The 72,089-nt window shown below is 42.1% G+C and overlaps 2 protein-coding genes and 1 long non-coding RNA gene across 4 annotated transcripts in view; 2 read left to right on the top strand and 1 right to left on the bottom strand.

The window, feature by feature from the left end:
- The first annotated feature begins 24,370 nt into the window (after positions 1-24,370).
- On the top strand, positions 24,371-42,929 carry LOC311077917 (uncharacterized protein). 2 transcript variants are annotated; one of them, XM_084106563.1, is made up of 4 exons: positions 24,371-24,481; positions 27,235-27,337; positions 40,669-42,470; positions 42,805-42,929. In XM_084106563.1, the coding sequence occupies exon 3, from the start codon at positions 40,674-40,676 to the stop codon at positions 42,456-42,458; it is 1,785 nt and encodes a 594-aa protein (XP_083962689.1). In that variant the 5' UTR covers positions 24,371-24,481; positions 27,235-27,337; positions 40,669-40,673; the 3' UTR covers positions 42,459-42,470; positions 42,805-42,929. The 2 variants fall into 2 exon arrangements, with proteins under 2 accessions (XP_083962689.1, XP_083962688.1); XM_084106562.1 differs by lacking the exon at positions 42,805-42,929 and having other exon boundaries at positions 40,669-42,706.
- Positions 41,133-56,443, bottom strand: LOC311078280. The gene is made up of 3 exons (XR_014605110.1): positions 55,670-56,443; positions 42,698-42,969; positions 41,133-42,438 (listed from the first exon to the last, which is right to left on the bottom strand). It is a non-coding gene; the product is annotated as an uncharacterized lncRNA (long non-coding RNA).
- A 15,199-nt stretch (positions 56,444-71,642) lies between these two features.
- Positions 71,643-72,089, top strand: part of LOC311078216 (uncharacterized protein) — a 3,274-nt gene continuing 2,827 nt past the window's right edge. Inside the window, exon 1 of the mRNA XM_084106937.1 lies at positions 71,643-72,089. This exon is cut by the window's right edge and continues 200 nt beyond it. Coding sequence (XP_083963063.1) covers positions 72,079-72,089 — 11 coding nt within the window. The 5' untranslated portion in view covers positions 71,643-72,078.

Consider the following 72,089-nt stretch of genomic DNA (forward strand, 5'->3'; position numbering starts at 1 on the left):
CATTAGAATGAATCACACGTTTCCAGTTATAGCCTCTGCCATTCTAAAAAATGTCCCTGACTGACAACACAAACTTGTCCCAAAAAATCTAAGACGCATGCAGATAACATATCAGAGAGAAACATATATTTAGCTTTGACACTATTTGTTCAAATACAGAATGACATGTTGACAGCTGCTGTGATTGTGAAAAAATTCTGACCTGTAGATGATGAAGGTCCCTCTGCCATCTTTAGTGAATGCCACTCAGAATATCGACAGTTTACAACCTCAATGTAAAGATTCTTAGAAAATAAATACAGTAAAGAACATTAATAAATCAAACTATTTACAGTGAGGAAAATAAGTATTTGAACACCCTGCTATTTTGCAGGTTCTCCCACTTAGAAATCATGGAGGGGTCTAAAATTGTCATCGTAGGTGCATGTCCACTGTGAGAGACATAATCTAAAAAACAAAATCCAGAAATCACAATGTATGTTTTTTTAACTATTTATTTGTATGATACAGCTGCAAATAAGTATTTGAACACCTGAGAAAATCAATGTTAATATTTGGTACAGTAGCCTTTGTTTGCAATTACAGAGGTCAAACGTTTCCTGTAGTTTTTCACCAGGTTTGCACACACTGCAGGAGGGATTTTGGCCCACTCCTCCACACAGATCTTCTCTAGATCAGTCAGGTTTCTGGGCTGTCGCTGAGAAACACGGAGTTTGAGCTCCCTCCAAAGATTCTCTATTGGGTTTAGGTCTGGAGACTGGCTAGGCCACGCCATAACCTTGATATGCTTCTTACAGAGCCACTCCTTGGTTATCCTGGCTGTGTGCTTCGGGTCATTGTCATGTTGGAAGACCCAGCCTCGACCCATCTTGAATGCTCTAACTGAGGGAAGGAAGTTGTTCCCCAAAATCTCGCAATACATGGCCCCGGTCATCCTCTCCTTAATACAGTGCAGTCGCCCTGTCCCATGTGCAGAAAAACATCCCCAAAGCATGATGCTACCACCCCCATGCTTCACAGTAGGGATGGTGTTCTTGGGATGGTACTCATCATTCTTCTTCCTCCAAACACGTTTAGTGGAATTATGACCAAAAAGTTCTATTTTGGTCTCATCTGACCACATTACTTTCTCCCATGACTCCTCTGGATCATCCAAATGGTCATTGGCAAACTTAAGACGGGCCTTGACATGTGCTGGTTTAAGCAGGAGAACCTTCCGTGCCATGCATGATTTCAAACCATGACGTCTTAGTGTATTACCAACAGTAACCTTGGAAACGGTGGTCCCAGCTCTTTTCAGGTCATTGACCAGCTCCTCCCGTGTAGTTCTGGGCTGATTTCTCACCTTTCTTAGGATCACTGAGACCCCACGAGGTGAGATCTTGCATGGAGCCCCAGTCCGAGGGAGATTGACAGTCATGTTTAGCTTCTTCCATTTTCTAATGATTGCTCCAACAGTGGACCTTTTTTCACCAAGCTGCTTGGCAATTTCCCCGTAGCCCTTTCCAGCCTTGTGGAGGTGTAAAATTTTGTCTCTAGTGTCTTTGGACAGCTCTTTGGTCTTGGCCATGTTAGTAGTTGGATTCTTACTGATTGAATGGGGTGGACAGGTGTCTTTATGCAGCTAACGACCTCAAACAGGTGCATCTAATTTAGGATAATAAATGGAGTGGAGGTGGACATTTTAAAGGCAGACTAACAGGTCTTTGAGGGTGAGAATTCTAGCTGATATACAGGTGTTCAAATACTTATTTGCAGCTGTATCATACAAATAAATAGTAAAAAAATCATACATTGTGATTTCTGGATTTTTTTTTTTTAGATTATGTCTCTCACAGTGGACATGCACCTATGATGACAATTTCAGACCCCTCCATGATTTCCAAGTGGGAGAACTTGCAAAATTGCAGGGTGTTCAAATACTTATTTTCCTCACTGTATATGCAACGTGGCTTTTGTCAGGAAAGCCCCAAGCTGATGAGTTTAGTTTTACTTTTGGTTCTTCGTGTTTCTCCAAACTGCTGTTGCTGTTAGAGAAGGCACCGCCCTTAAGGAACGAAAATATATTTCCTATATATGAATTATCAATATATTAAATGGTTTAACAAATATACAGAATAATATATTACAGTATATTGAATAATACATAAGGAATTGATGCTTTTCATGTATTGATATATATAGAGAGAAATATATAGATGTATATGTGATCAGATATGGTACTTCACATGCAATATATTGCAGACATATTTACTCATGCAACATAAACACTCATTTAGTGTCGCAATTGTGGTGTGGCGCAATGGTGGTGAGGCGCAATGGATAAGACACATGCCTTTGGTGTGAGAGACCCGGGTTCGAATCCACTGTGAGACACCAATGTGTCCCTGAGCAAGACATTTAACCCCTAGTTGCTCCAGAGGCGTGCGACCTCTGACATATATAGCAATTGGAAGTCGCTTTGGATAAAAGCGTCAGCTAAATGAATAAATGTAAAATGTAATTTAAAGAAATATATAATGTAATATATTTCTTATATTATTTAATTATTTACATTATAAGTTGTTTTATATTTTCAAAATAGTTGTGTATATTGTGGTTTACTACACTGGCTAGTTTATTATACCAGTTAAATCTAAGGTATGTCCCTTGACACCATATTCAACAATAACAGTCATTGACTCAAAAGATCTTTCATGCTTATCCTCTGGTGAAAGCTTCCTGGATCTTTGTTGTCCTGTTCAGGTGAAGATATACAAGAGCATACTCTATTGCTATTGAACTTTCTTTGTACAGCTGAAGTATGACAAAAAGAATACATGTCTTTATTAAATACAAGTTTATTTAAACAAAAAAGAGAAATATACTAGGTTACACAAAAATAGCAAAAGGTTACAGATTATGATTCTTCAGCTAATCCATTCCCGGGGCAGTCCCGGAGAATGGATGTACAAAGAGTAACTTCTAAGCAGTTCAAACAAGCAATCTGATAAAAAATAACCTATTCTCGTCTTGAGCTTCTCCGGTTATAAAAAAACAGCAAAAATAAGCACAAAACAGCACAAATAAGGATCTACACAGCAAAAACACCAGTGTTAAATGAACTCTGTTTATTTGGCTCCAGACTCAAGAGTGTTAAAGTGTTCAAATATGAGTGTTAAATTAACACTCAAGAGTGTTAAAGTTAATGAGCTAATTAAGTGATTAATTGAGTGATGTTTGAACATTATTGAAGACACCTGATGATAACAAGCAGAATCACTGAAGGAGAAAATCAAATTTTTTGGTGGTCAGTGTTTGCTTTAGTTGGACTCTTGACCCTTAAACTATTAACATTAGATTTAGTTTGGCTGCTGTAACTGAGTTATACCTGCCAGATGAACAAAGAGAAAAGGTGAATAGGTGGTGTCGGTAGTTGATTACAGCAGCCCTGTGATTCTATAGCAAAAAAAATTCAGCATTTTCAGTATAATCCAAAATCTTTCTTTAAAGTTGTTCTGATCAAAATACTTTGCAAATTACTTTATTTAGACACACTGACATCAATTATCAGCCTGTGAATCTCAACAATGGTGACAATAAAAAAGCATGTTGCAGTGCATTCTGGGTGCCACCAATCAAAACTCATTCATTACTCCCATCATCCATTGTGGTATGAATAAATTATGATCTGAATTGTCTTAGTAATATCCTTTTTCTAATTGAATATTATTTTTGTCACCATTGTTGAGATTCATACACTGATTCTTGATGTCTGTGAGTGCCTAAAAGAAAGATTTATTTTTTTATTTATCAGAACAACTTTTAAGAAATCCTTTTGATTATTTAGAAAATTATGGATCTTTTGCTGTAGAATCACAATGATGCTGTAATCAACAATACACATTTAAGTCAGAGATTAGACTCTAAATGAGTTCAGTGATTCAGGTCAAATTATTCACAATACACATTGTTTCAAAGTAGCTTTACAGAAAGTGCATTTCATAAATGTACATAGAAAAATAAAGTTAGTTAATCATGTATTAATTTAGGGCATAACATCGCTGGCGTTGAGTCGTCTCTTGTTACGACCACTTGGCTCATACAGTGATCGCAACATAAAAGGGGAGACCACACCGATCGCGACATTTAACAAAGAGTGTTTATTTAACAAAAATAGAAGTGTATCAGTGAATGTAATGGTTAACCCAAAAGTGTATTGTTCATCAGTAGAATGAAACGGGAGGGGAGAGGAGGAAAGTGCACGAGCGAGGCAGCCACCAGCCGCACGGACCGACGGCCCGAAGAGGAAAGAGACCCGCGAGCTCCCGGAAGGCCTCTTTTAACCGGTCATCCATTAACCTTCACGGCCAGCCTACAGCTCCACCTGTAGGACTAAGACAGACAGACAGACGGCAACCATAAACACAGACAAACAACAAGCTGCCCAGCAGCACGGCAAAGCCGGTCATGACACTCTTCACAGGCATTGAGTTGTCACTTCATGGGTGTTGGGGCATCTGAAGTCTCCATGAGAGGCTGGATACTAGCGTCCCGAGATGACAACAGAAAAGCAGATGGGAAATAATTAGCATAGCTGCTGTTCATAATATTAATGCATTTGATCCGATTTAACTGTAGTATAAAAGGTAATCATGTGAATGCTTGGCTAAAGAGATGCGTCTTTAATCTAGTTTTAAACTGGGACAACGAGTCTGAACCTCAAACAATATCAGGAAGACTATTCCAGAGTTTAGGAGCTAAATGTGAAAACGCCCTCCATCCCCCCTCCATATGGTCATGTTACAATGTGCCCCACGACATGTTACAATGTACCCCACCTATGGGGCATGTTGTCACATTTCACTTCCATTCTTTGGGGGTATATCAAGAAAAAAGTATATACTGTATTAATACAACAAAAACACATAATTGTAGTAGACATGTGGGAAATTAATGTGGGAAAAAATAAATACTCTGAACCATAAGTAGATTTACACAAACTGAGAAAGTCAAAAAGCGTTACTTTGTGGCCCGCTCTCCCCTATATATATGTGTGTGTGTGTGTGTGTGTGTGTGTGAACACACATTCACTTTTATATGGCAACATGTATGTGCAATATATTTACACAATAAAGGATAAAACTTTGTGAATATTACATGTAATGCTATTTTCGTCTTTATGTATAAATTTATGTTCATTAATATATAGCCATAAATTGGCAATGCATATATTGCAGTATATTGAAAAATATAACCAGTTTCCTATATATGGAAATGTTTTATGTAATATTGCATTATATTTTGCAGTAAAATCCCATATATTTTTGTTCCGTAAGGTTGTATTAAGCACAGCACTGATCAAACTCACTTTACCTCACACCAAACACAGGAACTAATGCTTTCTGATCAAACCAGCCTGAAACACTGAATACAGAAATGAGAAACACAAGTCTATTGCAAGAAAACAGCAGACAGAATCAGAGAAACATTTGAAACATCAGAGAACCGTCATAAGAGAGTTTGCTCAAAACACTTTATCCATTCTGTCAATGATAATAATCTTCACTGATTTATGATTTATGTTATTGACAAAAATACAATTTAAGTCAATGGGAATTAACATGCATTGTAAAAAAAAAAAAAAAAATCTGCCAGCAGGGGCACCAGAAAATGATACAATAGATAAATGCTACACAAAATCTCCTTCAGAATTATACCAGATAAGAACTTACAGAGTATTACAGAGCATGCCAAACTAAGTGTTGTATAACCAGCATTAGAGCAGTGATGTGTGAACTGGATTTGGTGTGTTACAGTGAAGTTATTTAATATTTTTCATAAAGGCACATTTTATCAAACTAAGTGTTGTAGCATGACCAGTGGGAGACCATTGACGTGTAAACTGAATTTGGTGACACTATAGTGTTTAACATTGACGTTAATGACTATTTTTGTAGAACGTTGTTTGGGTTTTGCACTTTGCAGACGGTGCCTTCAGACTCTCTCAGCCGCCTGCTCATAGAGATCAATTTATATTATAAAGCTTGTTTTGAGGAAAATTGGGTTGTAGTCAAGTCAAGTCAAGTCAAGTTTATTTATATAGCGCTTTTCACAATACAGATTGTATCAAAGCAGCTTCACAGTATTAAATTAAAATAATACATCAATGCTTGTTTCTAGTGGAAAACGTCCACGTTTGGTAATGCTGATCAATAGTATTGTTGATTGATTAATTAAATTAAATATCCCTAAATATCCCCAACTGAGCAAGCCAAAGGCAGCAGTGGCAAGGAACCCGAAAAACTCCATCAGGTGACCTAATGGAGAAAAAAAAAACCTTGGGAGAACCCAGGCTCAGTCGGGGGCCAGTTCTCCTCTGGCGTTTATGAACTAGAGGTCGGATTTAACTGTAAGAATAAAAATATTATGCGAATGCCTGGCTGAAGAGATGCGTCTTTAATCTAGTTTTAAACTGGGAGAGCGAGTCTGAGCAACGAACAGTATCAGGATGGCTATTCCAGAGTTTTGGAGCTAAATGTGAAAATGCTCTCCCTCCTTTGGTGGATCTGGATATCCTAGGTATGACCAAAAGCCTCAAATTTAGAGATCTTAAAGAGCGCGATGGATTATAGGGCGATAGAAGATCCGTTAAATAGACTGGAGCTAAGCCATTTAGGGCTTTATAAGTCAGTAGCTATACCTTGTAATTAATACAGAACTTTATAGGTAACCAATGTAGTGATGTTAAAATTGGTGTTATATGATCATATTTTCTTGATCTAGTAAGAACTCTAGCAGTGGCATTTTGGACTAACTGTAGCTTGTTTATTGAGGATGCAGGACAACCGGCTAATAAAGCATTACAGTAATCTAGTCTCAAGGTCATGAATGCTTGAACTAACTTTTCTGCATCAGAAACTGATAGCATGTTACGTAGCTTAGCAATGTTTCTAAAATGGAAAAAGGCTGTTCTTGTAACATATGAAATATGATTTTCAAAAGACAGGTTGCAGTCTAGTATAACACCCAGGTCTTTTACTGTAGAGGATAAAGTAACAGGACATCCTACTATGTTAAAGTTGTAGTGTGAGAGGTTTTGTGGGCGGTTTTTTGAACCGATGATTAGTACCTCTCTCTTGTGGATTTAATAAAAGAAAATTGTGCATCATCCAATCTTTTATATCTTTAACACATTCTGTCAATTTGGATAATTTAGCGTTTTCATCTGGCCGTGATGAAATATACAGTAGATTTGAGTGTCATCAGCATAACAATGTAAACTAATTCCATGTTTCCTTATAATATTTCCAAGTGGCAGCATATATATTGAGAATAACAGAGGGCCTAACACAGATCCCTGCGGCACTCCATAGTTTACTGGAATTATGATCGATTTTTCTCCATTTAAATAGACAAAATGGTAGCGGTCAGATAAGTATGATCTGAACCAACTTAATGCTTGTCCTTGAACACCAGTATAATTTTGTAGTCGATCTAGGAGTATTTTGTGATCTATAGTATCGAACGCAGCACTAAGATCAAGTAAAACTAGTATTGAGATACAGCCTTGGTCAGAAGCTAAAAGTAAATTTTTACTTAAGTAAATTTGTGATTAAAAGGAAGATTTGAAATGGGTCTATAATTTGCTAGATTATGCGGGTCTAATTGTGGTTTCTTAATGAGAGGTTTTATAACTGCCAGTTTAAATGTTCTTGGAACATGACCTAAAGATAAAGATGAGTTAATAATATTGAGGAGAGGCTCTTCCACTATAGGTAACACTTCTTTCAGTAGTTTAGTTGGTATAGGATCTAATAAACATGTTGTTGTTTTAGATTAACTGATAAGTTTATTTAACTCTTTTTGTTCTTAAGTTGTAAAGCACTGTAATTGTTCTTGCGTCGTGATAATTGAGGCTGAATTATAAACGGATTGAACGTTTACAATTTTGGTTCTGATGTTTTCTATTTTCTCAGTGAAGAACTTCATGAAATCATTACTACTAAACTGTAACGGATTTTGTTCAGGTGACATCTGTTTATTTGTTAATCTAGCCACGGTGTTAAATAAAAACCTAGGATTGTTTTGGTTGTTTTCTATTAGTTTGCGGAGGTGCTCAGCCCTGGCCGCTTTTAGGGCCTTTTTATAACGTGTCATACTGTCTTTCCATGCGATTCTAAAGACCTCTAAATTAGTTTGTTTCCATTTACGCTCTAAATTACGGGTTTCTCTCTTTAGAACATGCGTAGTATTGTTGTACCATGGTGCTTTAATTTTCTCTCTGAACTTTTTTAATCTAATGGGTGCAACAATATCCAATTTTCCAGAGAGAATGGAGCTCATAGTGCTAGTTAATTCCTCTAGTTTATCTGTTTGTTTGGGTTCACTGAGCAGCTGAGACAGATCAGATAAGCAATTTGAAAAATGATCTATGGTGGATGAAAGGATTGTTTTGCCTGATCGATAACGCGGCACAGCATGATATATTACAGGAGTACGTAATATGCAAGTTACCATGTAATGGTCAGTGACATCATCACTTTGTGGAATGATATCTATATCGGTTGGATCAGTTCCATGTTATATAATTAAATCGAGTGTATGATTAAAACGATGAGTTGGTCCGGTAACGTTTTGCTTGACCCCAAAGGAATTTAATAAATCTGTAAACGCAGCCCCTAACGTATCATTTTGATTATCTACGTGTATGTTAAAATCTCCAACAATTAATGGTTTATCGACGTTGACTAATAGGTCTGAGAGAAAATCTGCAAACTCTTTTAGGAAATCAGCGTAAGGCCCAGGCGGTCTATATACGGTAGCCAAGGCTAGAGATAATAGGGATGTTTTTCCAACATCTAAGAGCGTAACATTTAGTACAAGTACTTCAAACGAAATAAACTTATAACCTGTTTTCTGAGTAACATTGAGAATATCTCTATAGATTGTTGCAACACCGCCGCCACAACCAATCAGACGGGGCTCAAGCTTATAGGAGTATCCTGATGGAGTAGACTCATTTAGACCAAAATAATCATTTGGTTTAAGCCAGGTTTCAGTAAGGAAAAGCACATCGAAGCTATTATATGTGACTATTTCATTTACAATAACTGCCTTAGGTGTGAGTGATCTAATGTTTAGAAGACCTACACTGTAGCTTTAGAAATTGTTTTTGCTTACTAATAGCAACATTTTCTGTTTTAATAACAATTAGATTTTTCCTAGATCCTGCAGTAAATGTATTATTTGATCTGATTCTCACTAAACGAGGAATAGACACAGTTTCTATGCAATGTTCTACACTAGTATTTATATAATTTAAATTGGTGCAGCAGAGACTTGGACTTTTGGTTACTAGTCAAAAGGTATTTAACATTTTGGAGATGTTATCCGACAGAAGATCCGCTCCGAATCTGCTTGGGTGTAAGCCATCAGCACGGAAAAGCCTAGGACCCTCCCAAAACAGATTCCAATTATTTACAAAGAGCAGTTTCTGCTCATTGCACCATGACATTAAAGACAATAGTTGTTGTCTTTGGAGCTCTATCGATTTGATTTATAATTCTTGATTTTCTCTTTAAACTCACTTACAACGAACATTTTCCACTTTTCCTCACTGAGAAGCACTACTGCTCAAACCTCATAGTTACAACGTGGACTGTTGAGCAGACGCGTCTCAAGCCTATTAGTGATCCAACGCCGGATACTCTTATAGGTTACGTCCGTGGATCACGGCTGAACGAGTCTTCTCCACACTCACTTACAAACAAACATTTTTTTTCGCCTATCGTGCGTCTACTCTACACCCGTACCACTAAAAAGACGGATTATATCCAAGAGTTTAGTAATAAATTAGTATTAATATTGATAGCATCACTGGTAGCGTCATTGCTAACTTACTGTCCATCTGTTAAAATGGCGAATATATCAGATGTAAGTAGTCTACCTTTTGGTGCAGGTGAGGACACATTTGAGCTGCACGCATTGCAGTCCGAGCTGGAAGCTATTGAGAAACTGATCCATGACCTTTTAGTGAGACAAGCCGAGCTAAGAGACCGGCGGTTAGCTCTTGAAACATCACGCGCCGATGCACACAAATCAGTGATTAACGTTACTAACCCGCTGATTCCGACCTCGTCTACTCCGTGCGTTACTCAGCATCGGTCCCGAGCGCCGAGGTCGCGATCAGCCATGGTCTCGTTCACTCCGGCTCCAACACGCCACCACGAAGCCTGGATGGTTCCGCAGCGGAAGACGCGAGTCAGTCCTAGACCAAGACTCTCTCCGACCCTCCCGGTTTTCGAGTTATCCAAACAAAACCGCTTCTCCCCTCTTCGCGAAACAGAACGCGATGCTATGATCATCGGCGATTCCATCGTTCCACACGTACACGCTACATTAGGTAAAAGTAAGGTGCACAGTCACTGCTTTCCTGGTGCTCGTGTTTCTGAAATCGCCGCTCGCGTTCCTGAGATTCTGAACAGTGACAAGCGCGTCGGAACTGTGGTCCTGCACGCGGGAGTGAACGACATCAGGCTGCGCCAGACGGAGGTTCTGAAGAAAGACTTCAGCAATCTGATCAATACGGTACGCAGCACATCGCCCGAAACAACGATTATTGTGTCAGGACCGCTTTCCACCTACCGACTAGGACATGAAAAGTTTAGTAGACTATTCACGCTAAATGAATGGTTAATGTCATGGTGCAATGAGCAGAAACTGCTCTTTGTAAATAATTGGAATCTGTTTTGGGAGCGTCCTAGGCTTTTCCGTGCTGATGGCTTACACCCAAACTGATTCGGAGTGGATCTTCTGTCGGATAACATCTCCAAAATGTTAAATACCGTTAGATGACTAGTTACCAAAAGTCCAAATCATAGTCTCTGCTGCACCAATTTAGTTCCATATTTTATTTAAAGCTTTTCACATTTTTTTACAGAACAACCCCCCACCCCATGCCAGCAAAAATTAAAAAAAAATAAAAAAAGGAAAAATCAATAATGATAAATGCCTGTCAAAAGTGCATATACACACAGAAACATGCAATATCCATACATACTGTACATGTATACATACACACATTGCAAACCTCTATACATACATTAAGAGATACTTAAAAGAAAATGCCAATACAAATGTTTACCCAATTATGAAGAAAAAAGAATGATTGCACACTGCAAGATGCTATATAATCTACAGCACCACGCCTATTAGAATATATGTCCAGTCTGTTAAATTCCATGATCCCCTTCCAGAAATTCCATAAAGGACTTCCAAATCTGGAAGAATTTCTTTAGTTAACCAGCAATTTCATATCTGATCTTTTCCATATGTAGTACACTGCTAAACTCTGTAAGCCACAACTCAAATTTAGGTACAAACTCTTTGTGCCACGTCAGCAATATTGTCTTCTTCGCTAATGTCATTCCATATTGTATCAACTGGATTTGATTAAGGTTATAGATCTCTAAAGAAGGGGCCCAACCTAATATCGCAACAAGGGGATCATGAGGAAAATCAGTTTTAAGTACCTTTGAGTAAAAACAAAAAACCTCTGACCAGAATTTACATATTTTTGGACAGAACCAGAATAAATGAGCTAATGTACCTTCATTAGACTTGCATTTAATACACAAAGGTGAGACAGAGGGATATATAGAATGTAATTTTGTACGAGAGTAGTGCAGTCTATGTACAACTTTATATTGTATCAGTTAAAAATTAGAACTGATGGAGCAAGATCTAACACCTCGGAGGGCCTCGGCCCAGGAATCTTCTGAGATATCTATACCCAGGTCTTTTTCCCAGGATATCTTTAAATATTGTGTACGAGGAACTCTGGAGTTATTTAAGCATTCAACAAATTTAGAAACCAGACCCTTCATGTCAAGTTCAGAGGTCATACAATAATAAAGATGCTCAGGGGGTTTATAGGTTTCAAAATTAGGTATATTACTTTTAACATAGTTTCGTACTTGTAAATACCTGAAAAAATGAGAGTGGGGTAGTTCAAACTTTTGTCTGAGCTGAGCAAAAGACGCAAATACATTGTTAATGTATAAATCACCTATCAATACAATTCCTTTCTCTTTCCATGATAAAAAAGTTGTATCCGTCTGCGAGGGAGGAAATGCATGGTTATAGGCTATAGGAGTAAGAGAACAAGTTTGAGGGATTTTAAAGACCTTCCTAAGCTGATACCACACCTTTAAAGAATTTACAATGATAGGGTTACAGTTCTTAAGTTTTCTAATAGGTTTATTTTCTGCAAAGATTAAAGCAGGGAGGGAGGAGTCCTGAATATCCCGCTCAATAACGAGCCATGCAGGAACGGTAGTAGTCAATACCCCGGGATATGCACTACGCCAATACATTAAGGCCCTTAAGTTGGCTGCCCAATAGTAGTGTTGAAAACAGGGAAGGCCTAAGCCTCCTACATCTCTCGCTTTACAGATATGAGCTTTAGATATACGATGGGCTTTATACCCCCAAATAAATGGCATGATCACCGAATCAAGTGTCTTAAAGAATGATTGGGTTAGAAATATTGGGACATTTTGAAACAAATAGAGAAACCTGGGTAAGGTAACCATTTTGATTGCGTTGACACGACCAATCATTGTTAAAGGGAGTACTCGCCAAGTCTCTACATCACTCTTCAGTTTGTCTATCATAACTTTGTGATTTGTTTCATATAAACTTTTGAAATGTCTAGGAACAGTGATACCAAGATATTTTAATTCACTTACAGTTCTAAAGGGGAGGTTATTAACAAAAACTGGATCCATAGTTGTTATATTGTTTGCATTTGTTGTTCATGTTCAAATTATAATATAATTTTCTGAAGAAAAATGTTTGCTTCAGTGTTCTGTTGTAATATAACGTCCCGGGTTACGTATGTAACCCTAGTTCCCCGAAGGGACGGACGCTGTGTGTAATCACAGTGGGAATGCCTCCAGCGTAGAGCGTCTGAAGCATGAATGAAATCAGTCCAATGATGAGACTGAGCGTCACAGCGAGTGACGTCATCGACCAGGAAACTATAAAGCACCCATGAATACACAAGCAAAACAGCTTCGCATGTTACTGAAGCAAGCGATCTAAGGGGATGCCGGGAGCATGGCAGGACACGCAGCGTCCGTCCCTTTGGGAAACTAGGGACGTTCCCCTTCAGGGACTACTGCTGCGTGTAATCGCATTGGGAACGCAATACCCACGTCCCCATGCGAGCAAGTCTCCGTCTGTGTAATCAGGGCACACAGGCTGACGAAAGAACTTGCGCCCCAGGAGTGTAGCTAAAATCGAGAATATAAAATCTGACGAATGTGTGCGGTGAGGACCAGCCTGCCGCATCACAAACATCCTGAAGAGAAACTCCTGAAAGGAGAGCTTTAGAAGCAGCCATACTCCGGGTAGAGTGAGCCCGTACAGCCAAAGGTGAAGGTTCTAAAGGGGAGGTTATTAACAAAAACTGGATCCATAGTTGTTATATTGTTTGCATTTGTTGTTCATGTTCAAATTATAATATAATTTTCTGAAGAAAAATGTTTGCTTCAGTGTTCTGTTGTAATATAACGTCCCGGGTTACGTATGTAACCCTAGTTCCCCGAAGGGACGGACGCTGTGTGTAATCACAGTGGGAATGCCTCCAGCGTAGAGCGTCTGAAGCATGAATGAAATCAGTCCAATGATGAGACTGAGCGTCACAGCGAGTGACGTCATCGACCAGGAAACTATAAAGCACCCATGAATACACAAGCAAAACAGCTTCGCATGTTACTGAAGCAAGCGATCTAAGGGGATGCCGGGAGCATGGCAGGACACGCAGCGTCCGTCCCTTTGGGAAACTAGGGACGTTCCCCTTCAGGGACTACTGCTGCGTGTAATCGCATTGGGAACGCAATACCCACGTCCCCATGCGAGCAAGTCTCCGTCTGTGTAATCAGGGCACACAGGCTGACGAAAGAACTTGCGCCCCAGGAGTGTAGCTAAAATCGAGAATATAAAATCTGACGAATGTGTGCGGTGAGGACCAGCCTGCCGCATCACAAACATCCTGAAGAGAAACTCCTGAAAGGAGAGCTTTAGAAGCAGCCATACTCCGGGTAGAGTGAGCCCGTACAGCCAAAGGTGAAGGCTGACCGGCCGACTCATAAGCAAGTGATATGGCCTCAACCACCCACTTGCTCATACTTTGCTTAGATGCGGGGCACCCCCTATTGGGCAACCCAAAACAAACAAAGAGCTGTTCAGACTTCCTCCACAGCGCAGCTCTGTGGACATAAGCATCTAGAGCCCTAACTGGACAGAGCCAATTAAGTTTCTCCTGGTCCGACGTCAGAAACTGAGGAGGACAAAAAGCCTGCAGTATGACAGGTCTAACTACAGTAGTTGGAACCTTTGGAACATAACCTGGCCTAGGACAGAGGAAGGCCTTAGCCATGCCAGGTAAAAATTCCAGGCACGAGGGAGCAACCGAGAGTGCTTGAATGTCTCCAATCCTCTTGAGAGACGAAATAGCAAGCAGAAAAACTTTAGTACTTTTGAGAGTAAGGAACTTCTCGGAAACCTCTTCAAGGGGCTCTAAGGGAGCCAGGGAGAGACCCTCTAGAACAGTGGCCAAGTCCCAGTATGGTACCCTCATGTGTACTGCTGGCCTCAGCCTCAAGGTGCCACGAAGAAAGCGGGATTTATGTGGGTGTCTCCCAAGAGAAACTCCACTCGAAGGAGCGTGGTAAGCAGCCAGGGCCACCACGTACACCTTCAGTGTGGAGTGGGATAACCCCGTGGAGAGACGGGCCTGCAGGAACTCCAGCACTGTACCAACCGGGCAGTTAACTGGGTCCTGTTGGTGCTCTCCACACCAAGCGGTGAAAAGTTTCCACCTCGCAGCATATAACTTCCTCGTAGCGGGAGCTCTGGATTGGAGAAATGGACTCAACGACCTCAGTCGAAAGACTGGATTCTATGAGCTGAGCCTCCTCAGAGGCCAAGCCCATAGTCTCCATAGCTCTGGGCGGGGGTGAAGGATCGACCCACTCGCCTGAGAGAGCAGGTCCCTCCTGATTGTAATCTCCAGGGGAGAGCCGTCGAGGAGGGACACAAGGTCCGAATACCATACTCGGGCCGGCCAAAACGGGGCTATCAGGAGTAGGCAGAACTCCTGGGAGCAGAGTGATCAGGGGGAAAAGCATACAGGCGTGACCTCGGCCACGGCTGTACCATAGCGTCCAACCCCAGTGGGGCTGGATGGCTGAGAGATAACCACAGTGGACAATGTGATGTCTCCCTGGAAGCAAATAGGTCTACCTCGGCACGACCGAAATGTTCCCAAAGGAGCTCCACCACCTCGGGGTGAAGTCTCTATTCCCCAGGCCTCGGCCCCTGCCTTGACAGGATGTCTGCCCCCCGATTCAGATACCCCGGGAGATAAATCGCTCTCAAAGACAGAAGTTTCCCCTGGGACCATAGAAGAATCTGGCGAGCTAGCTCGCATAATGGGCGCGACCGCAGACCCCCCTGATGGTTTATGTAAGAGATGTATGCACAGAAAAAATTCATTTCACATGGTGGCCCCTCAGGTCTGGGAGGAAGTGTTTCAGAGCCTGAAACACGGCCAACATTTCTAGACGAGAGATGATGGTCCTGCCACAGACCCTGAGCTGGGCGACCACTCATGATCACCCCCCAACCTGTGAGAGAGGCATCTGTTGTTAGCGTTACACGACGACAAGGAGCTCCCAACACAGGACCTTGGGAAAGAAACCAAGGATCTTTCCACATAATCAGGGCGCGAAGACACCGTCGCAAACTCATGATCATGAGGAGCAGATTTCCCCCCGGGGAGAATCCCTTGGTTCTGAGCCACCACTGAAGCAGTCTCATGTGCAATAGGCCAAAAGGAATAACGTTGGACGCTGCTGCCATAAGACCTAACAGTCTCTGGAACTGTTTCACAGTGAGTAACTGGCCTAGCTTGATCTGATTTTCTGTAGCGAGAATCAAAGCAATACGAGCAGGGGAAAGTTGTGCCTGTATTGTCGTCGAATCCCACACCACACCGAGAAAAGTGGATCTCTGTACTGGAGAAAGCACACTCTTCTTGGCGTTGAGCCTCAACCCCAATTTCTTGATGTGAGCGAGAACGACATCTCGATGCCGAACCGCCTGAGACTGCGATTGAGCTAAAATCGACCAATCGTTGATGTAATTTAGAATGCGGATGCCCTGTAAGCGCAGAGGAGCTAGCGCTTCATCCATACATTTCGTGAACGTTCGGGTGACAGTGCTAGGCTGAATTGAAGAACCCAATATTGGTACACTTCGCCCCCGAAAGCGAACCTTAGGAACTTCCGATGTTGAGGAAGAATAGACACATGGAAGTAGGCGTCCTTCAGATCTATCGTGACGAACCAGTCCTCGGACATGATTTGTGACACGATCTGTTTGAGAGTGAGCATCTTGAACTTGAGCTTCCCTACAGTGCGATTTAACAGACGCAGATCTAAGATCGGACACAACACCCCGTCTTTCTTTGGAAAAATGATGTACTGGCTGTAATAACCTGACTCCCTGTTGGGAGGAGGAACCCGCTCTATAGCTCCTTTTTGCAGAAGAGTCATAACCTCCTGTTCCATTTACCAGAGCCTGCTCGGGGCCCACCACAGTGGGAAGAACCCCTCTGAACCGAGGCAGATGAGACCTGAACTGTATAGTGTAACCTCTTTCGATCGTGTGCAGGACCCACTGAGACACAATGGGAAGATTTTTCCACTCCACTAGAAAATCTACTAAGGGTACCAGCCTTTCGAGGCTGACCTCTGGTTGAATATTCTGCATGACAGACACAGCGCCCTTTAACGGAGCACCGGCAGGGAACAACTGGTCTGAGCACGTCCCTCGGGAAAACACTCGCCGGGCCCTTCTACGCCCTGTTTCGGCAGGGTTAGTAGAACAGACCCCTGAGGGCACTGAGAAAGACAGGGCACCTTTAAAGGAGGTGAACACAAGTCTCTCTCGATGGCGATAATGACTGTCCTCAGATCAGCCCTACCCCGCGAAGGTCGCGTCTGAGAGCGCCCTGACTCGTCCCTCCAGTTTCTTTGTGGAGGAGCACGAGACACGACGCTCTGCTTTTGCTGCGCTGTCTTAGCTGAAGTACTCGGCGGCTGGGACTGCCCTCGCTCAGCATTCCCAGGAATTCTAACTTTAAGGGAAATAAATTTATGAAAAGCAGCCGCTTGCTTTTTCTCCTCTTGAAATCTCTCTGTGACAGAATGTAAAGTGTCACCAAAGAGCACACTTATCAATGAACTTGATACATGTTGCAGAAATCTTTTATCCATGCCTTTCAACTTGCGTGTGCAAAATGCAAAATTGAATGAATGTGTAGCAATTTGTACAAATAGAGACATTTTTGTGAATACAAATGTTTTCCTTTGTATTAGTGTATCATAATTTGCGCATGCAACAAAGAAGATGTGCATGTGTGGATCAGGTGACACGCGTGCATTCATTGACGTCTTTTCTGAGTCGATCTCATTTGATTCATTTGGATTTTGAGACTTTCTTTTCGTGGTTTTTAAGCATTTCACAACCCACACACAAACAACTACAAATGAATAGGCCTGGTGCTAATTATTAATGTGTGCACAACTACCCATCTATTTGACAAATTCACAAATGTGCGTCACTACATTTAAACAAATACAATACAACTTGTGTGTGCAAAATCCAAAATCACATGAATGTGCAGCATTTTGTACAAATAGAGACATAGTTGTTAATACAAAACTTCGATTTTGTATTAATGTAGGTCAGAATTTGTGCATGCAACAAGTAAAATGTGCATTTGTGGATGAGGTGACACGCGTGCATTCATTGACTTGTTTCTGAGTCGATCCTATTTGATTCATTTGGATTTTGAGACTTTCATTTCGCGGGTTTAGCCTTGCATGATCCACACACAGATGTCTGAGAAAACCTGCAACCACTAGATGGCAGTATTCTGCTAAAACAGACAATGGCAGTGTAATCAAGCGTTCTTCCCCATTTAAGACTCTTAATGTGAGTGATATTGAAGCACCAAATTTAGTACACAATATAGGCCTAAACTTATTAATAAAGCATACTTTATAGAGGCAAACAGATTGCAAACAGATTGCATCAGATTATGGACAACACCCATAGAAAACCATTATAAAATGCTTAACGTGCAATAGCGCGTTGCATGTTCAAAAAGGTGTATTGGTTAAGCTTTTTCTTTATAATATGCTCTATGGGAGGAAAACTATAGCATACAGACAAGAGCCTATATGAACGCGACACGCGACATTTCACGTTAAGAGGTTAAGATTAAGAGATTCAGGTCAAATGATTGTGACTTAATGATTATGAAAAACATAACCAACACCATCAGATCACCTTTTCTCTTTGTTCATCTGGCTGTTATAATTTAAATACAGCAGCCAAACAAAATCTAAAGTAAACGATTTAAGGGTCAATAGCCCAACTAAAACAAACACCGATCACCATAATGGCGACTTCAATTTTTGCTTTTAAAATTACAGTTTTCTCCTTCAGTGTTTCTGCTTGTTAACATCAGGTGTCTTCAATTTTGGGCAATAAAAAATAAAGAGTTATTAATTCATCTTTGACGTCTGTTTGTTATTTAGATATTTTTGTTGAAACAATTTTTTTTGTAAATTTTACTCATTTTAAATGGTTAACTTTTAAGGAATTAATTTGATTAATTATTACTCAATTCTAATTTGTTTAATTTAATTAATAATATTGCTTGTAATCTGTGGCCACAATTTTATTGAGGAAATATAGCGTATTCATTTTTACAGTGCTTTGACTTTTCGGTGTGCACAGTAATTTAAGTCCAATAAGGTATTTATGACTATTTTTCACATTCTTTAATTTAGGTTCTAAAGCCAATAATTTAAGTAAACATTTTATTATTCTGTTTAACTCTTTATATTTGACTTGTTCGTTCAGAGGTTAATGTCACTTAGAGTTTCCCATTAACGCAGATCTCATGGGCACAAACTCTGACTCAGAGGTTAGGGCTGCTCGATTATGGCAAAAATCATAATTACAATTATTCTGGTCAATATTGAAATCATGGTTGTTTAACACGATTATTGGTGGGGTCCTCAAAACAGTTACAGAAGACAAGTAAACAGTCAGCAATACAATAAGAACAAATAAACTAATTACAAAAAAAAACCGAAAAAAATACAATAGAACAAAAAGACAAATTAAATAAATAGTGCTTTAGATTTTTCAGAAAGATGAACTCAGATAACCTCAAAATCAAAACAAAAATGTGTCACTGAGCACAAAACCAAGTATCTGCAATGACCATCCATCCCAGTCCCTGACCTGAACCCTATAGAAGAGGAGAGGGCTGAACTGAAGAGAAGAAGCGCCAACATGGATCCGGGAATTTGAAGGATCTGGAGAGATCCTGTATGGAGGAATGTTCTCTGATCTCTTGTCAGGTGTTCTTCAAACTGAGAGAGAGGATGTAGTGCAAACATCACATCCGCACCCCACGAGGTGATCTTTGCGGGTAACTCGTGGTAAAAATAAGAATTTTGAAAAGCGATGGCACCAAAGAAGAATCCAGTACATGATGAGGTTGACGATATTAAAAGATCGCTTGACATGTTGGCGGAGGAACTTTCTGTTGTTAGACAACAACAGAAAACCATTATGGATCTGGTGGAAGAAGTCAAGTCCTTGAGGCTACAAAACACAGAGAAGGATAAGCGGATTTCATTATTGGAGAACCGGGTGGCTGATCTGGAGCAATATACCAGAATGAATGACATCATAGTCACCGGTTTGGAGACGAAACCCATTTCGTATGCCCGAGCGGCGGCAAAGTCACAAGGAGAGGAGTTGAGCGAACAGGAGGTTGCTTCAGTGGAGCAACAGGTGATGGCGTTCTTCCACTCAAAGGGGATTGAGTTGGTTAAGGATAACATCGAGGCTTGTCACCCTCTCCCACGAAAAAACAAGACGGATAAACCGGTCATAATCATTCGGTTTTACTCCAGGAAGAAAAAGACGGATCTGCTGAAGCAGGGAAGGCTGCTGAAGGGTACAGATGTGTATGTAAACGAGCATCTGACAAAGAAAAATGCCGACATCGCCAAAAAGGCCCGTTTCCTTAGAAAACAGAAGAAAATACAATCTACATGGACCAGGAACTGTAAAATATTCATCAAGCTCAACGGATCTCCAGAACAAGCCAAAACACTAGTAGTCAGGAGCTTGGAGGAGTTGGACAAGTACCAATGACACAAAAAGAAAACAAGGTAAACTTAAGACAATAAACATGACAATTCCTGTCAACAAAAATATATCCATATCGAGACTAGAAACGTTTGCATACACAGAGCATGGAAAACAAGACATGGATAATGACATTGACCCAGAAAATAACTTGTTTCACAATATCAACAACAACTGCAGTTATTATACAGAGGATGAATTTAATGGTACGTTCCAATCAGATGAAAACATATCAATTATTCACTTCAACAGCAGAAGCCTTTATGCCAATTTCCTAAATATTAAGGAGTATTTGAGACAATTTAAGAACCCATTTAATATTATAGCAATATCGGAGACATGGATTAGTATTGATAAGGGTGTGGATTTTGAGATGGATGGATATGAACTGAACTACAATAACAGAGTAAAAAAGAGTGGAGGAGGTGTGGCAATATATGTGGATAAAAGATTGAAGTATAATGTGGTAAAGAGCATGACAGCAGCTGTTGATAACTTACTAGAATGTATTACAGTAGAAATATGTGTGGAAAAGGTAAAAAATATTATTGTGAGTTGTTTATACAGAGCTCCCGGATCAAGCATTGAGTTATTCAAAGATTGGATAGAAAATATGTTTTCCAAATCATTGCAAAAGAGTCTGTTTATATGTGGGGATTATAACATTGATTTATTAAATCCAAAAAAACATCAGATGACAGAAGATTTCATTAATACCATGTACAGTATGGGTCTATATCCAAAAATTACTAGACCTAGCAGAATTACCTCATATTGCGCACCTTTAATAGATAATGTTTTCACAAACATTATGGGGGATAACTTGGAAAGTGGGCTATTGTTTAATGACATCAGTGACCATTTACCTGTCTTTATTGTCTATCACTGTACTTACTGGAAACCTAAGTATCAAAATCAGTATAAATACAAGAGGGAAAGAACTGAAGAAAACATCAATGCATTTAAGAATGATTTGTTAAAACAAAATTGGAAAGATGTGTTTAAAGAAGATAAAGACATCAATAAAGTGTATGATGCATTTCTAAATGTTTTTACATCATTGTATGATAAAAATTGTCCGGTAAAACAATACAGTTATAGACATAAACAAACAAATAGTCCTTGGATCACTAAGGGTCTGAAAAATGCCTGCAAAAAGAAAAATACATTATACAGGAAATTTATAAAATGTCGAACTGTTGAAGCAGAAAACAAATATAAAAAATATAAGAATAAATTAACCAGTATTATGAGGATATGTAAGAAAGAGTATTATAATAAAATTTTAGATAAGAATAAAAGCAATATGAAAGGTTTGTGGAAGGTGTTAAACAGTATTATAAGAAATGAAGCCGGAAATAAAAATACTGGTTATCCAGAGTATTATTTGGAGAAGGATAAGATAGTAAACAATATGGAAGATGTGGTTCATGGTTTCAATAAATTCTTCATAAATGTAGGACCAGATTTAGCAGACAAAATTCAGGACTGTGAAGTAAAAAATGAAGTTGTTGCAGATCTTTTGGACAGAAACCTTAATTCTATTTTCCTTAAAGCAGTTAAAGAAAAAGAGGTTCTACAGATTGTAAAAAAAATGTAAAAGTAAAGCCTCTGTGGATTGGAATGGTATTGATATGATATTGGTAAAAAAAAGTCATTACGGAGATAGTAGAACCATTAACAAACATATGTAACTTGTCTTTTCAAACCGGTAAATTTCCAAATAAAATGAAAATAGCAAAGGTAATACCACTATATAAGAGTGGAGACAGACATTACTATACAAATTACAGGCCGGTTTCATTACTCTCCCAGTTTTCTAAAATCATTGAAAAGCTTTTTGCAGAAAGAATGGATAATTTTATTGAAAAATATAAACTCTTAGTTGACAGTCAATATGGATTTAGAACAAATAGATCAACATCCTTAGCGTTAATGGAATTAATTGAGGAAATTACAAATAGTATAGATAACAAAAAATATGCAGTAGGAATTTTTATAGATTTAAAGAAAGCATTTGATACGATCAATTCATGATATTATGATCAATAAACTGGAAAAGTATGGCATTAGAGGAGTAGGATTAAACTGGGTGAGTAGCTATTTACGAAACAGGCAACAATTTGTGGAAATTGGTGAACATAAATCAACTTGTATGAATATAACTTGTGGAGTGCCACAGGGGTCAGTTCTTGGTCCAAAGCTTTTTATTTTATATATAAATGATGTATGTAGAGTTTCTAATATGCTGAATTTTATTTTATTTGCAGATGATACCAGTATTTTCTGTTCTGGTGACAATTTACAACAGCTTTTGGAGATAATCACATCAGAAATGAAAAAATTAAAACAGTGGTTTGATGTGAATAAATTGTCATCAAATTTAAGTAAAACAAAGATAATGTTATTTGGGAAACACAAAACAAATCCTGATATAAAATTGGAGATAGACAACGTTTGTATTGAAAGAGTTTATGAAAATAAATTTCTTGGTGTGATTATTGACCATAAAATCTGTTGGAAACCTCAGATAAATTATGTCAAAGCAAAATTAGCTAAATCTATATCAATACTTGTGAAATCAAGGCATATTTTAGATCATAAATCTTTACATACACTCTATAATACTCTCATTTTACCGTATTTAAGTTACTGTGTGGAGATATGGGGTAATACCTACAAAACCAACCTACAGCCATTATACACATTACAAAAAAAAGCTATAAGAATCATTAATAATATAGGACACCTTGATCATACCAATCTATTGTTTTTTAAATCACATATATTAAAGTTCATTGATTTGGTTAAATTTAAGACTGCTCAAATTTTGTACAAAGCAATAAATAATTTACTTCCAGGAAATATGCAAAAAATGTTTATGGATAGGCAGGGTGGGTATAACTTAAGAGGGGAGTATAACTTCAAAAAATTCAAAGTCAGAACAAATATGAAAAGTATGTGTATAACGGTATGGTGTGAGTTTGTGGAATGGTTTGGAGTTGGAGCTAAAAAACAGTACAAATATATATAAGTTTAAAATATTGTATAGAAACATGCTTATAAAAGGATACAGGGATGAAGATAGGTAATGTTGGGCGGGGATATTATACAAACTGTAAAGGGACAGGTGATTATAATGTGCTGGGCTGCACAGTAAATTATTATGTTTGGCTGTTGTGTTTCTGTTTTCAGTGTTTTTGGGGTGTTTGGTTTAGGTTTGTAAAGAATTGAAAGTAATTATGAGCATTGAAATTAGGGGTGGGAAGTAATAAGCTTTGGCTTCCTCCTGCTCCTTTTCGAACACATTAGTTATTTATTCAAATATTGTGGATAAATACTTTGTTTTGTTTTGTTTTGTTGCTTTGTTTACAACTTATATATGTTATATTGTATTTTCTTTGTCTATTTGTAATATGTTCGAAACAAAAATAAAAAATGAAATGAAAATGAAATGAAACTCATCAGGCATTATAGGAGAAGACTCAGAGCAGTTCTCTCTGAAAATAGGAGGTTGCAAAATGTATTTAATAAAAGGGGGCAAATAATTGTTCCCAACGTATTTTGGAGAAAATTGAATTACTTCAGTGAAAGGTTAGATTTTTACTAGTTTTTTTTAATAAGATTTATTTTTTTACAGCCATCTTTCATCATATTTACCAAGGGGGCAAATAATTCTGACCAGCACTGTGTATATAATGTGATAATCTGTATGTGTACATATCTCTTTTATAATCATAATTACACAATTACTTTGTTTTGAAAGAAAAGTTGTGGCAATGTACTGTCAGTTAAACTTCAAACTACTTTATTGGCATTAATGTTTCATAATATATAACACAAAAAGAACTTTCACAGAGGAATGGTTAAAATAAGTCATATGTAAGGTGCCATTGATGTTTACAGTAATTTTGCAATATACACAGTGAAGTAAAGTGCAGCAGAACGTGAAAATAAACTTTAGATAAAATACCATGTGGAGGACCGAATTTATTTAGATTTTTCAGTGGATTTATCATTCTGTAAATGTGTATTCTAGTGAGGACTTTAATTTTGAAAAGCAGTCACTGACGACCTCTTAGTTCAGCAAGCAGGAAGTACTAATAGTACTGCAATAGTTCAGCAAAATGTGGTAGCTGTGTGACACATCTCTAAGCATTACCTTTCTTTTCATCTGTTAGACGCAATGTCTGTAAGTACACAGTGTTAAATTTATTGTGTGATACATTTGAGAAGGTTATTTGATATTAAGATGTATATTTTCTTAGTTTAATTATCCTTGCGTTATTGTCAATCTGTAATTTTCCAATTTCATATTTAGTGATTGTAAATTTTGTACATTTCTACAGTTGAATACATAAAAAATATTGTATAAGTACATAAATGTACATAAGTTGTACATTGACACTTAAAGCTCATTTCATTGGTGTCAGCAGACTGAGGGTAATTGTTGGTTACTATATGTATGTTTATTCTGTTTATGTTGTACTATATGTCTTTTATGCTTTTAGATGTTTTTTTTTAATTACAGTTCTTTGCTACTTTTCTAGATATCTGCCATTATTTTAACGAATAAACAGAATAATGTTAGAATTAGAAATAAAAAATTGCTGTATGATAGACAGACAGATATAAATGCTCTCTCTCACTCTCTCTCTATATATAAATATTTATTTATTTTTTTATAATTTTTGTTTTCAGTCATATTTAGAACGAGAATCATTTGATGACATATTCAAACACTGTATTTTAGGATCATAGTGCAGCCCCAAAATACTTGTTCATTTTCATTTTAAGTCTTTATACTTATCCTTCTCCCACTATCTTATCCCAATATTCTTCAAACCACTTATTTGTCAGCAAGAAGCTTTTAATCATTTAAAAAATAATGACATTTAGTCTGATCTCTTCAGAAAATAGTCAGAATAATTATGTTGTTATATTTTTACATACAGATGTTACACTGAATGATGATCCAAAATTATTTATACTAAATTCTGACATTTTGTCTCCACAAAGGTTGTTTGAACATATACATTATATATACATTACATTGTATACATTACACTTGCATTTACTGTTTTCTATGTATACAAAATCACTTTTGTAAATTTAATATCAATCAGACACTAAAATTAAATATCTGGGGCCCGTTCTTCGTACGTTGTTTATTACATCCGAGATCAAATGACACATCCAAGATGATATCATCGTGCGAATCATGATCTGGCTAACTCGGTTCTTCGAACACACTTGCCGGATATGATTAGTATCGCTGGATTGAGTTATCTGAGATAATTGCGCGTTCATGCACTGGTTAAAAGGGGATATGTATCGATAGTAGAAACATTGATCAACAACGCTGCTATTGGCTGCTCAGCATGGCCAAAGAGTGCGCTCAGTTTTTCTCCTCAGCAGAGCAAGAAGTTTATTCGGAATTTTAATGTTTAATCAAAACACCTCAAAGTCTGCAAAAGCCAGGAGAGAGGGCTGGCAAAAAGTAGCAGACAATTTAAATCCGTTAGAAGTGGCCATGTTAGATGTTTTTATCACTTATTAGCCTATATTTTTGTATTTTAATAATTGCATAATTACTTTGTGCATTGTAATGTCAGTCACCATACTAGAACATGGGAACAAATAAAAGTGAAGTACAAAAATATTCTACATAATGGTAATTTTTAGTTATATTATAGTCTCTTTTATAAAAGGCACTGTTAAATAAATGGTGTTCTGTTTATAAAAGCAACCAAGAAAAAGGCTGAGAAAAAAAGAAAAGAAAAGATCTTAGAAGCCTACACTGTAAAATCGTTTTTGCTGCATTAAATTAAGGCCGTATAGTCATTTCTACTGTTAAATCTTGAGTAATGATGAATTGCTTTGATGTCAACAATGTCACAGGCCCTGTCAGGTGCAACCCTCAGACTTTTCAGACACTGAAATCTTCCCTTTAGCCAAAGTTCATTTCATTGTGTGCCCTTGTCCTGGCTATGCTGCATTGTAACTGGTTTGGGTAAGGGAATGGGGTCATAAAACACCTGTCTGCAGGCAGGAACATGTCATAATCACCTATGAAAAAATGCAGTTCTGTTAGGATCAGCATAAGTGTATGTAATACAGTGAGCTTGATATTTAATTGTGGAACTTTCCTTACCACTTTCAAATAATGTGCATAAATGTGAATCTCTGAAAATGCTTAAGTCATGCACAGATCCTGGCCATTTTGCTTTCACATTTGTGATATGGAAGATGTTAGTCAACTGCCTTTTTTTATTTGATATAATATTACTAATCTGGAATATTAAGAATCACAATAGTAACTGGGCTGCACATTTACATTGTGAATCCCCTTTCTGTTCACATAATCCCCTTCATTGAGCCCTTGATGGCAGTCTATGGTCTAGCCTATAGTCTATGGTACCAATCACGTTAGTGAAGCCTGAGTGACATATCTGTAATCGGCATGGTCATGATTGTATGATCTTCATAAAAAATTATGATAGCCTAAAAAAAAAAAAAAAAAAAAACTGCTTTACAACATTGGGTCTTAAGTGGCTTGGAAATGCCACAAAAAAAACTAAAACTGTTTTCTGAACATAAAAGCGACAAAAAACGACAATCTCACGAATCACGAGAAAAAAAATATATCTCAGAAAGTGCACTATCGCGCTGCGCTGGATTTCCCGTATCAGCTCCGCTTATCAAGCCGGGATCTAATCCTGTTAACATGAAATAAGCCTGCTCCCGAGCAGGTTTAAGTTTGCGCACATGTTGCTATGACAGCAAGTCCAGGATGAGCGTTGAAGAACCAAACAATCCAAGATCATGCCAAATCGCCAACAATCAAATCCAGCCAAGTGAGTTAGCGACGTACGAAGAACGGACCCCAGGTCTTTGACCCTATTAAAACAAACTCATTAACTGATATTTTTTTGATTTTGGCAGATCAGCTCCTCCAACAGCAATTACATCATCAGTGAAGCCACTCCTACATCAGTCACGTGATCAGTGAAGCTCCTCCCACAGTAATTCTCCAATAAATGCTGAGGTTGGTCTTTATTCTTCATTCATTGAAACCAGCTTCACCTGCCGTATTAATTGTCAACATCAAACCAAATATAATTTTAGCTATGTTTTATATCTGGTTTGCAAGTTTTTGCAGCCATGTTACAGAAATGTTGGACATTTCTTAATATAGTTTACACTTTTTTTATTAATTTTTTTAAGCAATAAACAGTAAACTGTATCAAGTAAATAAAATTTCCAGAATGGCTGACAGGGTTGTAAGCGTAACTTAAGCAATATCTGATTTAAGTTGTATTAAGTCAAGTCAAGTCAAGTTTATTTATATAGCGTTTTTCACAATACAGATTGTATCAAAGCAGCTTCACAGTATTAAAGGTTGGGTAGGTAAGAATTGTCTAAAGAACTTTTTTTCAAATTGGCTTAAACTGTCTTTATATACCAATACATAATTAAAATGTAAGTACTTTGAAAAAGAGAGTAAAAAAATTGAGTGACTATAGTGTATTTAATCTTCAAAAAACACAGCTCATTAATTCCTACCGGGACGAAACAAGTGATTGGCTTGCGCGACTGTCACTCTCCGTCGCCATGACTACCGCTGCTATTACTGGCTCTGCCCACGTGCGCGCAGTCGCGCACCCGTTTTTAGGTGGGAGTGAATGGAATTAATGAGCTGTGTTTATTGAAGATTAAATATGATTAAATGGCTGAAGAGATGCGTCTTTAATCTAGTTTTAAACTGGGAGAGCGAGTCTGAGCAACGAACAGTATCAGGAAGACTATTCCAGAGTTTTGGAGCTAAATGTGAAAATGCTCTCCCTCCTTTGGTGGACCTAGATATCCTAGGTATAACCAAAAGCCTTGAATTTATTGATCTTAAAGAGCGCGATGGATTATACGGCGATAGAAGATCCGTTAAATAGACTGGAGCTAAGCCGTTTAGGGCTTTATATGTCAGTAGCAATACCTTGTAATTAATACGGAACTTTATAGGTAACCAATGTAGTGATGATAAAATTGGTGTCATATGATCATATTTTCTTGATCTAGTAAGAACTCTAGCGGCGGTATTTTGGACTAACTGTAGCTTGTTTATTGAGGATGCAGGACAACCGGCTAATAAAGCATTACAGTAATCTAGTCTCGAGGTCATGAATGCATGAACTAACTTTTCTGCATCAGAAACTGATAGCATGTTACGTAGCTTAGCAATGTTTCTAAGGTGGAAAAAGGCTGTTCTTGTAACATATGAAATATGATTTTCAAAAGACAGGTTGCAGTCTAGTATAACACCCAGGTCTTTTACTGTAGAGGATAAAGTAACAGGACATCCTACTATGTTAAAGTTGTAGTGTGAGAGGTTTTGTGGGTGTTTTTTTAAACCGATGATTAGTACCTCTGTCTTGTCTGGATTTAATAAAAGAAAATTTCGCGTCATCCAATCTTTTCTATCTTTAACACACTCTGTCAATTTGGATAATTTAGCGTTTTCATCTGGCCGTGATGAAATGTAGATTTGAGTGTCATCAGCATAACAATGTAAACTAATTCCATGTTTCTAGGGCTGGTCCGAATACCATTTTTTGAGCTTCGAAGCTTCGGTAGTAATGAACATCGAATATTCGAAGCTTCGGAGAGAGGGTGCTGAACATATTCTTCTCTCTAATAAAGGCAGTAATCTCTATGTGTCTGTATGTCCGTTTGCATTTTGATTATTTCGAGAATACCTCATCAAATCGACTTCACAAGAGAGTGCAGTGTCGCATTTGGTGCAATATAGATGGACACGAGACGTGACACGTTCAGAATTAATAAACAGTAAACTACAGAACAGCGCAAGCAGGAAGCGGCGCACCTCACGCGGGCAGGGCTTATATACTCCGAGAACGGACACTGCACTAGTGATATAAAACGCACACACACAGGTCTGTTAACTTAAGCAATACTAAAGGTGGTCTAATATTTTTCAGACTAACAAATTACTGACACAGTAAAGGGTAGATTTAAATAAAGAAAAACGAAATTTAAATAAAGAAAAAACGAAATTTAAATAAAGAAAAACTAAATTAAGTTAAATTATTTTCCACAATGTCAAAGCAACGCAGCTTAACCCAAAACACAAGCTCAGGCATGCACTTAGGTCCATACAAACTCCGCTGTTCTGCGTTCTAGCTGGAGAACAGTCCTGTTGCTGGAACAGGCGTCGGTTCTATTTCTAGCATGCACGCGTTTTCCGCGTGGCTCGAGCCGCACCTGAGTGTCTCACGCAGGCAGTGTGCAAACTCCAACCTGTTAACATGGGAGACGAAAAACAGACACGCCACTAAGCTGAGACGCTCACACCACGCAGCCAGTGTGTCGCCGGCCTTATTCAAGCGTGAATGAGAACCATTTCGCGGGGGATCCCAGGTATGCAAAAAACAAACAAAAAAAAGAATATTTGAATGTCAAATTATCAAATCGAATACCAACCCACCGAACGAATATGCGAATATTGGGTCCAGCCCTACATGTTTCCTTATAATATTTCCAAGTGGCAGCATATACAGTGAGGAAAATAAGTATTTGAACACCCTGCTATTTTGCAAGTTCTCCCACTTAGAAATCATGGAGGGGTCTGAAATTGTCATCGTAGGTGCATGTCCACTGTGAGAGACATAATCTAAAAAAAAAAATCCAGAAATCACAATGTATGATTTTTTACCTATTTATTTGTATGATACAGCTGCAAATAAGTATTTGAACACCTGAGAAAATCAATGTTAATATTTGGTACAGTAGCCATTGTTTGCAATTACAGAGGTCAAACGTTTCCTGTAGTTTTTCACCAGGTTTGCACACACTGCAGGAGGGATTTTGGCCCACTCCTCCACACAGATCTTCTCTAGATCAGTCAGATTTCTGGGCTGTCCCTGAGAAACACGGAGTTTGAGCTCCCTCCAAAGATTCTCTATTGGGTTTAGGTCTGGAGACTGGCTAGGCCATGCCAGAACTTTGATATGCTTCTTACAGAGCCACTCCTTGGTTATCCTGGCTGTGTGCTTCGGGTCATTGTCATGTTGGAAGACCCAGCCTCGACCCATCTTCAATGCTCTAACTGAGGGAAGGGGGTTGTTCCCCAAAATCTCGCAATACATGGCCCCGGTCATCCTCTCCTTAATATAGTGCAGTCGCCCTGTCCCATGTGCAGAAAAACACCCCCAAAGCATGATGCTACCACCCCCATGCTTCACAGTAGGGATGGTGTTCTGGGGATGGTACTCATCATTCTTCTTCCTCCAAACACGTTTAGTGGAATTATGACCAAAAAGTTCTATTTTGGTCTCATCTGACCACATGACTTTCTCCCATGACTCCTCTGGATCATCCAAATGGTCATTGGAAAACTTAAGACGGGCCTTGACATGTGCTGGTTTAAGCAGGGGAACCTTCCGTGCCATGCATGATTTCAAACCATGACGTCTTAGTGTATTACCAACAGTAACCTTGGAAAAGGTGGTCCCAGCTCTTTTCAGGTCATTGACCAGCTCCTCCCATGTAGTTCTGGGCTGATTTCTCACCTTTCTTAGGATCATTGAGACCCCACGAAGTGAGATCTTGCATGGAGCCCCAGTCCGAGGGAGATTGACAGTCATGTTTAGCTTCTTTCATTTTCTAATGATTGCTCCAACAGTGGACCTTTTTTCACCAAGCTGCTTGGCAATTTCCCCGTAGCCCTTTCCAGCCTTGTGGAGGTGTACAATTTTGTCTCTAGTGTCTTTGGACAGCTCTTTGGTCTTGGCCATGTTAGTAGTTGGATTCTTACTGATTGTATGGGGTGGACAGGTGTCTTTATGCAGCTAACGACCTCAAACAGGTGCATCTAATTTAGGATAATAAATGGAGTGGAGGTAGACATTTTAAAGGCAGACTAACAGGTCTTTGAGGGTCAGAATTCTAGCTGATAGACAGGTGTTCAAATACTTATTTGCAGCTGTATCATACAAATAAAGAGCTCTCACAGTGGACATGCACCTACGATGACAATTTCAGACCCCTCCATGATTTTCAAGTGGGAGATCTTGCAAAATAGCAGGGTGTTCAAATACTTATTTTCCTCACTGTATATTGAGAATAAGAGAGGGCCTAACACAGATCCCTGCGGCACTCCATAGTTTACTGGAGTTATGATAGATTTTTCTCCATTTAAATAGACAAAATGGTAGCGGTCAGATAAGTATGATCTAAACCAGCTTAATGCCTGTCCATGAACACCAGTGTAGTTTTGTAGTCTATCTAAGAGTATTGTGTAATCTATAGTGTCGAACGCAGCACTAAGATCGAGTAAAACTAGTATTGAGATACAGCCTTGGTCAGAATTTGTAATTTTAACGAGCGCAGTTTCTGTGCTATGATGCGGTCTGAATCCTGACTGAAACTTTTCATAGATGTCATTTTCTTGCAAGAAAGAGCACAATTGAGCGGACACAACTTTTTCTAGTATTTTAGACATAAAAGGTATATTTGAAATGGGTCTGTAATTTGCTAGATTATTATGATCTAATTGTGGTTTCTTAATAAGCTGTTTTATAACTGCCAGTTTAAATGTTCTTGGAACATGACCTAAAGATAAAGATGAGTTAATAATATTGAGGAGAGGCTCTTCCACTACAGGTAACACTTCTTTCAGTAGTTTAGTTGGTATTGGATCTAATAAACATGTTGTTGGTTTAGATGCAATGATAAGTTTATTTAGCTCTTCCTGTCCTATAGTTGTAAAGCGCTGTAGTTTTTCTTGAGGAGCGATAATTGAGGCTGAATCATAAGACACCATTAAAGATTGTACATTTACAATTGTGTTTCTGATGCTTTCTATTTTCTCAGTGAAGAAATTCATGAAATCATTACTACTAAACTGTAACAGAATATTTTGCTCAGGTGACGTCTGTTTATTTGTTAGTATGTTAGTTAAATAAAAACCTTGGATTATTTTGGTTATTTTCTATTAGTTTGCGGAGATGCTCAGCCCTGGCTGCTTTTAGTGCCTTTTTATAACGTGACATACTGTCTTTCCACGCGATTCTAAAGACCTCTAAATTAGTTTGTTTCCATTTGCGCTCTAAATTACGAGTTTCTCTCTTGATAACATGCATAGTATTGTTATACCATGGTGCTTTAGTTTTCTCTCTAACCTTTCTTAATCTAATTGGTGCAACAATGTTTAATGTACTAGAGAAAATGATGCTCATAGTGCTAGTCATTTCCTCTAGTTCATCTGTTTGTTTGGGTTCACTAATCAGCTGAGTTAGATCAGGTAAGCTATTTGAGAATCTATCTATAGTGGTTGGAAGGATTGTTCTGCCTGGTCGATAACGTGGCGCAACGTGACAAATTTCAGCAGTACGTAGTATGCAAGTGATCATGTAATGATCAGTGACTTCATCACTTTGTGGTATAATATCTATATCGGTTGGATTGGTTCCATGTGATATAATTAAATCCAGCTTATGATTAAGACGATGAGTGGGACCAGTGACGTTTTGCTTGACCCCAAATGAGTTTAATAAAACTGTAAACACAGCCCCTAACACATCATTTGTGTTATCGACGTGTATGTTAAAATCTCCAACAATTAATGCTTTATCGACATTGACCAATAGATCTGACAGAAAGTCTGCAAACTCTTTTAGGAAATCAGCGTAAGGCCCAGGCGGTCTATATACGGTAGCCAAGGCTAGAGATAATAGGGATTTCTTTCTTACATCTAAGAGAGTAACATTTAGTACAATTACTTCAAACAAATTAAACCTGTGACCTGTTTTCTGAGTAACATTAAGAATATCTCTATAGATTGTTGCAACACCGCCGCCACGACCAATAAGACGGGGCTCGTGCTTATAACAATATCCTGGAGGAGTAGACTCATTAAGTCCGAAATAATCATTAGGTTTAAGCCAGGTTTCAGTAAGGCAAAGTACATCGAAGCTATTATCTGTGACCATTTCATTTACAATAACCGCCTTAGGTGTGAGCGATCTAATGTTAAGAAGACCTAGCTTTATAAATTGTTTTTGTTCACTAATATTGAGATTTTAGAGACTATTAGATTTTTCCTGGATCCTACAGTAGATTTAAAGTTTGACCTCACTAGACACAGTTTCAATATAATGTTCTACATTGGTACTTATATCAATTAAGTTTGGACAGCAAAGAGTGTGATTTGGACTTTGACTTACTAGTCATATGGTGTGTAACGTCTTGGAGATGTTGTCCGACAGAAGAGCCGCTCCGATTCTGCTGGGGTGAAGGCCATCAGCACGGAAGAGCCTAGGTTGCTCCCAGAACAGATTCCACTTATTTAGAAAGATAGGTCTCTGTTCATTACACCATGACATTAACCATTCATTTAGAGCAAATAATCTACTGAACCTTTCTTGTCCTAGTCGGTACGTGGGAAGCGGTCCAGACACGATGATCGTTGTTTCAGGCGATGTGCTGCGTACCGTCTCGATCAGGCTCCTGTAGTCCTTCTTCAAAACTTCCGTCTGCCGCAACCTGATGTTGTTCGTTCCCGCGTGCAACACGACAGCTCCAACGCGCTTGTCACTGTTCAGGATCTCGGGGACCTGCGCAGCGACATCAAGAACACGAGCACCAGGAAAGCAGTGAGTGCGCACCTTACCTCTACCTGAGGTAGTGTGGACATGCCGGACGATGGAACTGCCGATGATCACAGCGTTGCGTTCCGTCTCATGTAGAGGGGAGAAGCGGTTCCGGGTGGAGATCTCGAAGGCCGGGAGGGGCAGAGAGGTCCTAGCTCTGGTCCTGGCTCGCGTCTTCCGCTGTGGAATCACCCAGGGTCCATGGTGTTGTGTCGGTGCCGGAGTGAACGAAACCAGGGATGATCGCGTCCTGGCTGCTCGGGTCCTGTGCAGAGAAACACACGGAGTAGACGAGGTCGGAGTCAAAAGGTTACTAACCACTGACTTGTGAACATCGGCCTGTGATGTTTCAAGCGCGGATTGCCGATCTCGCAGCTCGGCCTGCCTCTCTTGTAGGTCGCGGATCTGTCTCTCCACCGACTCAAGCTCTAACTGCACAGCATGTAGCTCGAGGGTGTCCTCACCTGCACTCAAAGGTAACGTTGGACACACATCCGTTATATTCGCCATTATAGCAGATGTGCTACAATGGCGAATTATAGCTTTCAGTGATACGGGTGTAGATGGGCGCGACCACGCGTGCAATGCTAGCGGGCTAAGGCTAGTTGCGGAAGTTCGGAAGGTTGGATATAAGTAGTGATATCAAAGCGATCCGATTGTTTTTTAAAGAGAATAGTATTCCAGATATGTTCACACACTATAAATAATGGAAAATGTTCGTTTGTAAAAGTGTGTAAAGAAGAAAATCAAGGTTTATGAATTAATTCGACGGAGCTCTAAACACAACAACGCACTCAGTCGCGACGCATGCGCAGTCCAATGACTTTTATCCCCTAACACTTCTATGTCTATGTGAAATGCAATATAAGATCCATAACTATGTTTTCAATGGTGTATAAAGACCTTAATGAAACGCTATGTTTTTATTACCTTAGAATGAGTCATTTATATCTACATAACCGCGGGAACCCCCTTCTATGAAGGTTGACATATTGTCATGTTTCTACTGTAGCCGAAAGCGAACAAACAGCACTAAAGAAACCTTGTTGCTTGACTTGCTACTCCCTGCTGCTGACATCTTTTGTCTTACGTCGGCCACCGTAGCTTCTCCTTCGAGTTTAAAAACGGAGGGATAGGCTGTCAGTGACTGACTGTTTGCAATTCGCAAATTACACACTGCATTTTTAAACAGATCTTAGCGTATTGGAACTGAAAATATTACAATTTTTTTTTTTAAATATTCACTTCTTAATTTTTATTTAAGGTCTACAATACAAATACAAATAGAAAAAGAACATTTGATCTATGTTATTGTCCATCCACTAAACAGCGGAGAAAATTGTATTGTGGACAGATCATTAAACAAGCAATTGCGTATAATTTAAGAATAGGGCAAAATAAATATCAATATTAAAATAAATAAAGTATATAAAGTAATGAAATACTTTTAAGAGCTATAAATTACTTTTAAATAAATAAATACTGGTGTGACAATCAGTTACAGAACAGTTAATTAAATACATAAATACATAAAAATGTGATTAAATAAATATATTAATAAATACATTCATATAAAAAACACTAATTTACTATTTTACTGCTAATTTAGCAGCAGAAAAAGTCATTTGACGTCAGGAATGTGTGTGGAGTTTGGAGCTTATTTTGAGTCTCTGCTGTTGAATTTGGCAATCAGCATCATCTTAACATTGTCCTCGCTTAGGCTTTGTCTGTGCTGTGTCAGAAGAGAAGAATAGTGGGGAAAAAAGTCTCTCCACATCCACTGAAGTAGTGGGGAGATGTAGGTACAGTGGTGCAAGTGTTGGCATTCGATCTTCCCTTGCAGCCCACCACTCCACTGCACTAACCTCGCCTGCACCACTCTTGTCCATACAGGTGTAGCGATGTCACTCCTCTGCAGACACCTTGCTCAAAGCAAGGACAACTTGGACATAACTCTTCATATCAGGTTTTAAGCCAGATACCTTGGCTGGATTAAAGATTGGGAGGGCTTTAAATAGTTCAGTGGAAGGATGTCACTCCATCACAGCCTGAAGCTTGGTAAAACATTAGCCGCTTTCCAACCGGAGGAACCTTTTCACAGTTCCTAGAACTATTGGCTAAAGTACCCGGATGTCGGCGTGTTCGCACCGCAGGAACTAGGAACGATTTTAGTTCTAGGAACTCCATTTGGAGGAACTAATTTAGGTCCTACTTCAGAGTAGGGTCTAAACCAGCACCAAAGGAACTACCCGTGACGTTAGTGTACACTGATTGACCGAACGCACGTGGAACACCAGCCATTTTTAAAACAGCTATCGTAAACACACAGATTACAGCCTATATATTTACTCCAGAAACTAGATACAAACATGGAAAACAGTGATAGGTGGGTCTCTAAACCTTTATGCTGAAGTTAAAATCCAACACAACTTTGAGGGGACCAAGTCAAACATGATTATGTATTTCTGCTCAGCTAGCAACATTGGACATCAACCACACAGCATAGGCTAATAACCTTTTTTTCATATACTGTCTACTTTCTATAACAGTTCCATCTAATAACAGATCGCTAACTAATAAACACAGAGAATGCGTTGCATGCTCTGTCGTTCTCAGCGCCGCCAAAATAAAGGTCCGTCGCGCCGTCACAATAAAAGTCACCGTGCTTGCGTCATTCCCTTACCCCTCCTACCAGTTCCTATGGCCACTTGGCCAGTGCGAACGCTAACAGCAAAACCAAGTTTCGGGGGAGAGTAGTTCCTAGAACTGTTTAGAAGTGGACAGTTCCTAGAACTAAGTTCCTGTAACTACTTGGTCGGAAAGAGGCTATTGTGCCATTGCTTCTTTAAACATCTCAGAACAAGTGTACCACTCATCGTCATTTAACTCCTTCATCTGCTCTCTGGTGCGGGGACGCCAGTCCTCAGCCTCTGCGGTGCGCCCATACTCAAACAACATGTTGAGGTCCTCTAGCTGACTGAAGATGGTGGCAGCCACGGGTCTGGAGGTTTCTTCAAGCTTGACCAGGGTGGCAAAACAATAGCCGCTTTCCGACCAAGTAGTTACAGGAACTTAGTTATAGGAACTGTCCACTTCTAAACAGTTCTAGGAACTACTCTCCCCCAAACTCGGTTTTGCTGTTTGCGTTCGCACTGGCCAAGTGGCCATAGGAACTGGTAGGAGGGGTAAGGGAATGACGCAAGCACGGTGACTTTTATTGTGACGGCGCGACGGACCTTTATTTTGACGGCGCTGAGAACGACAGAGCATGCAACGCATTCTCTGTGTTTATTAGTTAGCGATCTGTTATTAGATAGAACTGTTATAGAAAGTAGACAGTATATGAAAAAAAGGTTATTAGCCTATGCCGTGTGGTTGATGTCCAATGTTGGCCAAGTGGCCATACTGTAAGAACTGGTAGGAGGGGTAAGGGAGTGACGCAAGCACGGCGACTTTTATTTTGACGGAGCGACGGACCTTTATTTTGGCGGCGCTGAGAACGCCAGAGCAAACAATGCTCGCATTCTCCGTGTTCATTAGTTAGCGATCTGTCTAACAGTACTGTTTAACATGTTATTAGATAGAACTGTTATAGAAAGTAGACATTATATGAAAAAAAAGGTTTTTAGCCTATGCCGTGTGGTTGCTGTCCTGTGTTGCTAGCTGAGCAGAAATACATAATCATGTTTGACTTGGTCCCCTCAGAGTTGCGTTGGATTTTCTCTTCAGCATAAAGGTTTAGAGACCCACCTATTACTGTTTTCCATGTTTGTATAGTTAGTTTATGGAGTAAATATATAGGCTATAATCTGTGTGTTTACATTCTAGCTGTTTTAAAAATGGCGGGTGCTGGTGTTCCGCGTGCGTTCGGTCATCAGCGTACACTAAACGTCATGGGTAGTTCCTATAGTACTGATTTAGACCCTACTCTGAAGTAGGACCTAAATTAGTTCCTACAAATGGAGTTCCTAGAACTAAAATCGTTCCTAGTCGGCGTGTTCGCACCGCAGGAACATCCGGGTACTTTAGCCAATAGTTCTAGGAACTGTGAAAAGGTTCCTCCGGTCGGAAAGCAGCTAATGAAGGTGGCCTGGATTTTCATGAGTTTTCCGTTCTCCTCTAACAGAACTCTTAAGATCCCGCACAGCTTTAGAGGACAGTGGCAGCGTTTGGATGAAGCCATGCAAAATATCAATGTTTTCTGCCAGATATTGCACAGCTTTTGTCATCTTGTCTGGACAGCAAACACTGGCATGAGAGGAGACAGACCCTGCTGGATCATGAAGGTCCTCAATTCAAGACGACGGCAGAAAACACGCTTTACCAAACCACACATCCGGTTCAGTTCTTCAAATGTCTCTGGAAACACTGCTCAAACTAACTGCAGAAGATGCAAACAGGTGACGTAAGGCATTGGGAAAGAGGCCATAGAGAATCGTGTTATATGCTTTTTTCATATAACTTGCAGAATCTGTGACAAAAGCCCATACATCATTAAACTCAATGTTGTTGGAGTTAAGACAGGAGATGACAGCCTGGGATACGGTGCTGAAATTAACCCGGTCCAAAAAAATGAGATCTGCTGCAACAGGTGGCTTGCCCACTGGCTGGAGGAGAATAGCAAGAGCACAACGTCCGCAAGCATCTGTTGTTTCATCTGCAATTACATAAACAGGACTTCCATGTACAGCCTGATTGATGTCCTCCAAATACTGAGGAGATAAGTGTGGAAGATAATCAGAGCGTAGGTGAGATGGAGCTGGAATCGACCCTCCCTGTTTGCAGTTCTTCTGTAAAAATTAGGAAAATTTTTAGTTTTTTTCCAGAGGGATGTCAGCTTCAATGAAGGTCTTTATGAAATCATAAATTAACTCCTTTCTTTCAGCTGTAGATGGAGTCTTAGACATACAGGAGGCCAATGTCTGTGTTCTGAATGATGCTGGGGGGTAAAAAAGTATTTTGTTATTTTAGGGGGCTATTTTAATTCCAAAGCCAAGGGAACTTTATCAGCATGCATAGTATCCGGAGAACATTTATTTATTTACGATACATTATTCATTCACAAAGAGAATCGATGTCCTTGAATGTTAGCGCTTTCCTCATTTTATTGATTAAGGCATTAAGATTTCCAAAAGATGATTTTGTATTCCTCTTTTAAGTCAACTTTAGCATGGGTGTGTTCACTTATGCTAAGTACTGTATTTGTATGTGTGTGTGTGTATACCGTTCAAAGGTTTGGGGTCGGTACGATTTGAAATGCTTTTAAAAGAAGTCTCTTCTGCTGTGTTTACTGGTTAAATAAAATAATGTGAAATGGTTTGATTTTACTTAAAACATTTATAATAAATAAATATAGTACTATTAGCCTATCAATATTACTTTGAGAAGTACGTTCGATTGTACAAAAGTACAATAGTAAAACTATTTCTGTGATCATTAATATTCATCAAGTTAAACCAAACTTTTATTTTGACGGGTTTTTGAGTGTATCTGATGATGAAATGCTGAACGTCGTGTAATCAAATCTGCGGCACTCATTTACAGAGACTCGTAAAACTATCAGACTTTAATAGCAGTCTTTAATATTCACAGACACTAGTCAATATAACGTTAGCGATTTGATATTATAATCGGCAGTGAGGCAGAGTAGTTATTTCCGCTTTGCGCTGGTATTGCGGTAGCAAATAAACACCACCCAGCACTGTTCTCATCATGATTACTTTTTATTATTTTTCAACACAAAGAAAATAAAACTTTAAATAAACTTGCCAAGAGCACTCCTCTTTCTATTCGTGTGGCGAGCGGATTTGAGATGTTCCAGTGCCGTCTGTTGTCTCAGGTAATCAACGGAGTGTTGACAGGCTTTACAAAACATAACTCCGCCATATTCATAAAAATCGTTTGCAAATTCTTTTGCTCTGTCCTGTGCCGTGATTTTTACAGACAAGTGACGTTTCCTTAATTCCTCCGCGTTCAGTTTTATTTTAGACATTTTCAACTTTCACTCTCTCATAAAATGTAAACATCAATCAGCGCAGCCTACTACCCCCTCACAATCGCGTGCGCACGCAGGTTGTAGCCTGTCAATGACGGACACTACAATCCAGGGAAAACTGCGTAAATCTGCGGAGGTTTCTGCGGGCGCGGATTCCGTGCGGGCCTGGTCATAACCTCCAACTAATAATCTGACTTATGAGTTTGTGACCGTGAGATCAGCATTATTGGCCGGGGTGAAACTCTAAGTGACACTGGAATCCAAATGAAGCAGTAAAATAAAATGTAAAGAGTTAAATTTAATAATCAAATGTCTATTTAAACTATGATATAAATGACTAATAATTATTTGGCGTTCCAACTTGAACTGGAATGCAGCGAAACTTGTGTTTCTGGTTTCCCACATTCACATGCGAATGAATGGGAGTCATTGGAATTAAAAGTCTAGTGTGACTGGACTGTAATAATGAAATAGTTTTAAGTAAAATAAATTACATTTTACATTAGATGATTGTGTCAATAATCAAATATATTTAATAGTTATTTCTACAGAAACATGGGATTTGTGTCTAAATGTTTTAAAATAATTATCATCAATGTACCTAATTTATGGAAAGTACTTTTTGTTATTACATCAGAGCTCTTTTTATGTTCTTTCACTTCATATTCATATTTTTGTTGTGCTCAAAATGAAATAACCTTTTCTCTTTGATTTCAGACCTGATGGAGAGTGAAGAACTGAGTGAAGTGAAGGAGGAGAGTGAAGAACTGAGTGAAGTGAAGGAGGAGAGTGAAGAACTGAGTGAAGTGAAGGAGGAGAGAGAAGAACTGAGTGAAGTGATGGAGGAGAAAGAAGAACTGAGTGAAGCGAAGGAGGAGAGTGAAGAACTGAGTGAAGTAAAGGAGGAGAGTGAAGAACTGAGTGAAGTGAAGGAGGAGAGTGAAGAACTGAGTGAAGTGAAGGAGGAGAGTGAAGAACTGAGTGAAGTGAAGGAGGAGAGAGAAGAACTGAGTGAAGTGAAGGAGGAGAGTGAAGAACTGAGTGAAGTGGAGGAGGAGAGTGAAGAACTGAGTGAAGTGAAGGAGGAGAGTGAAGAACTGAGTGAAGTGAAGGAGGAGAGAGAAGAACTGAGTGAAGTGAAGGAGGAGAGTGAAGAACTGAGTGAAGTGGAGGAGGAGAGTGAAGAACTGAGTGAAGTGAAGGAGGAGAGAGAAGAACTGAGTGAAGTGAAGGAGGAGAGTGAAGATGTGAGTCGCTCAAGGACTAGAAAGACACTTTTAAAGAAAAGAAGAGCCAATAAATCTTTAACCTGCACTCAGTGTGGAAAGAGTTTATCAAGCAAACAAAGACTTGAGACCCACATGAGGATCCACACTGGAGAGAAGCCGTTTAAGTGTGTTCAGTGTGGAAAGAGATTCACATGCAAAGAAAATCTTCAGATTCACATGAGAGTTCACACTGGCGAAAGGCCACACGCATGTGATCAGTGTGGAAAGAGTTTCACACAATCATCATCCCTCAATATTCACATGAAGATCCACACTGGAGAGAAGTCATATGCATGCAATCAGTGTGGAAAGAGTTTTACAACCAAAGGAAATCTTGAGCATCACATGAGGATCCACACTGGAGAAAAGCAGTACGCATGTGATCAATGCAAAAAGAGTTACTCAGATAAACACACTCTCAACGTTCACATGAGAATTCACACTGGAGAGAAACCATTCATGTGTGATCAGTGTGAAAAGAGATTCTCAAACAAAAAATATCTTAAGCTTCACATGAGAGTTCACACCGGAGAGGGACTGATCACGTGTGATCAGTGCGGGAAGAGCTTCATACACAAAACTAACTTCAAGATCCACATGAGGATCCACACTGGAGAGAAGCCGTTCTCATGTGATCAGTGTGGAAAGAGATTCTCAGGCAAACAAAAACTTCAGATTCACACAAGAGTTCATACAGGAGAGAAGCCATTCTCATGTGATCAGTGTGGAAAGAGATTCTCAGGCAAACAAAAACTTCAGATTCACACGAGAGTTCATACAAGAGAGAAGTTGTTCACTTGTGATCAATGCGGCAAAACATTTCTTTATACATCACACCTGAAGACACACCTGGCAGTTCATACGAAGGAGAAGCCGCATTCATGTTCTGTGTGTGGAAAGAGTTTTTCAGTGCGGTCAAATTTACATAGACATGAGAAAATTCACACTGGTGTGAGAGAGTACGTGTGCTTTGAGTGTGGGAAGTCTTTTATTACAGCTGAACATTTAAAACAGCACCAGAGGATCCACACTGGAGAAAAACCTTATAAGTGTTCACACTGTGACAAGAGATTCAGTAACTCATTAAATCTGAAAACGCATGGGAGGATCCACACTGGAGAGAAACCTTACAAGTGTTCACACTGTGACAAGAGATTCAGTCGATCAGCAGATTTGAAAAGACATGAGAGGATCCACAGCAGAGAGAAGCCGCACACGTCTTTATGTGCTGAGCATTAAAGTCTCTCCTGTGTAAGTCAGTTTCCTAACAGCCATGATGAGCAACAGGACATCTTGGTGGTGGCTTGCTATCTTATTACATTTTTTACATTATAATGATATACTGTGTTATAATTATTAGAAAGTATCTCATTAGTACGTAAAATTCTTATTACAAGAAAGTATCTCATTATTATTATTATCATTATTATTATTATTATTAGAACATTTCTCATTATGATGACTATACTTTGTCCCACGGACATCATGTGATGTAAAAAAGATGTAAATCTCCTTTATGTGAGAGCACGTACCAATTACATCCTTGAATCCTTGATCTTGACATTTGCAGATATTTTGATTGCAGAACAGGAATTATGGGAGGCAGTTTGTCATCAAATATGGGAGGGTAGGCACGTCATCGGAGTGATCCGGTGGGCTCCCTCTTTCACTGATGTTTCATTGATGAGCCCATGACATCACTGGAGGGCTCAACGGTGATATCTGGCGTCCCAGTGATGTTGGCCTGTTCCTGGTGTCGCAACAATGGGTCGTACATTAATATTAATATTAGCTCAAATGATCTATAGGGAATTTTAATAATTAATCATGAATATGATTAATATTTTGTATGTTACAGTTACATTAATTTATCGCAGCTGAACTAGATTGATATATGAACGATTACCATAACGGGTTATGGTTCGTCATTAATACATCAATTGTTCTTATTTCAGCTCGAAGTTATGGGATAACTTTAATGGAATTAATTTAGTTATCAAACAATCTGTTTGTCCAGCGAACAGATTGTACGTAAGATTAAATTAACTCTCAAGGAAAATTATCCTTCTTACAAACACGAGAAAGAGTATCTTTTCCAGGCCTTGAAAAGACACTCTCTGTGTTTGTAGACTAAGATTAGGTTACTTAAATCGTAGCCAAGGTAAAGCATATAGCTAAGATCGAACATTTCAGGGACTAAGTAACATGGGCAATTAAATCAGAGTCAGTCAAGGGCATATGGAATTTAATAATTGGACTAATACTACATCGAACTAAGGAATACAAGTTCTACAATTTACACGAGTAAATATGTATGTACAGGACACGTAAACAAAATACAAGACTAAACGGATAACAGATGAGAGAGGGAGAGGAAGGGAGAAAGTGAAACTAAAGTTTCAGGACGAGAGAGATCACCGAGATGATCTCAGCATGGCAAAAATCACAGACAGTAACCCGTAAGAGACAACAAAGAAATCACATCATAAGTTCAATTCAATAATCGATACTTGCATGGCATATGGTTCTCTGTGTATGAGGTGTGTAGGACCGCAGGGTTCTGCGTGTCTTTAAAAGCAGCGCGAGTCGTCTGAGGGGAGGCGTGCGCGTGCTGTCTTCCGGCGCGCGTGCGAGCGCGGGAGCTTCAAAGAGTTGCCGGGAATGATTCAGGCTAAGTTCATTCAGCTCGTGAATGAACAGAGGCGAAGAGGAAAACGAAACTAGACTATAGAAAAACATAAAAGAAATAAATAAAAAGAAAAGAGAAGCAGGCCGAAGCCGGTCCGGACTTGGGTTTTGGAGGAGGAAGGAGAGAGCGTAGGCATGAGAGAGAGAAGGGTTTTCTGAGTCGGTCTTTTATGGACAATATGGGTTGACGCCTCTGTTCGCGCGAACAACCAATGAACGTCCAAAGGTCTGAAGCGGGAAAAATGTCTTTGTCTTAGTTCCCAGTTTAATTTGCATGTTTTATGGCAGCGTTATTATGTGATCAGTTATAATCTAACGAGGGTAAAAATAGTATCATACATTTTACCAGATCCTGATGCATACATTTGGTTCCAGTACAAGGAGAGCTTTACGTGGATACCGAATTAGATATGTTTCGAAGGTACACGTCGAGATAGATTATTATTCTGTAAAAATAAGCTTAAAAGTTAAACTAACAACCTAGGAATAAAATGAACCCAACATGTGGTGTACATTGATAAGTGGGCATTGAAGATTGGACTTTAGAAAGATCCACATGGCATATCTATGATTGAAAAAGGGTGCACATCTGAAACATTATTCCTTTACGGTTTACAAGAATACAAAAACCCATCACAGAGAAGAACAATCATGAAAAAGAGAAATTACATTCAGGCTTACATATTTCTTCAATGGTTATACATATAAAATATCTAGGATGAACACCTAATTCTGCTCTTCTGGCTAACATTCCGTTAGGTAATAAAACACAGTTCCACACAGGGGGGAAGGGATTGCCAGAGAATGTTAGTGAACCCTCTCTAACTAAAACACTATTGATTAAAGAATACATTTCAAAACCACACCTCTAGAAAATCATAATTATATGGTCAAACGAATTAATAAAACATGCGTACAGGAAGATCAAACCCAAATCTGAGTTACATACATTAAAACTATATTTCTATAGGAGGATGTTTGTGTGTGTGTGTGTGTGTGTGTGTGTAGAAGGTTTCAAGTTTCGTTATCTCTCTGTGGTCCAGAGAGGGGAAAGGGGGGGTTTGGAATGTCTCTGAGGTGACATTAGTGTCGTAAAAGTCAATTGGTTCCAGTCTTCATGGAGCCAAAGCCTAATTTGCACTCACGAGTTCAAAGTGCACCAGCTTTTGTATTCAGGAAGAAATGTTTTTAGCAACACAGAGTATTTGAATTTGTTAATTCAAACCAACGACGAATGATTCGATAGCCAATGTTGTTACATTCCCCCTTTTCGTCCGGTGAAGTCCGTGTGGACATCGTCGGACGACAATCATCACAATGGTCACATGGCAGGTGAATCATGACAGTCGTGTAGCAGGTGGATCATGACGGTAGGAAGGCAGGTGGTGCTTGGAGCTGAGGATTCAGTTCGATGAGGTTCGGCGTGGTCTCTGACTTGACACCCCCTTTCTGGGGATTCCGTCTGAAACCTTTGGACACAGCTTTCGTGAGCTTGGCTGTATCGCATCTCGTTGAGTCTTCTGTACAGGATGGAAACCAACCTAGTGTTAGGGTCTGGCTGATTACCTGCAAAGGTGCACAGCCCAATGTCGGCGGCGTTCCAGCCTCGGATCGCAGATGAAGTGTTCAGAACGGGCCGTCGAGCCGGTGCTCGGAGGGCTTTGTTGGCAGGAGCAATGTCCATGAGTTGGGACCCCCTTTTCTCACTACGGAGTTCCAGTCCTGGATTCAAGGTGACGTTGAAGTTTTTGGAGGATGGTAGTTTCAGTGCTGTCTGGTACTCTTTGCTGGGAAGCTGGTACCATGTCAGGCCATCAAGGTGTAGGATGACACCTTTCAGTACTTGAAGTCCCATTTTCTGGTTGAGCATGTTGACACGGCTGGTTGTGTCATGCGGGTCGTGAGTGACAGTGGCGGTGTGCACAGGTGCGTTAGCACGCCACCTTTCACCTGCTATCTCTGCTTGTGTGTGGGTGACTTTGCTGACCAGGGGGTGCAACCCGCAGATTTCTTCAGCGTTGTCTCTGAGTAAGGGTTTGCTAAGGCAGAGATAACAAATGTCTTTGGTCATAGTACACAGGTGTAGGTTTGGAGCTGAGTACCGTTGTGTGTCGCCATCGTGGTAGGCCACCACGTCTGGAGGGCTTATCTTGATGTGGGTGTTGTTTTCCCAAAACCTGACCTTGCGAATGTCTGTAAGTCTGTAGACTTGGCTTGACTCGATGATAGGCGGATTTAGGAGAAGGCCCACTTCTCTCTGCTCGGGATCGAAGCAGAGTGAGATGGCGCTACCCAGAGAGTAGGCCAGGTGTTTTTGTAGAAAGTCAGCTGGCATGTTGATGGCGGAAGCCAGCACAGTTAGCATCAGGCTTAGTATCAGGTATGGTGGGATTACACCTGTGGCTATGCTGTCATTGGAGGAGCTAACCTCCCACAGCATGTCTGTCGTTGGCACTGTAACCAGCTGAGTCTGGACAAAGTCACTCTGTAAGACAGTAAACTGCGGCTTCATGGAGTTTGCGGTCTGGTTCGCTGCATTTACACTGGACACGCCAATGTTAAACAGAGTTCTGACGGCAGCTCCGGTTCCGAGCAACGCTCCCAGGAACTGGCTGGAGTGGTGGTTGGTGCTTAGGAGTCCCGATTGTGCAACAGTCACTTTCTCAAGTTGGTTGAACATGTGTTCGACCTTGGCCTCGGCGTGAGAGAGGGAGTCCTCTGTCCGTCGGACACTTGTCCAGATGTATTGGGCTACGGAGCTGGGGTGGTGTGCTCTGTAGACCGGGCGGGGCTGGATGAGTCGAACATGCACTTGCTGGGGGTAGGTCTTGCCGTCCGTGATCTGTGGTCTCGGTCGTTCTCTCGGTGGCAGCTGTCCTCTGGTTGGCAGACAGTACAGCATGGCGAACCACAGCAGCAACCTGGCACAGACAACAGGGAGAGAGAGAGAGAAAGGGGAGGAAGAAGCCAGCAAGGGTTGTCTTTGATTGGACAGGGCAGTCTTTTTACTTTGTGGGCGGCGACTGGGTTTAGTTCGCCTTGGCCCATGTTTTGCCACATCTTGCTGTCGGCTTGTCGCTTGCTTCAGTGTCTCGTCAGTGTCTCTGGTGCTGCTGTGTGTAGCACATGATGCGTTATAGACGAACATTAGCAGTTTACCCCCCTTTGTGCGCCGTGGCATTACAAGCCTTGGCATTGTGATGTCAATCGGTGCACAACTCAGAATGTTTTTCTGTTCACGCAGCATGTGCGTTGTGTCATGCACTGGTCTGAGGCACTGGTTGTCAGTGAGGTCAGACGGCGTGTGAGGGTGGATAAGGAAAGTCTTTATGTAGGTGACAGAAGCCGGAATGTCCGTTATGTTTGTCTTTGTAAACACCGGAGCCAGCGTAAGCGGCTCTGAGGTAGGTAGATGAGCTCGTAAAGGTCTTATGCTGTGTGTAATCTTCACTTTCTTTAGGGTGGGTGGGTGGGTTGAAAGTGACCACAGCTTGTTGTTTAGTGCGCCAGGCTTGGCGATGGCTTGAGTGAGGTCATGTCGCTGCAGGTGAGTCATGACCTTGAAGCAGCAGGTGTCAAAGTCTTTGGTGGGCTGTAAGGTGCAGGGTAGCACAGTTGAACCTTGACTTGGTGCTGAGTCCGTGTCTTCATGGCTGGCTGTGAGAGTTCCCGTGAACTCTGTGACCGTTGTGACCTGACCGTCTGGCTGTGACTGGAGGGGGCAAAGTTCTCGTACTTGAGCCCAGACTTTGAGCTGTTTCAAGTCCAGTAACGGTTCAAAACGATCTAGAAGGTCTCTGCCGATGAGGAACGGAAAAGTGTCCATTTTTGAGATGAACACGGGATGGACTAGACTCAAAGGACCAATTGTCAGGTGAATGTGGGCTACCTGTTCGAGCCGGATGTCATGTTGACTGTATGACTGTACGTTCAGTTCACAAGTTTGAGGTGTAAGAGTTCGGTCTTGTCTCTTAGCTTCAAATTGGAGTCTTTGGAACAGTTGATTTGAGATCACCGTAATGTCCGATCCTGTGTCTATCAGGGCTTCCATGCTGACTTCCTTTTCCAACGTGATGTTCAGGTAGAGTTTTTGGGCCACCCCCTTTTTGATCAGGTTGCCCAAAAACATTGGCATCGGGACAGGTGTAACGGTCGTTGGGTGGTTAGGACCGGTCTCGTGTAGCTTGCTGTGGAGGCAGTTAGACAGAACAGCGTTTCCTGGTACCTTGGTATTTTGGTACCTGGTGTGAGGAAGTGTGCCGTCTCGTTCAGGGTGTGCAGCTGTCAGCTGTGGAGCTTTGGTGATGTTGTCACCTTGTGATGTGACAGTTAGCTCTGTGGTCTGTGGATGATGAGCAGTGTTCGAGGTGCTTGGCTCAGTCAGATGGCGGACAGACGGTTTGGTTTCAGTTCTTATGCTTAGGCATAAGATGTCTGGCTCGTCCTTGTTGTCTTTCTTGCAACGTTTCTGGTGAAGAAGCTCTTTCAGCACCCTTAGGATCTCTGCTGTTTCAGACGTGGCTGCACTGTGGTTATCTGATGTGCGCTCAGGCTTGAGCTTACCAGTGTCGTGTCGAGAGTGGTTCCACTCTCTGTCGGGGCTTGTTGTCCTGGACGGTGGAGATCGGCTCTTCTTGGGTCGCCGGCCGGCTTCCCGGAATCTTTCAGAGCGCTCGCTCTGGTGCTTTGGACGAGCACCACCGCGATTGTGTTGCCCTCTGCTGGTTTGGAACGGTTGTGACTCTCTGTAAAAATGTCTGTGACTGTGGTGTTGTGGGACACCCTCTAAAGTCAGTTTTGAACAGTGTTCAGAGACAGAATAGATTGTGGGGTTTTTCACAGTCTTTTCAGAAATAGTCTTTTGCTTGGTGTAAGCTTTATGGGCTAAGTCACGCAGCTGTTGTGTAGACATGCTACGTGGGCACGCGGCCACGCCCAAATGGTAACTTAAAGTAGGATGTAGGTTTCTGAGGAACAGAGTTTTAAAGTTGATGTCCTGTTCCATCCCGGGCTCATTCCGGGCTCCGAAAAAGGCTTGTCGGAGTCGGTTGTAGTAGATCTGGGGGTGTTCACGCCGACCTTGCTTGAGGTCTACAGCAGCGATGAAGCCTTGATCGGAGTCTGGATCAGAGAATTCACGGATCAAAGCTTGCCGTAATTGTTGGAAGTCCGTTTTGACAGCCTCAGTTTGACGGTCTAGGAAGCTACGAACATCACTGCTAGCCGTTATTCTTAACAGATACAAATTGTCCCAAGCTGTCACGTTGGCGACAGTTTGCAAGTGAAAGTCAATGTCTTTTAAATAAGCATGAATGTCACAACCTTCTGCAGAATCTGGATCGAACATAGGAATGTTTCGAGCTAGCTTGTCAAGTTCTCGGGGGGTCGTGCCGTGGTTAGTGGCATGGGTTGTCTGAAAGGGTCCTCCCCCTTTTGCTGCTGACAGGTGTTCTTGAAAGCTGGCTGGTGATATCTTGAGCCGTGGGCTTACATCTCCCTTTTCAGCTCTGGTTTCTTGGCTGAAAGGGTTGGGGTGGCTGGCCGGGAGAAACTCTGTGATGTGTGTTTCTCCGTTCCAGCCACTCTGCAGTCTGTAAGAATGTCTCAGTTCTGCATGAACAGTGTCAAGTTCATCTTGGAGCTCGTCTCTCTGCAGAGTAAGCTCGCCGATTTTAGCTCGGGCCGTTTGCAAATGTTTCTCGCAGGCCCTGGCTTTTGCTTCTGCTTCTTTTAGTTCAGTCTCGGCTCTCTCTAGGAGAGCGTCACTTTGTTGGAGTTTTTCGTCAAGGTTTTTTCTGGTTTCTCTCTCCAACTGTTCTCTTTGGTCTGTGTCGAGGCGCAGATCTTGCAGGGCATTTCGAAGTCTTTCTACTTCTTTCTGTAGCTCTGGATCTGTGGCGTCCTCTTTCTCGCGCTGGTACTGGGTTTCGAGGAGGAGCTGATCAAGGCGACTTTGGGTTCGGGCCTGGTCCTTCCGGGCCTCCTCCGCTTGAAGCTTAAGCGTTATGGCTTGCTGCTCCAGGTCGATGTTGCGCCGTTCGCTGAGCCTCGCCTGGGCGACGGCGTTGTGGGTGACGCTGCTGACGATCCTGGTATCTTTGTAGTTGTAGCTTCGGGTAGGATCGTGTGTTATCAGTTCGTCTAGCTCGGTGTCCAGTTGCGTTTGGCTCAGATGCTGCAGGTCACTGGCGTCCTTGGCTAAGTGCTCCCGATAGACCGCGGGACTGGATGCACGGGACATATTGGCTTCGCTGTAGGCGAGAGAAACACAGCACACACACAAAGAGTCCAATGCAAGTTCGTTCTAAGGTTAATGAGCTATACTCATACGGGCTATGCCGTTTATGAGAATTTTGGGCTAACTGATGCACAGTTAGACAGTTAGCAGAGCCAATTGACTTGGGTCGAAGGACCCGAACTAGAGATTTAACAGGCAGTAGCCTCGCGGGTCAAGTGATGACACCGGCTGTTTGGTTTGTCGCTCTATTATTTAGCTTCCTTGGTGGCTCTCGTAGGTTACTTGTCTCTAGGTGAAAATGAAAGAAACAAATCACAACCGAACAAAGGATAGAAAAGACTGAGGTAAAACAAAACACTAGTGATGACTAGGTCTGAAATTAAATAAACAGAATAGTAACACAGTACGTGTTCAAGAGGATAAAGAGACCTAAGCTATTACCACTGCTAGGGTTTAGGATAGGGCCAACAGGTGAGTGGGGCTATCGGGGTAGAAAACCTAGGAAGATGGTGTGGCTTAGAGAAGAGATGGGCCAACACTTAAAATATCCGGGAGATATCTAGTGTTCTGTGGCTTATAGTAAGTGGAATGGGTTTTACTAAATTTAGTTTACCTGCGGTGAATTGAGGTCATTCAGGTGGAAACCAGTGGCTCGGTCAACCTCTCCGACGGTTCTCCAACACTTGACCGCAGTGCTCTCGGGCAACCTCGTCTCTCGGTACCACAGTGTGCCCACTCAAACCACTTGCGACTTTAAACACAAAGTGGCAACGCCAAGGTGTCAATCATCAGACGGCACGGAAAGATTGAGTTTTCCTCGGAACTCTCCTTTCGGAGTGGTCCTTTCAGCAGACCCCAGTTCGAGTGATTGTCTCAAAATTGCCTTGTGTGTCGCTGACGTTGACTTAACCTTTTGGCGGGCCAAATTGCTGATGTCGGGGTGGCGTGCCACAACCGGAGGTACGAGATTCGGAAGAGTCCGAGACACACGGCCAGTGCCAGGTAGCGTCGGACAGATGACCTCGCTCGCGGAAACCAACCCGAGATGACTGCAACTCACCACAGTGCTCTAGTGAATGCCACCTATAAATACACAAAGGATAAACAAATGAAACTTAAAGTGAATTAAGGCTAGTTTGTTTAAACCAAATGGATTAGTTATTTATGTGGCAATAAGAGTCAAAGGTTTTACTAAATAATAATAAACAAAAGGAGATTATGATAATGTTACTTATCAAAATGACCTAACCCAAGAGAGAGAAGGAAAAGAATAACAGTAGAAATAAAATAATAGAATAAAAATAACAATTTAAAAATAAAATCAAAATGTAATGACAGGATGAACCCAGGAGAAGAGGCAGGCCGCAGTAGTGGGTTTTCACCACAAGGGGGCGTGCTCCCTCTCTGTGCTTAACCTGGCAAACAGAGAACTTAATTCAAATCAAAAATTCAAAACTTGTTTAAATTAAAATTTTAAATAAGCATGTAAGGAAATGTGAAAATCAGAATGATATCTTATAATAATCCAGATACAATAAAGTATCAGTCCTATTTATAAAAATAATCAGGAGAGAAATACGATAAAAGAGTGAAAGGAGGAAAATAGTGATGCCGACTTAGTATCCACAAGGCCACACGATGGTGCTGTTTCCTCCAAGTGGATATCAGTGGCTGAATACACAACTCAATTTAAATTTAAAATTCAAACGTTTAAATCAAATTTAAATGAACATGTAAAGAAAATGTAAAAGGAGAACTGGTAACAGTGCCATAACTATAAAATAAATCAAAATAGAAAAGTGGAAATAAACAATTCCTGACAGGATTTGAAGAGAGAGAAAAGAGAGCTGAGTGAACCGACCTAGCGGGAGGCGGCCACTAGGTGCCGTTGTTTCCTCTAAGGGAATGGCTGGGATTTAATCTAAGTTTTAATTCAAATCTAGTTTGAACCAAACTCAGAGTAAATGTATCAGTCAAAAGCAGGAAAATTGTGTAACACAAAATAATATTCGCACGAGCAAAGCTGTAAATGCGAATAGTTATTTAGAGTTTAAACATTAATTCACAGGGAAATGAATTCAGCCGTAAAGAGAGCGTTATCTGATAACTGGCCACGAGGTGGCGTAATTGTGCTCATGCAGGCTGACGTCAGTGGGAGTGGTGCTGACGTCGGATGACTCGGTGGGGCGCGTAATTTGAGAACTGCCACACACCTAAAGGCTGTTGGTCAGTGGAGTGTTTCAACAATTGAGACTGCAAATTTTTATCTTAGAATCACTATACATTTGGGTTCGTTTTGCGCTCGGTTGCATGCGAAAAATGACGCGAGTTTCACAACATGTGACTAACAGGGATTACACGTCTATTTAATTACACATTGTACATGAAACGGTTTAAATAAAACAGGAATTATCATCTGTTTTAATTAATAACTGAACAAACAGGAATTAAACTTCTGTTTTAATTACACATTGTACATGAAACGGTTTAAATAAAACAGGAATTATCGTCTGTCTTAATTAATAACTGAACAAACAGGAATTAAACTTCTGTTTTAATTACACATTGTACATGAAACGGTTTAAATAAAACAGGAATTATCGTCTGTTTTAATTAAACTGAACAAACAGAAAGTATCGCATCTGTTTAGTTAATAGAGCTGTGAGCAAAACAGGAATTATCCGTCTGTTTAACTAATACAGCTGCGAACAACAGGAATTATCCGTCTGTTGTTATAAATTTAGATTTTCCTTAAATCTAACAAAGCTCCAATTTACAAATCTATCATCAAACCTGTGTTGTTTATATGATTTTTGATTTGCGTAGGTTCACAGTGAGTAGCTAAGTCACTGAGTAACCCACAGGAGAAATCGTCTTAGCTGGACATTATTGGACTAACCATAACTTCAACTAGCGATAATTTATTCAGGCCTTACTTATACTGCTGAGGGGGGGAAACTCGCCCCGATCAGACTTACGTCTCGCACTAGAAAGAGATTCCTTCGTCTTAATAGGCGGTTTATTAATATCAACATGTACACTGCAAAGAGTTTTGTTTCGTCTTTACAGGCACAGGTTCATATGGACTGCAGTCTACTCACATTTAACAGTGTTAAAATTTGTCTAGTCATATTTTAGCAACTTGTTAAAAATGTAACGTTGCTGACTTCGGCTTTTTGCCTTGGTCAGTTAGAAGTGAGTTCGCGTTTGCGACTTATCTCACAAATTCATAATTTCATAATGCGCAAAAATTATTAATAACCATATAAACAGATTGAAACTGAATATTGCCCATAACAAAGTTTGAAATGCCCGCATTCTCCACCAAAACTGTCGCAACAATGGGTCGTACATTAATATTAATATTAGCTCAAATGATCTATAGGGAATTTTAATAATTAATCATGAATATGATTAATATTTTGTATGTTACAGTTACATTAATTTATCGCAGCTGAACTAGATTGATATATGAACGATTACCATAACGGGTTATGGTTCGTCATTAATACATCAATTGTTCTTATTTCAGCTCGAAGTTATGGGATAACTTTAATGGAATTAATTTAGTTATCAAACAATCTGTTTGTCCAGCGAACAGATTGTACGTAAGATTAAATTAACTCTCAAGGAAAATTATCCTTCTTACAAACACGAGAAAGAGTATCTTTTCCAGGCCTTGAAAAGACACTCTCTGTGTTTGTAGACTAAGATTAGGTTACTTAAATCGTAGCCAAGGTAAAGCATATAGCTAAGATCGAACATTTCAGGGACTAAGTAACATGGGCAATTAAATCAGAGTCAGTCAAGGGCATATGGAATTTAATAATTGGACTAATACTACATCGAACTAAGGAATACAAGTTCTACAATTTACACGAGTAAATATGTATGTACAGGACACGTAAACAAAATACAAGACTAAACGGATAACAGATGAGAGAGGGAGAGGAAGGGAGAAAGTGAAACTAAAGTTTCAGGACGAGAGAGATCACCGAGATGATCTCAGCATGGCAAAAATCACAGACAGTAACCCGTAAGAGACAACAAAGAAATCACATCATAAGTTCAATTCAATAATCGATACTTGCATGGCATATGGTTCTCTGTGTATGAGGTGTGTAGGACCGCAGGGTTCTGCGTGTCTTTAAAAGCAGCGCGAGTCGTCTGAGGGGAGGCGTGCGCGTGCTGTCTTCCGGCGCGCGTGCGAGCGCGGGAGCTTCAAAGAGTTGCCGGGAATGATTCAGGCTAAGTTCATTCAGCTCGTGAATGAACAGAGGCGAAGAGGAAAACGAAACTAGACTATAGAAAAACATAAAAGAAATAAATAAAAAGAAAAGAGAAGCAGGCCGAAGCCGGTCCGGACTTGGGTTTTGGAGGAGGAAGGAGAGAGCGTAGGCATGAGAGAGAGAAGGGTTTTCTGAGTCGGTCTTTTATGGACAATATGGGTTGACGCCTCTGTTCGCGCGAACAACCAATGAACGTCCAAAGGTCTGAAGCGGGAAAAATGTCTTTGTCTTAGTTCCCAGTTTAATTTGCATGTTTTATGGCAGCGTTATTATGTGATCAGTTATAATCTAACGAGGGTAAAAATAGTATCATACATTTTACCAGATCCTGATGCATACATTTGGTTCCAGTACAAGGAGAGCTTTACGTGGATACCGAATTAGATATGTTTCGAAGGTACACGTCGAGATAGATTATTATTCTGTAAAAATAAGCTTAAAAGTTAAACTAACAACCTAGGAATAAAATGAACCCAACATGTGGTGTACATTGATAAGTGGGCATTGAAGATTGGACTTTAGAAAGATCCACATGGCATATCTATGATTGAAAAAGGGTGCACATCTGAAACATTATTCCTTTACGGTTTACAAGAATACAAAAACCCATCACAGAGAAGAACAATCATGAAAAAGAGAAATTACATTCAGGCTTACATATTTCTTCAATGGTTATACATATAAAATATCTAGGATGAACACCTAATTCTGCTCTTCTGGCTAACATTCCGTTAGGTAATAAAACACAGTTCCACACAGGGGGGAAGGGATTGCCAGAGAATGTTAGTGAACCCTCTCTAACTAAAACACTATTGATTAAAGAATACATTTCAAAACCACACCTCTAGAAAATCATAATTATATGGTCAAACGAATTAATAAAACATGCGTACAGGAAGATCAAACCCAAATCTGAGTTACATACATTAAAACTATATTTCTATAGGAGGATGTTTGTGTGTGTGTGTGTGTGTGTGTGTGTAGAAGGTTTCAAGTTTCGTTATCTCTCTGTGGTCCAGAGAGGGGAAAGGGGGGGTTTGGAATGTCTCTGAGGTGACATTAGTGTCGTAAAAGTCAATTGGTTCCAGTCTTCATGGAGCCAAAGCCTAATTTGCACTCACGAGTTCAAAGTGCACCAGCTTTTGTATTCAGGAAGAAATGTTTTTAGCAACACAGAGTATTTGAATTTGTTAATTCAAACCAACGACGAATGATTCGATAGCCAATGTTGTTACACTGGTTACTTTTACATATCCAACATTATTAATTAACAGTGATGTAGCACAAGATCCCGGGCCCTATGCAGACAGTCCTGATGGGCCCCCATGTTCTTCAAGATAAATGGGAAATGGTTTTCCTTCTATATCTTTAGGTGTTTTTTGTTTGTTTTCTCTGTACCTTTACTTGCCAGCCTGTATACTATGGTGTCTCTCTGATCATTGAGAAAGTATTTGATTATGAGAAATTATCTTTTATTATGAGTTGTAAGTGATTAATATGATGTAGCTGATTATTATGGGATTTACTGTATGTTTTTATGAGAAGGTATCTTATTGCAGGAAAGTGTCCCATTATTATGTGAAAGTTTATTATAAGATACAAAGTCATTCATGACACTGACGGCCCTAGTTTTGAACATTTGAACATGAACCTACATTGTTTTACATTTTGTGACTAAAAGACTGTCTTATATTTTTTCATTGATGATTTCTTGAAAATAATTTCTTGTCACCTTCTCCTGAAAACAATATCGTGAATAGTTTCATTTTATTCGCCCATTATGGTCAACTGTGTTAATTAAAATTATTACCACCTTCAAAATTAAAAACTCAGAATGACACATTCCAGAATATTATGTTTATAGATTACAATTAATGAATTTATCTGTTCAATTTTAAAGTTGTTTTTAATAATTGTGCAAAAACTTTGATGGTGTATAATTTGCAAAGTCCTCATATCCAGTAGAAAGTGAGTGAATTATTTAAAAAAAATAAAATATTATGTTTGTAAACCATTCAGAGATTACATTAATGTCATACACAAATTTGTATACAATACAAAATTTGTATCTATGATATTTTCAATGTCATCAGAACACAAGAAAATAATTATTGATTAGAAAGATAACAATGGAAAGATAAGAAAAGCTAGGGGGAAAAATAGATATTAATTTATTGTGGTGCGACGTTGGGGTCACAAGTTGGTGACTGTGGTGCGACGTTGGAGTCACATATTGGTGTCACGCGTCTGTGGTGTTGGTGTTTTACGCGACCCTTTCTGTCACGTAAAAGTACACAACTGTCGACTTCGGTAGGTTATCCGTGGAACTATCTACTCGCCATAGCGCAATACTTCTGCCTATCACACACACACACACACTGTTAAGCGGGTCGCACACCGGACGCGCAGCTCAACCATTTGAAATGGGTCTATAATTTGCTAGATTATTATTATCTAATTGTGGTTCTCTTACGAGAGTTCTCTCGTACTGCGTTTTATCAAAACGCTGCGGGAAAAGTCTCTTTTCACGATACACTGAAGCAAAAATTATCCTTTAATTTTCATATATGTAAAACGCGTTGCGGCAGCAGCAGACAGCTGAAGCAAGACGGCTTGTCCGCTCATTGGCTGCTCTGCGGCAACTGCATAAGCCTATCGAGCGCAGGCTGATGCAACATCAGACCAATGAGGGCGCTTCGCGCCCTCCTCGCCACTTCCCGCCGAGACGGGCGTGGCTTACCTCTATAAAAGGAGCTCGAGAAGGCTGATTCACTTGATTTTAATCTCTTCAGCGAAGCGCACGCATCGCTGGATCACGGAAGCAGCGTCGTTTGAAGCAAGCACTTCAGCGGGACGAGCCCTCGAAGCCGCTGGCCAACGCCGCCTTCTACAGCCGTACCTGCTGCGCTTTCCGACGCCCATATCCTTTACTGTTGCTCTGTTTTGTGTGTGTAGTGTTCTCGTAGCACTCACCCCCTAAAAGAGCGGCGTCTTTCTAAAGATGCCTAAATCCTGCGGCTCGTGCAGAGCCCCACTCGCCGAGGGAGACGACCACGTCATCTGTGTTTCCTGCCTCGGTGAGGACCATGCAGCGCTCGCGCTCGCTGACGGCGGCTGCCCTCACTGCGAGCTTTTGCCTATGGTGGCTCTGAGGACCCGCCTGGCATCCTTTTCGAAGCCTGCATTCTCCGCCGCGATGCCGCGCCGTAAGAAGCGCCGCTCGCAGCGGGTCCCGGAACCCGCTCCAGCCCGACCAAGCTCGCCGGTTCGCCCGCCAGCTTCACCGGCCTCGCCCGATTCACTTCCTGATGCTCAGCGCCCGCAGTCTGCCGCCGCTTCATCAGAGGAAGTTGTTTCAGAGGCCGCGTCGGGGGAAAAGGATTCCTGTTCTCTCCTGGCTTCAGGCAGCGAGGATTGGGCGAGCTCTGAGGATCTCGCGCCTCCTGCCCGAAAGCCCTCAAAGAGAGCCAACATTGAGACGGAGCTCATGCGAGTACTCGCTTTGGCCGCGGCGAGCCTCGGCCTCGAGTGGTCTGCACCGGAGCCCCCCTCTCGCACCCGGCTTGATGGTAGCTTCCTCCCTGGTGAGCGCACTTCTCCGGAATCTAAGCCCGCTCCTTTTCTTCCTGAGTTACATGAAGAAGTTGCGAAGGCCTGGAACGCGCCCTACTCTGCGCGAACGCGCTCATCTGTGTCGCCTGCATTCTCCTCACTGGACAAGGCGAATGACCGAGGCTACCTCTCTATGCTGCCGGTGGAACAGGCTATAGCGACCCATCTGTGCCCGCCCTCTGCTGGACGGCGGACTAAACCGGTGTTGCCTTCAAAAGCCTGCCGCATGACGTCGACGCTGCTCGCGCGAATATTCTCCGCCGCTGGGCAAGCCGCGTCAGCGCTACACACCATGGCTACATTACAGATATTCCAGGGTGATCTCCTCCGTAAATGGGACGAGGTTGGGCCTGATGCTGTCTGTATTGCGGATTTGAGGAGTGCTTCGGACCTCACGCTCCGAGCCACCAAAGCTGCCGCACAAGCCATGGGACACTGTATGGCTTCCGCCACTGTCGCTGAGAGGCACTTATGGCTGACGCTCACGGAGATGGCCGATTCCGAGCGCACCGCGTTCTCGACGCCCCGCTGTCTCCCGATGGCCTCTTTGGTTCTTCTCTCTCCGAGTTCGTAGAGAGATTTACTGAAGCCCAGAAAGCGTCCCAAGCCTTCAAGCACTTCCTACCGAAGCGCTCTGGTTCCGCGACGAGTCGTGATAAACGGACCCCGCGAACCTCACAGCCTCAGCCCCCGCCTTCGGCCTCCTCTTCGCAGCAGCCACAACAACGCAGCTCGAGACCCCGCTCTCGATCGAGCGCCCGGCGCCCCGCGACCGAAGATTGCGGTGAAACCAGAGGTCCCGAAGAAGTCCTAGCCTGCCTAGGAAAGCGCAGGTGTGTGAGTCCCGTTGCGGCCGGCCTCCCACCCAAGCGCCTCGCTGTTTCAGCCCCAAGTTTTGCGGCTGTTCCAGCGTTTTCTGCAAAGCGCAAGCCTGTACAAGTGCCCGCTTGCCTGCACTCAAAAGCCGTTTTTACGGCTACCCAGATATATCCCGAAAAGAGTGTGATTTCTGGTGTCCCGGCCACGGCCGATGGTGCTATAAATGTAGTGTCGATGCCCACTCCTCAGTGCCCATCCCTACACACAAGCACAGCCCTGCACTCAGGGCTCGCGCAAATAAAATCGACTCAGGTCGATTGCGCTCCCCACATAGTAAAAGTGCCCACTACTCAGTGCCCACGAACACTATGTCTATCAGATCACAGGCTCTCTGTAAAAACGAGACCTGTGAGCGCGCGCGCTGCTTACACAGGCAGCGCGCCCCAAGCAGTAAATGTGCCTGCTTCCAGCCCACATCTACTTGCACACATGAGTCCCACGGGACTCGCGCAGCCCTCCCTCACTCAGCCAAACACTGTTGTAAGGTCGAGGGCGAGCGCTCCGCCCGCTGTATTAAGCGCGCCCCCCACCTCAAATGCCGCAGGCATAACGCCTACGTTTGTGAGCCCCGTAGCACATCTGTCGCACGGCGCTCTGTATCCGGCCCTTAGCCAACCATGCAGATGCATGGGCAGCGCTTCCAGGGGTTTCGGACTGGGTCTTAGGCATTATAAAGAGAGGCTTCTCGCTACAGTTTCATCGACGCCCTCCGCGCTTCACAGCGCGCGTCGAAACTTCGGTACCGCTGTTTCGACGCAGATACTTTCTAGTCCCCAAAAAGGACGGCGGTATCAGACCCATTCTGGATCTCAGACGACTGAACAGAGTGTTAGTGAAACGCCGTTTCAAAATGCTCACAACCAGAAAAATTCTCGCGCATATTCGCCGGGAAGACTGGTTCATGTCGATAGATCTGAAGGACGCGTATTTTCAAATACAGATAGCGTCACATCACAGGCGATTCTTGAGATTCGCCTTCGAGGGTCAGACATACCAGTATACAGTCCTGCCTTTCGGCTTGTCCCTGGCACCTCGTACATTTACGAAATGCATGGACGCAGCGCTCGCTCCTCTCAGACTCAGAGGCATGCGAGTGCTGAACTATTTGGACGACTGGTTGATCCTAGCCCAATCACGATCTCAGCTCGTAGAGCACAGAGCCATTTTACTCGATCACCTCGAGAATCTTGGTATCACGGTCAATTGGGCGAAGAGTTCTCTGAACCCCAGTCAAACGATTCCGTTTCTGGGTATAGTTCTGGACTCACAGTCTATGACAGCGTGGCTGTCGCCACAGCGCGTGCTGAACATTCAGCGCGCGGCGAAGTCCTTCCCCGCTTTCACCCCGCTCAGGAAATTTCAAAGGATGCTGGGTCTCATGGCCTCAGCATCGTCAGTTCTCCGGCTGGGCTTGCTCCGCATGCGCCCGCTGCAGTTCTGGTTGAAAGCGCGGGTACCGCGCAGAGTGTGGGTGTCCGGTCATTTACGCCTCAAGGTCGATCAGGACTGTGTCACAGCCCTGGTGCCTTGGATGGCGAACGACTGGTACCAATCAGGTGTAAGCCTGGGGACTTCCTCGAGGGTGAGGATGGTGTCTACGGACGCATCCACCTCGGGATGGGGAGCGCTGCTCGAGGGCAGACCGTTCTTCGGCCTATGGTCGGAACGAGAAAAGCTCCAACACATAAACTGCCTAGAAATGCTGGCAGTGCACAACGCGCTGACGCGTTTTTGTCCCCACATCAAGGACCAACACGTCATAGTCCGTTCGGACAACATGGCAGTGGTGTCCTACATAAATCGTCAGGGCGGTCTGAATTCCATATCCCTGTACAGGCTGGCGAAACGCCTCCTGCTATGGGCTCAGCACAACTTACGCTCGCTGAGAGCAGTACATGTGCCCGGGCTTCTGAATGTGGGCCCGGACAGACTGTCCAGGAACAACGTTCCTACAGGCGAATGGTCTCTACACCCACAAACAGTCCGGCTGTTGTGGGAGAGATTCGGCAAAGCGGAGGTGGACCTATTCGCGTCCCACGAAAACGCTCACTGCCCCGCATTCTTTTCAAAGACCGACAGTGCGCTGTCCCAAAGATGGCCGCGCTGCCCGCTATACGCTTTTCCCCCCGTCTCCCTCCTGCCACAGGTGTTGGAACGGGTCAGGAAAACAAAATGCCCAGTGCTGCTTGTAGCACCGTTCTGGAAGAACCAGGCATGGTTCCCAGTTCTGATGCAGTTAGCAGACATCGCTACATGGCCAGTGCCGTTGAGGAGAGATCTCCTCTCGCAGGCCAGGGGCTCGATCTGGCACCCACACCCGGAACTGTGGTCCCTTCATGTGTGGGCGCTCAACGGATACCCGTTGGTCTCGCAGAGGGAGTCATGAATACCATCACGGAGGCTAGAGCGCCGTCGACCAGGCGGCTCTACGCTTCAAAGTGGTCGGTTTTCTCCGGCTGGTGTACAGCTCGGAGCCTTTCACCCCTCGAATGTGAGGTAGCGGAGGTTCTCTCCTTCCTACAAGAGCTGTTGGATAAGGGCAGATCCCCTTCCACGCTCAAAGTGTTATGTGGCGGCTATTTCAGCGTTCTCCGGTTCAACGCTGGGTCAGTCACTGGGAAGGAATGATTTAGTCATCCGCTTCCTCAGGGGAGCTAGGAGACTGAATCCACCCAGACCTCCTTCAGTCCCTATGTGGGACCTTTCTACGGTCCTGGCGGCCATGAAAGGTGCCCCTTTCGAGCCTATCCAATCAATCAGCCTCAAACATTTGTCTTTCAAAACAGAGTTTTTGATGGCTCTCGCTTCAGTGAAGCGCATAGGCGATCTGCACGCGCTCTCCGTGAGCCCGACGTGCTTGGAGTTTGGTCCTAATGACTCTAAAGTCATACTCAAACCTAAGCACGGCTATGTGCCGAAATCCCTCAACGCCTTTTCGGGCTCAGGTCATTTCCCTGGCTGCCCTGCCGGCGTCGAGTGAGAAAGGGGACTCGAGTTTTCTTTGCCCTGTTAGGGCTTTAAGAACTTATATGTCCCGCTCTGCTGCCTTCAGACAGACAGAGCAGCTCTTTGTCTCGTTCAGCGGATGTTCCAAAGGAACGGCTGTTTCGAAACAGAGTCTATCCAGATGGATAGTTGACGCCATAGCGCTGGCTTATACTGCCAAGGGCATTCAATGCCCGTTTGGAGTCAGAGCGCACTCTACGAGAGGCGTTGCCTCCTCGTGGGCTTGGTCCAGCGGGATTTCCTTACAGTATATATGTACGGCGGCAGGCTGGGCCTCTCCGTCTACATTTATCAGGTTTTATAACCTAGAGGTTCCCGCCTTACAGGCTAAGCTTTTGTTGGTGTAATCTATTTACAGGCGCAATGCGCTACCGACTATACTGGGCAGAACTGTGTAAGACCCACGTTTTCCCACATTAGTGCAGGCTCCCTACCCTGGCTATGTGATGTCATATTCGCGTCTGTGGACATGTCTATATAAGGACGGAGGAAACCCCTCCTGTCTTTAGACTCTCCCTGTGAGGTCATGTTAAGCCTGCGGACGCTACAATATAGGGAATTAAGGCTCCCCCCTTATTCCCTGACTCTGTGTGAGTCTATCTGGTGATTATGCACTGTATGCCTGAAATAGCTTCCGGTGATCAGTGTTTTTTATCCCAGCACGCACGGCGTTTTGCAAGGGGTTCCCGCAGCGTTTTGATAAAACGCAGTACGAGAGAACTCTCGTAAGAGAACGTACTCGGTTACTAACGTAACCTCGGTTCTCTCTAGAAGAGGGAACGAGTACTGCGTTCCCTTGCCGTGCGTTTGGTTCACTCTGGTTCGCTTCGGCGATCAAAATCAAGTGAATCAGCCTTCTCGAGCTCCTTTTATAGAGGTAAGCCACGCCCGTCTCGGCGGGAAGTGGCGAGGAGGGCGCGAAGCCCTCATTGGTCTGATGTTGCATCAGCCTGCGCTCGATAGGCTTATGCAGTTGCCGCAGAGCAGCCAATGAGCGGACAAGCCGTCTTGCTTCAGCTGTCTGCTGCTGCCGCAACGCGTTTTACATATATGAAAATTAAAGGATAATTTTTGCTTCAGTGTATCGTGAAAAGAGACTTTTCCCGCAGCGTTGTGATAAAACGCAGTACTCGTTCCCTCTTCTAGAGAGAACCGAGGTTACGTTAGTAACCGAGTACGTTTCTTAATGAGAGGTTTTATAACTGCCAATTTAAATGTTCTTGGAACATGACCTAAAGATAAAGACGAGTTAATAATATTGAGGAGAGGCTCTTCCACTACAGGTAACATTTCTTTCAATAGTCTAGTTGGTATAGGATCTAATAAACATGTTGTTGTTTTAGATGAAATGATAAGTTTATTTAACTCTTTTTGTTCTATAGTTGTAAAGCACTGTAATTGTTCTTGCGGGGTGATAATTGAGGCTGAATAATAAGGCGCGATTGAAGATTGAACGTTTACAATTGTGGTTTTGATGTTGTCTATTTTCTCAGTGAAGAACTTCATGAAATCATTACTACTAAACTGTAACGGGATATTTTGTTCGGGTGATGTCGGTTTATTTGTTAGTCTAGCCACGGTGTTAAATAAAAACCTTGGATTATTTTGGTTATTTTCTATTAGTTTGCGGAGGTGCTCAGCCCTGGCTCCTTTTAGGGCCTTTTTATAACGTGACATACTGTCTTTCCACGCGATTCTAAAGACCTCTAAATTAGTTTGTTTCCATTTACGCTCTAAATTACGGGTTTCTCTCTTTAGAACACGTGTAGTATTGTTGTACCATGGTGTTTTAATTTTCTCTCTGACCTTTTTTATTCTAATGGGTGCAACAATATCCAGTGTTTCAGAGAGAATGGTGCTCATAGTGCTAGTTAGTTCTTCTAATTCGTCTGTTTGTTTGGGTTCAGGCAGCAGCTGAGACAGATTAGATAAGCAATTTGAGAAATTATCTATGGTGGATGGAAGGATTGTTCTGCCTGGTCGATAACGCGGCGCCACATGACATATTATATGCAAGTTACCATATAATGGTCATTGACATCATCACTTTGTGGAATGATATCTATATCGGTTGGATCGGTTCCACATGATATAATTAAATCAAGTGTATGATTAAGACGATGAGTTGGTACGGTGATGTTTTGCTTGACCCCAAAGGAATTTAATAAATCTGTAAACGCAGCCCCTAACACATCATTTGGATTATCTACGTGTATGTCAAAATCTCCAACAATTATGCTTTATCGACATTGACCAATAGATCTGAGAGAAAATCTGCAAACTCTTTTAGGAAATCAGCATAAGGCCCAGGCGGTCTATATACGGGATAATATGGATTGAGATAATAATATGAGATAATATGGATTTTTTTCTAACATCTAAGAGCGTAACATTTAGTACAAGTACTTCAAACGAAATAAACTTATAACCCGTTTTCTGAGTAACATTGAGAATATCTCTATAGATTGTTGCAACATCGCCGCCACGACCAATCAGACGGGGCTCATGCTTATAGGAGTATCCAGATGGAGTAGACTCATTTAGACCGAAATAATCATTTGGTTTGAGCCAGGTTTCAGTAAGGCAAAGTACATCGAAGCTATTATCTGTGACTATTTCATTTACAATAACTGCCTTAGGTGTGAGTGATCTAATGTTTAGAAGACCTAGCTTTAGAAATTGTTTTTGTTTACTAATAGCAACATTTTCTGCTTTAATAACAATTAGGTTTTTCCTAGATCCTGCAGTAGATTTATTATTTGATCTCACTAAACGAGGAATAGACAGTTTCTATGCAATGTTCTACACTAGTATTTATATCAGTTAAATTGGTGCAGCAGGGGCGCTAGATAGATAGATGCCTTTATTCATCCCCACAGGGGAAATTCAGATGTCCAGCAACCAACAGTGTGTGCTATTACCTACAAACATTCTCACTACAAAACACTCATAAAAACACATAAAGAGTCACAAAACAATTAGTAGAAAATAATTGATGCACTTCAATCAGATCCATTATGCAATCTTATGGCAGCCGGAACAAATGACCTCCTGAACCTCTCAGTCCTGCAGCTCATGGAGAGGAATCGGTTACTGCGGCTACTTTGCTGAGCAGCCACAGTGTCATGCAGTGGGTGGCTTCTGTTTCTGAGGATGGATTTCATCATGCTCCTCATTCTTCCCTCCAACAAATCTCCTACAGAGTCCACCCTCCTCCCCAACACTGACACACACTTCCTGACCAGTTTGTCAAGTCGGTTCCGATCCCTGGCTGTCATACAGCTGCCCCAGCACCCCACAGCAAAGAACACTGCACTGGCCACAACCGACTGATAAAAAAAGGTACAGCATCTCATTACAGACTTGGAAGGATTTTAGCTTCCTGAGAAAAAAGAGTCTGCTCTGACCTTTCCTGTATGCTGCATTTACATGTACTGACCAGTCCAATTTGTGGTCCAAGTGGACTCCCAGATATTTATACGTCTGGACCACTTCAATGCCCTCCCCCTCAATTACCACAGGTAGATGGTGTGACTTACGCCTCCCAAAGTCCACTATCATCTCCTTGGTTTTTGATGTGTTAAGGATGAGACCATTGCACCTGCTCCAGGTCACAAACTCTGAGATGACTCTCCTGTACTCCTCCTCGTCTCCTCCTCTCACACAAGCCGCCACCACAGTATCATCAGAATATTTTTGTATGTGGCATGCTGATGTTCTGTATGAGAAGTCTGATGTATATAGAGTGAAGAGGAAAGGCGATAGTACAGTTCCCTGAGGGGCCCCAATACTTGTTTCCACAGTGTCTGAGACCGTGTTCCTCAGTCTGACATACTGTGGCCGCTCTGTCATGTAACTGATGATCCACTCAATGAAAGCAGGCTCCATGCTCAGATTCTCGAGTTTGCCTCTCAGGATATGAGGCTGGATTGTGTTGAATGCACTCGAGAAATCAAAGAACATCAGCCTCACATACCCCCCTGTCTCATCGAGAAAAGAAAGGGTGCAATGAAACAAGTAGAGGACAGCATCCTCCACTCCCATGCTCGCTCGATAGGCAAACTGCAGGGGGTCAAGTGCCTGCTGTAGTTGTGGGCCCAGGAGCCGGAGGAGGAGTCTTTCGAGGGTCTTCATAATCACAGACGTCAAGGCAACTGGTCTGTAATCCTTGACCTCGGAAGGTCTCCCACCCTTAGGCACTGGCACAATGCAGGATGTCTTCCACTGCTTCGGCACCTGACTCGTCTGAAGGCTCCAGTTAAAGAGTGTGTGCAGAGGAACCGCCAACTCCGCTGCACAGTCCTTCAGAAGCCTTGGTGGTATTCCATCCGGTCCAGCTGACTTGCCAGGGCGCAATCTTCTAAGCTCAGCCCTCACCTCCTCCATGCTAAAATAAGCCCTGTTGGGTACTTTAGCCAAGCCGGAGTCAGCAGCAGCGGTGGCGCAGCCGCTGAATGGAGCAGGGCAGGAGGCAGCAGCAGAAATGGAACAGCCGCTGGATAGTGCGGGGCAGGAGGTAGCAGCAGAGATGGCACAGCCGCTGGGTGGTGCAGGGCAGGAGGCAGCAGCAGCGATGGAACAGCCACTAGATGGAAAAGGGCAAGAGGCAGCAGCATAGATGGAACGGACGCTGGATGTGGCAGGGCAGGAGACAGCAGCAAAGGTGGAACAGCCGCTGGATGTGGCAGGGCAGGAGACAGCAGCAAAGGTGGAACAGCCGATGGATAGAGCAGGGCAGGAGGCAGCAGCAGAGGTGGAACAGGGCAAGAGGCAGCAGCAAAATTGGAACTGCCGCTAGATGGAGCAGGGCAAGAGACAGCAGCCAAGGTGGAACTGCCGCAGGATGGAGCAGGGCAGGAGACAGCAGCAGAAATGGAACAGCCGCTGGGTGGGGTAGGGCAGGAAGCAGCAGCCGAGGTGGAACAGCCACTAGGTGGAGCAGGGCAGGAGACAGCAGCAAAGGTGGAACAGCCGCTGGATGTGGCAGGGCAGGAGACAGCAACAGAAATGGAACAGCCGCTGGGTGGGGTAGGGCAGGAAGCAGCAGCCGAGGTGGAACAGCCACTAGGTGGAGCAGGGCAGGAGACAGCAGCAAAGGTGGAACAGCCGCTGGATGTGGCAGGGCAGGAGACAGCAGCAAAGGTGGAACAGCCGTTGGATGTAGCAGGGCAGGAGACAGCAGCAAAGGTGGAACAGCCGATGGATAGTGCAGGGCAGGAGACAGCAGCAGAGGTGGAACAGCCGCTGGGTGGAGCAGGGCAAGAGGCAGCAGCAGAAATGGAACTGCCGCTAGATGGAGCAGGGCAAGAGACAGCAGCAAAGATGGAACAGCCGCTGGATGTGGCAGGGCAGGAGACAGCAGCAAAGGTGGAACAGCCGATGGATAGTGCAGGGCAGGAGGCAGCAGCAGAGGTGGAACAGCCGCTGGGTGGAGCAGGGCAAGAGGCAGCAGCAGAAGTGGAACTGTTGCTAGATGGAGCAGGGCAAGAGACAGCAGCCAAGATGGAACAGCCACAAGATGGAACAGGGCAGGAGACAGCAGCAGAAATGGAACAGCCGCTGGGTGGAGCAGGGCAGGAAGCAGCAGCAAAAGTGGAACAGCCGCTGGATGGAGCAGGACAAGAGACAGCAGCCGAGGTGGAACAGTCGCAGGGTGGAGCAGGGCAGGAGGTAACAGCAGAGGTAGGACAACCACTAGGTAGAACATGGCAGGAGACAGCAACAGAGGTGGAACAACTGCTGGATGAAGCAGAACCGGAGGCAGCAGCAGGAGTGGAACAGCCGCAGGGTGGAACAGGGCAGGGTGGAACAAGGCGAAAGGTAACAGCAGAGGTAGAACAGCCGCTGGATGGAACAGGGCAGGAGGCAGCAGCATAGATGAAACCGCTGCTGGTTGGACGTGGTGGAGAGGCAAAAACAGGAGCAAACCTACTATAAAAGTGGTTAAACTCCTTAGCCAAAGAGACATCTCCTTGAGTCACCTCTCCGTTATCCTTATAGCCAGTAATCACTCTCATTCCCTTCCACACTTCTCTTGTGCTGTTGTGCTGCAGTTTTTCTCCAGCTTTTTCTTGTAGTCTCTTTTAGCTTGTCGTATGGCCTTCTTCAAGTCATGTTGGGCAGCTCTGATCCTTTCCCAGTCTCCAGCTTTGAAAGCTTCCCTCTTCTGATTCAGAAGGTGCTTTATGCTGCTTGTAATCCAAGGCTTATTATTTGGAAAACATTGAACTTCTCTGACCGGAGCCACCACATCCTTGCAAAAGTTAACGTAATCAGTCACACATTCAACCGCCCCATCAATATTATTGTCTGACCTATGAGTGTCCATAAGTGTGTTCCATTCAGTAGACTGGAAGCAGTCCCTTAGAGCTTCACTGGTCTCCGGGGTTCACCTCCTATAAGATCTAATGGTTGCAGGCAGTCTCATTACACAAGGTCTGTAGGACGACCTGAGATGGATCAAGTTGTGATCTGACTTGCTGAGCGAAGGCAGGGCACATACAGTGTAGGCATTTTCCACATTAATATAACAGAGATCTAAAATACTGTTATGCCTCATGTGACAGTTAACATACTGTGTAAAGCCGCCCACAAATGAGCTAATGTCAACATGATTGTAATCTCCCGAAATGGCGATCAGCGCATCTGAGTGTTGTAACTGTATTCCTGCAACTGTGTCCTGAATGACGTCACACGCTACTGAGGGGTCTGCGCGCGGTGGAATGTAAACAATGATGGCGACGATGTGGGAAAACTCCCGCGGCACATAGCAAGGTCTTAAACTCACCGCTAGTAACTCCACATCCCGGCAACAGATTTTTTCCTTAACAGTTATATGACCGGAACGGCACCATCTATCGTTCACGAGCAGCACCAATCCGCCTCCTTTCATCTTTCCACACTTCTCCGGCTGTCTGTCTGCCCGCACAATGGTGAAACCAGGTGTGTTGACAGCTGAATCAGGGACAGCATCGGTGAGCCACGTCTCCGTAATACAGTATAGACTGCATTCCCGATAGATCCGATCAGTTTTTATCAGAGCCTCCAACTCCTCACACTTATTAGGCAGCGAATTAACATTGCCCATGATGATCGATGGCAAAAAAGGCTTACACCGCCACCTCCTAGCTTTCCTAGCCTTCACCTGAGCTCCGGCCCGACATCCACGGAAAGGTTTGCGCACCGCACGCGGGATCGGGTGAGTAATCCCATTCGATTTTCCTTGTGGTCGCAGGTGAAGGAGTTCGTCATGTGAATATGTTATTAAACACATTTTGTACCACAATCAAGCACCATACAAAGACGCATTTACTCAGCACAACACAGAGCTTCCGGACTTGCTGCCAGTGCAGGTGGTGCAATCAAGTGGCGCTAGAGAGCAGCACATGGAGTAGGACGCGTTTTCACATAGCTCCGTCACACTTGACGAAATAAATAATCTAAAACTTCGTTATTCCTGCTAAATTTGATAGTTGTGCATAATTAACATGCCAATGATGAATAAATCTAAAAAAGGCTATCAAAAAGGCTCCGTCCCCGGCTGCCGATACCATGGAAGGCAACCCAGCAAGTCCGAAGTTGGCTGTTACAAACATGTGCGGTCAAGGTAACGTTAACGTTAGTATGGCCACAGACATCGATGTTTCTCAAACTCTGGAGGGTGAAGACGAGCCTTCACCTAGGGCTATTCTTTTGGCCATTAGAAAAATGGACAGTTCCATGATTACGCGATTTAATGACTTGGAGGCTTCCCTGTCAGGAGTGAAGTCAACACTAGCGGCCAACTCGTCCCGTATCGTTGACCTGGAAGAGGCTAGCACTGACTATGAGCGCCGCATCTCTCAGCTGGAGCAGCTTTGCTCCAATTTATCACAGGAGAATACGTCTTTGAAGTCTAAGGTAACGGACTTAGAGGCCAGATCCCGCAGGCAAAATATCAAGATCGCCGGTCTTCCTGAAAACGTAGAGAAGGGTAACCCTAAACAGTTTGTATCTGACCTGTTACCTTCGCTGTTGGGCGAAGCTAACTTTCCATGTGGCGTAAAGGTTGACCGAGCTCACCGCATTGGCCCCGTCGTGAACAACAGGCCGCGAGTTATGATTGCAAGGATTCATCATGATACTGTTAAGACTGAAATACTGCGGCTTGCCCGTAACCAAAGTCCGCTCTCTTTCGACGGGGGTCGAATCAGTATCTTCCCGGATTTTCCAGCAGAGGTGTCCTCCCAACAGAAGCAGTTTGACGGTGCACGGGAGAAACTAAGAGCTAAAGGAATAAAATATGGTCTGTTGTATCCTGCCCGTCTCATCTTCACTCATGAGAAGACGAAGAAAATATTCTCGTCCCCACAGGAGGCCGAATCATACATTGACAATCTCTCACGGTAATGGATCGCGAAACAGACGTTACGGTGGTACATCATGGTAAGACACTGTCCTAGCTACGTTACCGATGGCCTGCGCAATCCATGGACTTGTTAATTTTGTCATTAAGGAGGACAAAAAAATGACCAGGACAGTAATGTCTGAAGATTGTTCAGGTGTTTATGCTTTTGTGTTTGTTTATAGGTAACGTTAACCTTATACAGAATGTGCATTCGTATATGTATACGCAAAGTTTTTTTTTTTTCCTTACTATTACGAGTGGAGACTGAGCTGTGTGTTGTTGTTAGGTTAGGTTAGGTTAGGTTAAAAGCAGTTAGGCTTAAGTCGTTGATCAATTTTTGTTTTCTTTTTCACTTTATCCTTTTTCCCCCTCCTCTTTGTGTCCCGTTCGGCTGTCCCACGTTTAAATGGGGTATTTTGATTCTCGCGGGGGTTCGAGATGCGAGTTTATTGGGTTAAACTTATGCCAGTTTATTTTTGTGTTTATTCGTTTTTTTGTTTGTTTTGCACATCTAACAATGCCTATGCCTGTACTTAATTGTCACTTATTTTACCCTGTGGTTTACCCCAAACTACACTTAAATGAGCTCCCTTAAAGGTGGTATCAGTGATTTCAGGCCCAAAAATATTTTTATCACATTCATCTAATCTTTCCTAACAATCCGCTAGATGCCCGCCCCATAAGCATGCCGTCAAAAAAACGCGTCTCTGTAGGCAGCCTAGGCTCTGAGATCTGCACACAAAAACAAATGGTTTAGCCAAACAATCAAAACCAAAACAAATAGTGTTACAACCAATCACCGACAGGGGGAGGGTGTTGTGACGCTTTGAGCCAGCTATTTCTTCAGCTCTGACTTCGCGTGCAGCCGTGCACGAGCACAAATCCTCACAACACCCTCCCCCTGTCGGTGATTGGTTGTAACACTATTTGTTTTGGTTTTGATTGTTTGGCTAAACCATTTGTTTTTGTGTGCAGATCTCAGAGCCTAGGCTGCCTACAGAGACGCGTTTTTTTGACGGCATGCTTATGGGGCGGGCAGCTAGAGGATCGTTAGAAAAAAAAATTAAAATATTTTTGGGCCTGAAATCACTGATACCACCTTTAAGAAGCATTTGAATATTCTGAGCTGGAATGTGCGTGATTTAAATGATATTGTTAAAAGATCTAAAGTTTTCACGTATTTAAATTCTTTGCATGCAGACATATTGTTCCTGCAAGAGACTCATATTAAGCATTCCTGTGCTCACAGACTTAGATGTAGGTGGATAGGCCAAATGTACCACTCTACTTTCTCTTCGAAGGCCCGTGGTGTGTCTATATTAATACGCAAGAATATTCCTTTTCAACATTTGTGATGCGATCTGGGAAAACCCGTCGGATGTCGCGCTGGGCCGTTTTCAGTAAATTCAAAAATAGTTTGAATGTCAGTTTTTTTTGTAAATTTTTTTTTCATTAAATTATTATTCTATGACATCTTTTCTCTTATCTCTGAAAATATCTTGGCAAAATTCCCTTGTTTAGTGCAGAAAAACAGCGATTTATAGTCTCAAGCAGAAAATACTCTCTTTCTCTAATGCATTCTATGCGACCAGCAGGCAGAGAAAAAAAAAATCGCCATATCCTATACACCTGTCCGTCTCTTAACACACACTGTTAATAACACTACAAAGATAGTTTACCTATAAAATAAACCACATAACATGTACAGTGAATGTGTATTAGTGCGCATTTCGCGCCCAATCCTGTTTAAACTATAACGTCATGCAGTTTTA

The sequence above is a fragment of the Abramis brama genome (assembly GCF_963993115.1).
Source record: "Abramis brama genome assembly, chromosome: 1".
NCBI classification, from domain to species: domain Eukaryota; kingdom Metazoa; phylum Chordata; class Actinopteri; order Cypriniformes; family Leuciscidae; genus Abramis; species Abramis brama.

Bases quoted from the DNA above. Each gene is read 5' to 3' on its own strand.
- LOC311077917 (XM_084106563.1), top strand. From the start codon at position 40,674: ATGGAGAGTGAAGAACTGAGTGAAGTGAAGGAGGAGAGTGAAGAACTG.